Source organism: Bidens hawaiensis, unplaced genomic scaffold, assembly GCF_021521415.1.
Source record: "Bidens hawaiensis isolate Kalapana, Puna unplaced genomic scaffold, B.hawaiensis_p1.1 tig00033942_1, whole genome shotgun sequence".
Classification (NCBI taxonomy): Eukaryota; Viridiplantae; Streptophyta; class Magnoliopsida; order Asterales; family Asteraceae; genus Bidens; species Bidens hawaiensis.
The window spans coordinates 103,937-176,025 of record NW_027495860.1 but is presented as its reverse complement, the minus strand read 5'-3'; the positions used below and the strand labels follow the sequence as shown (position 1 = coordinate 176,025).

The following is a 72,089-nucleotide window of genomic DNA, read 5'->3' as shown; positions in this document are numbered from 1 at the left end:
GCAACAAGATTGTAGTGTTCAGAATCTTTTAAGATCTATTTTTGTGACAAATACGTTAAATGGTTAGCAAATCAGCACTCAAAATAGCCTACAAACACAATGAGGCACCCAATGTATGAATTGACCTAATCTTTAAGGCAACATTTCTATGTTATAAAAAAATATTATAATAGGATTAGTAATTAGTTCATATAACAATTATATTAAGCACTTATAAAAGAAGTCAACTACATTAATAAGACCTACCAAAAATATGATTTTCCAGGCTGCCACGTGGCATGTACTCATAAACCGGCATGTACTCATAAACCAATAGTCTTTGCTCTCCATGTGCACAATAATATGTCAATGTAACAAGGTTTGAATGTTGCAATAGGCTCAACATGAGAACCTCCACTATGAACTCCCGGTCCCCTTGAAAACCGTTAAGGTTGAGCTGCTTTACAGCAACCATCTTTAAATCACATTCAATAGTTAACTCCACAATCATATAAACAAAATGCTTATAATCATAGTGAAATCGTACAAAGACGATAACATGAAAGAAAATGAAATGAAAATGAGAGAAAATTTTATTGCTCTAGAATCAATTATTACATTCAAATGAAAAAAAAAACACCCTATATTTAAAACTTACGTAGCGCATATGTTGAGGACGCATAACATATGCGCTCACCCCCCCCCCCCCCCCCTTCAAGTTGGAGATTGATAAAACCCCAACTTACATAAAAGCTCATGAAAATGAGGTCATAGTAAGCTCTTGGTAAATAGATCAGCAAGCTGGTCCGTTGTCTTCGTATGTATCAGATTGACGAGACCCTCTTGTAATTTCTCACGAACAAAATGGCAATCAATCTCGACATGCTTCGTGCGCTCATAGAATACAGGGTTGTTGGCAATATAAATTGCAGCTTGGCTGTTGAGGTTAACCGAAGTGATACCAGGGACATGAAACTCGGTAAGAAGTCTAGTTAACTATGCAAGCTCAGCAGTAACACAGGAAGCGATCGATACTCAGCTTCAGCATAACTTAAAGAAATAGTGGGTTGTTTCTTGGATTTCCAAGAGATTGGAGAACCTCCAAGAGAGATATAAAACCCACTGACCGATCGTCTAGTATTGGGACAAGCCGCCCAATCTGAATCACAGAAAGCTGCTAAGTCAAAAGAAGGATTATTGTTAGAAAATAACCTTGAGATATAGTTCCTTTGACATAAGAAAGAGTGTGAAGAGCAGTCGTCTAATGAGGGAGTCGTGGATGTTGCATGAACCGACTTAAAAATTGAATAGCAAACGCAATATCAGGTCTTGTGTGAGTAAGGTAATTGAGTTTACCAACAAGTTTCCGGTATTGTAAAGGTTCAGCAATAGCAGGACCTTCATGAGCTTTTACCTCTAAATGATGAGGTAATGGAGAACTGGTGATAGGAAGATTGGAAGTGTCAAATTATGCAAGCATGTCTTTGGCAAATTTACGTTGACACATGATAACGCCTTTAGTGGTATAAAGAACCTCCATCCCTAAAAAATAATTGAGTGTCCCGGATCTTTAATCTTGAAGGAAGAATCCAGAAAAGATTTAAAATCATTGATCTCTTCCAAATTGTTTCCAGTAACCAAAATGTCATCAACATATACGGCGACATAAACGACAGAGGAGCCCATGGATTTGGAAAACAAAGAGTGATCATTCTGAGAACTTATATACCCTCTTGTCTTCAAAGCAGATGACAATTTCCCATACCATTGTCGAGAAGCTTGTTTTAAACCGTTAAGGATTTCGGAAGTTTAAGCACTTGATGATTTGAAAGCTCATACCAGGCAGTAGTAGCATATAACTGTATTCATCTAAATCCCCATGAAGAAAAGCATTATTAGAATCAAGTTGAAAAAGGGGTCAACGTCGTTTGGTAGCAACAGCAACAAGACTTCGAATGGTGGTCATTTTAACAACAAGAGAAAAAGTTTCATTATAATCAATCCCTTCTTTTTGAGTATCTCCTCTTACCACCAATCATTCTTTACAACGTTCAACAGTGCCATATGCTCGGTGTTTTACTTTAAACATCCATTTGCTTTTTATGGTTTTCTTCCCAAGAGGAAGATTAACAACAGCCCAAGTATTAGTATTTTCAAGAGCCTGAAACTCTGCTTTCATGGCATCTTGCAATGCAGGAATAGTTGCAGCTTCTTTATAGGAAGTGTGCTCATGTAAATCCGATATTGTTTTGGTGAGATATTGACTGAAAGAAAGAAGTTGAGAAGAAGAACAAGACACAGAAGAGGAGCACGAATTAGTGACAGTGTGAAAGAAATGGTGAGATTGCAGACATAGTCATTTAAATAAGAAGGGAGGACAGAAGTTCTGGATGACCTTCTAACATGAGGATCATTAAAAGGAGGATTAGGAATGGAATCGGGAATCGAAGTAGAAGCGGAAGCAAGGGAAGGATCATCAAAGAATTGATTGATAATATCAATGGATGGAAAAACAAAACTGTCTTTAGATTTTGTAATTGAAGGGAATAAAGCTTCAAAGAAAACAACATGTCTTGATATGATAACCTTATTTGTGTCAAGATCATATAATCTGTAAGCCTTTTTACCAAGAGGATATCTCAAAAAAACACAAGGAACAGCCCTTGGTTTGAATTTGTCTCGTCCATGACTCAAAGTGGAAGCGTAAGCAAGACAAGCAAAAGACTTCATGTGAGCCTAAGAGGGAAGTCTTACTGTTAAAACCTCATATGAGGTTTTATTGTTAAGAATTTCAGTGGGAAACCGATTGATCAAATGTGTTGCAGTTAAAATACAGTCACCCCAAAACTGAACAAGAATTTTAGATTGAAACATTACAGCTCTCGAGGTCTCAAGCAAATGTTTATGTTTTCGTTCAACAATACCATTTTGTTGAGGAACAGCCACACAAGTAGTCTGATGAATAATGCCTTTACTTAATAAGTAAGCACATTGAACTAATCTGGTCCCTAGTTCAAAAGCATTATCAGACCGAATGCATTTCAAAGTGGTTCCAAATTGATTACTAACCATTTCAATGAAAGATTGAAGAATAGGAAATGATTGCTTTTAGTGGAAAGCAAATGTGTCCATGTGTTTCTGCTATAATCATCCACAATGGTTAAAAGATATCTAAAACCATTATAAGTAGTTGTATGATAAGGCACCAAAACATCAATATGAATTAGCTCAAAGATTTTGCTAGTAGATGTAGAGCTAGTTGGAAATGGCAATTTATGTTGTCTTGCCTTGGGACATATATCACAATGCTCGATAGATTTGAAAGAAGTATTAGAAATGAATGGTAATTGTTTCAATTTGTAAATTGGCAAATGTCCTAAACAATTATGCCAATTTTTACGGGTTACAACAAAATTACAGGTTTTATTGAAAAGGAAAGAACTATTAGCAAAATTCTTGGTTGCCTCAAGAAGGTAAAGTCCATTGAGCATTTCACCAAGAACCAGAGGGTTCTTCAGAAAAAGGGGCCTGTAAAACACAATTATTTTTAAAGAAAAGAACAGTACCATCAGTATTAGAACGTAATCTTGAAACAGAAAGAAGATTATTTCTAAAATGTGTGATGCAGGCGCATTATAGGAAATTGAAATCTTTTAAATTATTAGTTTATCTTTTATTATTTTTATGTTTATCTCGTTTCCATGTTTATCTGATTTCCTTTGTTTATTATATAAATAGGGTTTGATGGTTGTTAGTTGAAGAGTTTTTGGTTGAATATTAAATTGAAGAACATTGTTCTTGGAACCTATGGTTCAGTTATTGGTCTTTGATTAACTAAAGTGTCATGAGCCATTTGAATGCTTCCGTTAATGATGGAGCATTTTGTTCCCACCTATAAGGAAACAAAAATTATCAAAGTTAATGTGTTGAACATTGCCATATTTGAAGATTTACATGCAACTTTTATGGTTAAAATTCCATGGAGGGGGGCCAATCAAATATATTTAGAGCCGGGTGAGACAACCCATAAAATTGAACGGATTTAGTCATGGTGATAATAAATAAAGAGCAGGTTGATGTTCCTTTCGATCCAGGTGGCTTTGGTCTTAAGGCAAAACTCGAGAACGAGTTTTTTCGAAGACGGGGAGTATGATGCAGGAGCATTATAGGAAATTGAAATCTTTTAAATTATTAGTTTATCTTTTATTATTTTTACGCTTATCTCGTTTCCATGTTTATATGATTTCCTTTGTTTAGTATTTAAATAGGGTTTGATGGTTGTTAGTTGAATAGTTTTTTATTAAGTTTTATATTAAAAGAACATTGTTCTTGAACCTTTGGTTCGGTTTTATCGTCTTTGATTAATCATAAGTCTCTCGAGCCATTGATCGCTTCCAAAACTGCATCAATGTGGTACTAAAAGAACTTTGGACAAAGAAAGTTTATCAGTTAAAGGAACAATCCCATACTGATTAACAGTAACACTGGTGCCATTAGGAAGAGTGATAAAAGTTGGATTTTGTAGAAAGGAAATGCTTGAAAACAAATTTTCATCATGACAAATATGATCATTTGCACCAGTTCCAATGATCCATTTGGAAGAAAATTTGGAAGTATTGCAAGACATTATACCTCTGAAAAAATCATGATTGATGGTTGTAGCGTTGTTAGCAGCAGCATAAGTATTAGAAGGCCCAGGTTGAAGTTTATTCTGCTACAACAAAACCATCAAATCATGATACTGTTGCTGAGTGACTCCTTGCTGATAAGACTGATTGTGATCACCTTTTCCTTGTTCCTCAGCAAGGTTAGCAAACTTCTTTCCTTTATTGAATTTGAAATCTTTTGGAAATCCAATCAACTTATAACATTGCTCACCGAATGCCCATTCCGTTTACAGTGAGTACACACTAAATTTCTTTTGTTTTCTCCAATTCCACCAGTAACAGGTCCTCCAGTATTAACATGCATAGAAGCAGAGGATGTGGTGAAATCAGTGGTGGTGGTGTAGATTTCTCTCTGTTTTTCGTCTTGTATCAAGATCCCATAAGCACGATCAATAGAAGGAAGGGGCTGCATCATCAGAATATTGTTTCTAATCATGTCATAACTTGGATTCAGTCTAACAAGAAACTGAATTAGCCTTTGATCCTCCTCTCATTTAGCAAAGGCATGAGCAACCCCACACATGCAAGAAGGAATGGAGTTGACATCATCAATTCGTCCCAATTGGATTTCATTTTAGCAAAATAAGTAGCAATGCCACTACTTCTTTGGAAGATTTGACAAAGATTCTTTTGAAGTTGATAAACTCTAGCACCACTTGCTGGGCCATATCTAGAGTTAAACTCATTCCAAAGATTTGAGTAGTTTCGGCATACAAAACACTATCACGAATATCCTGATTAAGAGTGTTGAGAATCCAAGATGTACCATATCATTGCATCTTTGCCAGAGGGCAAAATGTGTTTGATTAGCTGGCATGGGGACGGTGTTATTAATGAACCCAAGTTTGTTCTTAGCAAAAAGAGCAATAGACAATGCTCGTTTCTAAGCTCCATAACCAATTCCGTCAAAGAATTTTGAAACCAGAATCATGCCAGGATGATCAGACGGATGAAGATAAAGAGGATTTGAAGAATCAATGGTATATTGTGAGGGATTTCATTAGGAGAACACGAAAAAACGAACTCAAACAATTGAAAAGAGACTTATGCGCCGTCAAAACAACTTATGTGCTTGAAAGGGGCTTATGCGCCGCATAACATATGCGGCGAATAAGTGAGAGATGGACTTATGCGCCATATAGGTCTAAGACTTATGTGGCGTGTAAGGTCAAGAGAAAAGAAAATATCAAAAATTGATGAAACTGGAAGAGGAAAGGTCTGAAACCTTGAGAAAAGGTTTAGGAATAGGAAAAGAGCAATCCGAGAGATTTAGAGAAAATTTTGATGGTGAAAACTACGAAAATTATGAAAAAGAGATGAAAAGAACACATTTAATGGAAGAAACAAGGTGAAAATCAACAGAAACAGAAGAACAAGATGAAGAATTTGATCAGAAGATCAAGAAACAAGAGAAAGCAGCGGAATAAAGGAGAGGAGAAAAGATTGAAAAATCCGTTTTAAAACGAAGAGCACGTCTTAATAGCCATGCTCTAATACCATAAAATCGTACAAAGACGATAACACGAAAGAAAATGAAATGAAGAAGAGATAGAATTTTATTGATCCAGAATCAATTATTACATTCAAATGAAAACAAACAACCTATACATATATATATGTACACACACACAACATATGGGGCGCATATATTGTGAACGTATAACATATGCGCCGCATAACATATGCGCCGCATTTGTTGAGAATTACAACATATGCGCTCACACATAGCAACAATACAACTTACTTTTTCTAAAACTAATTGGCCCTTGTAAACTCCTCCAAATCCATCTTCTCCAATCAGATTAGCATCCATTTTCACATTCACTATTGGTAATCTACCAAGAGCTACTTGTTTTATAAATGGCAAGAATGTATTACGAATTTTATTTGTCTTCATCACTTCACCACCTATGTTATTATATGCCACAAACACATAATCCTACAACCTACATTGATATCACAATTGTTTTGCTCAAGAGTCAAGAACAATACAAGAATAGAGGAATACACAATGAGAACTAGTGAACAACAAGATTGATATTATTATCGCACGGATATGACCACAAAACAAAATGATCTTGATGAAAAATACTAAATTCAACGAAGATGATAGCTGGTATATAATAAAGACGTTGTGAAAGGTCAGTGATAATTGTGATATCCTTTTCACACCCTTAATCTCTATTGTTTATACAACAAGCCATCCCATTAAACAAAGCAGCAAGCACGAGCACAACATCCAAAACCCAAGTTACCCAGCATCAAGCCTAAGTTTATGTTTTCCGTCTTTAAGCCCATGAACTTTCCAATTACCATCCAAACACATGTATGCAAACAAAATAAAACACCATTAAACATCAAACATATTCGGATATAAGATTGATAATTGCATGCTACATTTTCAACATGATGGCTTGGTTAACTGGTATATAACGACTCTTGATTACATGTATTGGCAAATTACATCATACGCCCCTCTACGTTGCCAACTATGACATATTAGGCTAAACTATTATTCTAGTTGTAACAGAAAGGTCCAGGCTTTGTCTTATCCAGTTATCTTTTAACATTGGTAAACAAAGGTTTGTCTTAATTATTATTATGAAGTATATCATTGATAAACAAAGGTTTGCGACCTATTTATTATTATGAAATCTATGGTGCATAGTTAATAGTTAATTGTGGTCAAAACATTTACCCGGTTATGTTATCCTGTTTGCTTTTATGCGGTTAACGGTTGGGTTTTATAAAACCCTGTGAATTTGTGATAGCAAGCTTTTTAGATTATCATAACTTGTGATGATAATAATATACTTATATAAATACAGTGGGGGATTCCGATAAATGTTATTAGTTTGTCTTATGAACTCAACAATACAATTTAATTCTTGTTAACTTATTTAATACAAAAATATAACTTATTTAATAATAAAATAAGAATGCTCATATTATATAAAATAAATATATATCCGAAAATATACCTTCTTTTTGACGGTTTCGAACTTTCGATAGTTAGCAAACTGGATGAAACACAAATGAAGCGGTCGGATTTTTGTGAATCAGCCCCCGAAAACACGGTCTCTTCTCTTTGTTAATAGCGAACAAACTGGAGGAACATGTAAGCCGTGTTGCTGGGGATAGTAAGACTAACAATGCACTTAACATATTTTTCTCTAATCAGTAATACATCCAATCAAAAACTAGTTTTCCAAGGCATGTACCATTCAGCCATGTTTTTATCTTTATTGGTGTCAACTAAATGAGATCAAACTCATCGAATAAAATGTTGAACAACCAAGAAAAGAAATATTAACTAACATCATATAAATGATATATGAACTTTCCCGCATAGTAGGAACGTAGTACAATTCCTGCAGCAGGATGCGAATGAATCAATATAATATAAACAATAAATAATCATTAAATATCCTTGTCTTATGTTTGTAGCAACTAGCAAATCATTTTGGCAAAAATAACTTATGGTGCAACCTCATTAGCAAAAAAAAAATAATAATAATCATGTAGGCGGGTCACGAGCATCGAACTCATCATGTTTTGACGGTGATGGTTGCGAGTCAACGATTAAACTTTTTTTGGTATCCGAACATTTCACTTGAGAAGCTAAAAACTTGAATGCGTCAACAATATCACTAATCAAGGGCCGGGAGTTTGCTTCCTCCTGAAGACACATTGCAACTATTGTAACCACATGGTGCACTGAACGCAAGGAGAATTGACCATGCAGTAGCGGGTCCACCAATTGAACAAACTTCTTAGGGTCTTTCAAAAAAGGTCGCGACTGCAAAAGTTCAAATGCTTTAATGAAAGAAACAACTTTAACCCATTGCTTGTGAGCGGATCAAACATCACCAAAAGTCAAGTTTCGTTATTATTAATAAGGGTCAATGGGACAGTTTTTGGGCTAAAAACGAATTAAAATCCGAACTTTTGGTTTTTAAAAACCGTTCGGTTTTGGTTTTGGCTTCCAACTAGAAATTTTTGGGCCAAATTTAAATTGGCTAAAAGTAATAAACTTGAACCGAAACTATTTTTTAATAAATAACCAATTAATTATTATACATCTGGGCTACACTATTTACAAAACTCTTAAAAATTACTTACACCTAAAATAAAAATCTGTCAGTTTCTCTTCAGTTCAATTTTTTTGGTTTTTTATTACATTGAAAACCAAAACCGAAAGAAAAGTTCAGTCTTTAGTCTTTACAAACACCTATAAAAAACATCTTTTTTTTTTTTTGGTTTGCTTTTTTTGTTTCATACACACAATAATGCATTTTTTTACCAGAGCCATGATAAAAATGGCCCGCTTCAAGGTGAAGTTTGGCCAGACCCGCAATTAAAAAAAAGTCAACTCACCCAAGGAACTAAATTTTTCTCTCCGGGATGTTTCTTGGTCGAAATAGCCTTCCTACCGCTAACAAGCTCCAATAAAACGACACCAAAGCTATATATATCGGACTTTACAGTTAATTTCCCACTCATTGCATATTCAGGAGCACAATAACCATATGTACCCATAACACGTGTTGACACGTGTGTGTCATCGCCAACAGGCCCCATTTTAGCAAGCCCAAAGTCTGAAAGCTTTGGATTGAAGTCATTATCCAATAATATGTTTGAAGACTTTAAATCACGATATATTACTGGTGGATTAGCTTTGCAATGGAGATGCTCGAGGCCACGAGCCGCACCAATAGCAATTTTTAGTCTCGTGTTCCAATCTAGGGGCTCCTGATTAGGCTTTAGATCTGAAAATTCAACATATCATGTTAATTTAAGAAAATTGGTTAATTTCGGTTTTGTGTGTAACTAAAATAAAAAATACCAAACAGAGCTTGTAGATTTTCATTTTCTAATTTTGAATTTTGAGTAATTTAAAAGAATATAATAAAGAGTGGATCCGAGATATTTTAGCCCTAATGAATAAAAATTAATTATTATTTAAAAAAAAGATGTTTGTTAAAATTTAATATTTAGGACAAAAAAAATTCAAGCCCAAACGGAAAACCAAACTGAAACTAAACAATCATCAAAATCTCAAACACTGAAATTCAGTTTAACTTCAAAATTGATCCATGCAATAAGATTGCACTGTTGATCAGAATCTTTTAAGATTTTTGTGGCCAATACATCAAAGGGTTAACAAATTAGCATTCAAAAATAGCCTAAAAAACACAAACACAATGAGGCACCCAATGTATGAATTGACCTAATCTTTAAGGCAACATTTCTATGTTATAAAAACATATTCTAATAGGATTAGTAATTAGTTCATATAACAATCATATTATGCATTTAAAAGAAATCAACTGTATCAATAAGACCTACCAAAAAGATGATTTTCCAGGCTGCCACGTGACATGTACTCATAAACCAATAGTCTTTGATCTCCATGTGCACAATAACCTGTCAAAGTAACAAGGTTTGAATGTTGTAATAGACTCAACATAAGAACCTCCACTATGAACTCCCGGTCCCCTTGAAAGCCATTAAGATTGAGCTGCTTTACAGCAACCATCTGTGAATCAAATTCAATAGTTAACTCAATAATTATATAAACAGAATGCTTATGATCATAGTAACAATACAACTTACTTTCCCTGAAACTAATTGGCCCTTGTAAACTCTTCCAAATCCACCTTCTCCAATCAAATTAGCATCCTTGAAATTTTGTGTTGTGATAGCGAGCTCGTTAAGCGTAAAAGAATGCGCCTCATTAGCCCTTTGACTACTAAACTGTTTCTCATCTATACACCAACATAATATTGTCAGTTCAAAAATCTGAAACAATAACCTAAACGTTGAGTTATGTGCATATGAGTAGGGTTGTGAATAAAATCTGAATCCCAAACAGACCTCAAATTATCCTAAATTCAGAACCTCAAATATCCGAAAATTCTGATATCCGAATTTTCGTGGTATTTTATAAAATTAGAAAATAGTAAACATTAATTTGAAAGTTCGGACATTTCTGATAAGGTTCGGATATTTGTGATAATTTTCGTTTATTTCAGATATCCAAAATATATTTTTAAAAAATTATGTAATATTTGTTTAAAAGTTTAATAAATAATAATAATTTTTATTTTCAATAATTTGGACATTCGAGGCGAATCCAGATCCGAAATTTCGAATACAGATTCAGATATTGATAGCAACTATATGAATAATTCGGATATCTATTTTGAACCGCCCTGCTTACTGGTAACATCCTTTTGTATAATATTTCCCCAAGTACCATCTCCTATAGGGACAACAAACATGAACAAACCAAATTAAAGCGTAAAGTATAGCGTGTCAAGTGTAATGTATGATTTAATTTTCAAACCTGCAACAGTAACGTATGCTATATCATCATCATCGTAACTTTTGACATCTTCGGAGCAAAATTTTATGCAAGAAAAACAACTCATCTTCAATAACGCATATAAGTGCTAAAAACCGACCTGATTTATACGAATCGGACCCGTAATAAAATGTTTATGCGGTAAGATAGCCAGCAAATTAACACGGCATTGCTATGGTAAAGCTAAAAAAAAAAAAAAAACACTCAATATTAAAAGGTGAGATATAGCAGCGAGAATGGAAAACGAGGGATTATATTTGGTGAATCAGTGCTCTCCACATTCAGCGCTAAAGAATTTAATTATTCAAATCATTGATGCCTTTATGAATATTCATTCTGTATTTAACGTCGAACAAAACTTACAATACAAATCTATTGCATAAATTACATTACTTTTACCTTGTCTGAAAAAAAAAAAAGATTATGGCATATTCCGATATTTGTATTTTTATTTTCCAAAATGTTCAATATATAAGCTACTTTTTCATAATAATATTAAAATAAAAGTGATATCGACCTGGTAAGTTAAACGGATCGACTTGTTTAAAGTTGTGTCATGACGGGTTAAACACATTTTTTAACGGCCAATCAAAGAAATTACTACTATATATAAACTATAATTTTGGTGCCGCAAGTGTCCTATATATTGGATCACTTGGCGGCACCGTCAGCGAATTTGGTGGGTTGTTTTTTTAGTTAAGTTACCATAACGAGCGTAAAGGAAACCGATCAAATGTCAATATTTTTTTTGTTTTAGTTCCGGTACCATAACGAAAATGACGGAAACCGACTAAATTCGAGTATACTCGCCGCCTCAACGTCTGTGACTGACAACGCTCCAGTTTTACCATCACACAAGTTTATCGTCTGAGGTCCTCCAACCCCCCCCCCCCCCAAAAAAAAAACACCCCATTGGCCATATCCACTTCATATTAATATTTTTTAGCTCCAGTACCGTAACAAAGCGTAATCAAAATTGACCGAATTCGTGTCGAATTACTGCCACAATGGCCGAGACCAACAACGCTTGTGTTTTACACCGCCCAGGTTAGCCGACCAAATAAACATCGTTTTAAATATTTTGTTTTTTAATATATGAATCTTTTTATATGTTAATTTGACGAATTAATTTTTTGAGCTTTAACGCTCAAAACTTACCTAACGAACGTAACCGATAATGACCAAATTCGTATCGACTCGGGATTTACCAACGCATGGGTTTCAACCCTGGAGTTTTGTTAGCTGCGTTGCGCCGAGTAGAAGAACTAGTTTATTAACAACGTAGAAGACAGCCTAGCAAGATTCTAGCCCGCACATATATGTCCACATAGCCCACCCACAACTGACAACCCGTTACAAAATATCAATGTCAAACACCCTCCATCTCTCCTATGTTAATCCCAAGTACTTCGCTCAATTACTAACCCACAAAAAACTTAACGCCTTTATTTGCCTAAAGCATTTTGAACATTTGCCGGTGACTCATCAAATATCACCCTGTTCCTCGTTTTCCAAAGACCCGAATTGTCGTTAGACAAATCGGGTAAAACACTTTCGGTTTCTTTTTTGGTAATCGGTAATGCTTATAAGATTCAAAACATCTCGGGTAGAAAAGGCAAAAATTTCGGGAACTGACTATTTGGGATGAGCATTTTGTCCCAAATACCCGTACTGTACCAATGCGCGTACCCATATCCGTACCGGTACCAATTTAGCCTATTCGGTACGAGTATCGGTACTCACTTTTCTTGAATTTCGGTACAGGTGCAATCAGGTACGAGTACAGGTACAATACGGGTACGTTTGGTATTGCGTACCTGATTCGAATATGTAGGGGTTTAATTAGGATTCTTCATAGTTAATATATAAAATAAATGCTCCAACAATATTATTGTTGAACAAGTATCACAGGTTTTTTCAATATTAAATAATGTAACATTCAAGAGTCAAACAAACAAACATATCACTTAAAACCAGCGATCGGATTAAGGTTCTTCAATACTATCTGATTGTTAAATTGGTAACCTATATGGTACTTGTACTAATTTGGTACTCGTCATGTACCTTTTCTCATACCAGTACCCGAACTAATTCAGGTTGTTTGTTACCAGACCGGTACCATTTTCAAAATTGTTGGAGATTTGGAAATAAAAAAGCAAAGTGGTACACAAACGAGTACCGTACCAAAATACTCGTACCATGTCGAAAATTTAGGTATGGGTATTGGTACACATTTTTATTGACTTTCGGTATGGGTACAATTGGGTATAGGTATGGATACGTGTATTGTGCCAAGCTCATCCCTACTAACTATGTTACCATGTTAGTGATCTAACTATGTTTTAATTCTAAAAATAGTTAACTGCGGTTTTCGCCCCTGTGGTTTGTTCATATTTTCCATTTAAGTCCAAAAGTTTAAAACTTTGCTATTTTCGTCCCTAAGAGCATTTTCATCCCTTCCCCTATCTCCAAAAACAAAATTAAACTAAAAATAACAGTTTTTCTCTCTTATATGTCCAATCAAATAATATTTTTCTCTACATTTATCATTATATTTTCTCTCTCACGTACTCATAACCACTTTTAAAAAATATTAAAAAAGTTATATGGTGTTATAGAAACTTTTTAAATGTACAGAAAAATCATTACATTTTCTCTATACTCTACTCACAACACCTTAAACCACTCCCTAAATTATAAAAAACACAATAACATAATTTGATGGGTAGAATGTGAATGCTCTAAGGTTTCATTTTCAAGGCAATTTTCGTCCTCTTCGTTAAAATATTTTTGATTGAAATAGCCGATTTTAACAAACAACGGAGACAAAAATCGCAATGACAACGAAACCTTATGGCCGATAATTGCAACGTAAATGACACCTTAGGGACAAAAACAGCGAATTTTATATTTTTGGACTGAAATAGCAAAATTGAACAAACTATATTGACGAAAACCATAGTTCTCTCTTTAATATGTGTTGTAATGTTCCATAATATAAAAAGGTATATGTGGTACTACCTAGTGTACCCGTTCCCTAATTTAAAATTTTAAAATTCGACACCACATCCCATAACCTCTTGGACATCATAATTGTTTTTAATGGATGTTATGATTTGAATTTTATTAAAGTATGTTTTAAAATACTAGTAGGTGAGCCCGTGCGTTGCAACGGGTATTCGGTCAGTATAGGTTCGGTTTGCGTGATGCAATGAGGATTCGGCTTTTAGATTCATAAGAAGCAGTGGTTACTACAACAACTAACTAATTGTCAACATTTTGTAACGATTAAATAAAAAACTTAACCATTTCATCTGATACCACCTGTTGTTATATTCAATTTTGTTGTGTTTTACCAATCAACCCATTCATGGTTTTAAACATTTTCGATCATCCAAACAAAAATAAACTAACTTTACAAATACCAATTATTAAAGTAAGAGTATCTCATTCCTCTTTATCCATATGAGGCATCAAAAGGTTGTGTTTGGGGCGTATAAGGGTATTAGCCCTAACGCAATTGTTACCTGCTATATTCATAGGACCAGGTGGATCAGTCAAACCATTTTCAAGTATTAGATAAATTATAAATTATAAATATTTATTTATCATTTGGTATACAAGTAAATACTTCTAACTTAGATAATACCATAAACTTTATCGATAGTAACATTAATTTTTGAATACAAGTATGTAAAATACATTACATGATCGGATAATTTTTTAATACAAACCTAAAAACATCAGCATTACATTCCATATCTTCTTCATATACATAACCAATTACCATACAGCTAGTTTCTAAAATCATGGCACCCAAAAACTTTGCGTCTTTAAAACTGCATCATTAGTAGCGGGAAATTGGTGCCATTCAACTTTTCTTTCTCAAGGATAGCCTTGAGGGTGAATGAGGAATTATTATCAGTAGACATCTGTTTAAATAAGCAAAAGTAAATTTTATTAGTATTTTCGATGTTTTAATCCTATTATTAATGACCCAATAACATTAGTAAATAGGAACTTGAGAATCTGGCTTCCAGTTACTAATGGCAGCTATAGCACACAACATTAGTAAGTGGTTAGGCAGACAGACAATGATTGCCAATTGTGAATAGAGCACAACTCTCATTTATGAGGCCTATTAAGACAACATTTGCCTAAGTAGATACGTTTAGCCTCATCTATGCCCACCATATTCTCCAGATAGCTGTAGCACGTAACAAGAGAGTAAAGTAATAGTCGCCGTAGTATAGTCACTTGTGAAAGAGCCGGATGTGTCAACGAAACCCTTTCACCTTGAAGGGATAGGCTAGAAATCAAGTGTGGTGCTGTAGCTCCAAACACTTGAAGTTTCGCAGTATGCCACAAGTTTGACTTATACTAGGATGGCATATACTATTGATTTAAATTGGGATTAATTTTAAATATTACCGAATAGAGTAAAAGTCCAGTTTTACTTTATTGATCGAGACAACTTGATGAACCATTTCATCTCTCAGAACACTTAGTTTTATATAACCTATTAAAACTAAGTTTGTCGCGATAATACCATCAAATTTTAAGTTAATAGATTTACCTATCAAGTTATTAGTTATGGAAAATTAAATTTAGTTTAATTTTGCAAAACTTGATTGGTTAATTTATTTTAATATATTTGGTATTAGGTTGGTGGTATTATAACCTATTATAATCAAGCAAGCAACCTAAATAGCAAACAGAATATGTAAATCTTAAATGGTCAAGATTAGTGATTGATCTTGCTAGAGCCTATTAACAAGATCAATTGGGTCAAGGGATCACAACACAAAACAACCACAAGGATGACCTCTTAGTGCATCCCGTAATCTTTGGTAACTCCCACTGACTTCAAGAACTCCATGCTCTTATCCTCCGTTTTCCTTCGGGTCTTCTTCATTACAAAATTACACTAATACAAGTAATGAAAAACTAAACCCTATCTATTACAATTTTGAACCATCAAGGTGGCCAAAAACCATAAAATAAAACCGTAAAATAAATACAACTTTTGAACCATCCATATGGCCAAAATAAAAAATCATTCAACCACACAAACAAGGTCGGGCCAGATTTACATATTCAACGAAAAATAAGTCAGGCATTATTTTGGTCAAATAAAATAAATAAAATTTTGACCAGACTAAAATTCCCCTAATATTTTATTTAGATCAAAAACGTCAACTACCTTGAAGTTTATGATGTAGAACCGGTAAAATTACCGGATTCAACTCGTATGTTGTAACCAAGGCTCTGATACCACTGTTGGGTTTCAGTGGTGATCAGTTAAAATTTTGTTTATTTAAACCGGTTCAATAAACATGATAATAATAATTAATCTTATTAATTAACAATTATACGCAACGGAAAGCATACAATTAATCAGCACCGAAACTAAACCCGACAGGATCCGGTTACAGACAATACAAGTGTGCGTCAAACAATAAATATATAATTAAACAAACGATATAGTTAAGTTTACCTCGGTTAATAAATAACCGGTTGAGACACCGAAGGCTAACGAACCGAGCTAGGTGACATAACGAGATCAACAAAAAATGGTGGCGGTGCACGACAGCAACGGCAGCGGTGGTGGTGTACGGCAGCGGCTGTAGGCGCAGTCAGCAGTGGCAGACAGCGGCTGGTCAGTGACGGCAGTCGGCAGACAGGTGGCGGTGGCACCGGCAGGCGGCGGCGGTGGATGGACAGGCGCTAGTGGTTGGGCAGCGGCGGTGGTGCAGGTCGGCCGGCGTGTGACATTTGAGCCAAAACAAGGTACACCTCAGTACGTATTTACCGATTAAGCAAATAAACGCTTTTTGTGTAACAAACAAACGATTAACCAAACGGGTCGGGTTATGACCCAGAAATCCCGGTGGGCCATCTATAAGTGATATACGATCTATACAAGCTAAAATATTAGTAATATGGCCTTAGTTTGATAGCAAACAAGTTAAACAAAAACATGCTTGTTTAACTATCCGCTATAGATTTAAACGCGAAAGATAGTTACAAACCAAGCATTGTATCATCCGTTAAGCCGAAAAAGACTTACCAAAAAATTAATTGGAATGTTTTAAGCGATCCGTGAAAATATTTTCGATTTTTACAAACATATAGATTGTTTTTATAATTTTACACAAAACTAGTCGAAAAACACTCGTTTTCGCGCTGTTTAACGCACCCAATAAGTTTTTCGCGCCAAAAACCTAACCCGAACTAAATTTGGACTGGGCTTTTCATTTTTGGGCCTTTAGATTCAGAAACTTGGGCCAAAATGGGCCCATGAACTTCCGATCGGCCAGCCAAACCCCCCCCCCCCCCTTTATGTCTTTCACATATAAACTAGTTTTTAGATATTTTTACACATATTTTCACATACAAACTTCTGGAATTCTTCTTCTCCAGCCAAAACCAGCAAGAAAACTAGGTAAAAACCTTATGATTAATCGATTTTTGATTCGTTTAAACTCGTTTAACAACATATAGACGTGTCTTGATTGTTAAAAATCATAGTTAACCATGTAAAACTCTCAAAAATCATTCAAAAACATGCGTTGATGTTAAACCTAGTTTCAAATCAGAATCATGATCTTTTTTGTCTATAAACACGGATTAAAGGGTTGAAACGGCGTTTTTACGGTTCAAAAGTTCATTTTTGTTCACTAGCCGAAACCCTAAGTTAAGGGCTGTTATGTTGATGGAAAATTGCTTGTTTTGTGATATAGGACTTGTATCTAACCTACATAGGAGCACAAGAGCTTGAAAAGTTGATTAGAAAGGAGGAAACGAACCAAAACCGCTAAGGTAATGCCGAAACACTCGCTTACGGGCTGTTTAGGTTAAGGTTGTGATGTGCATATTATTAGGTCTTTAGACTTTTCAGGGACATCAGCGACCATGTCAATGAGTCCCTGTTCAAATTTGGTAATTTTTCAACCATCTGAGAATATTTGGCGAATTAATTACCGAATTGGGATGTTTATTTGGGAAAAATAGCTAAAATACTTCAAAAATTATGAAATTTTTCTGGGAACTCAGATTTGATGTATTTTGATCACATATGAGTTTTGAGATTATTTGAAGAAGTCTAAAGGTGTTTTGTGTATATGCGTTCGTGTGAATTTTTATAGCCGAATTTGGGCCAAAAAGAATATCGCACGAGCTTTTTACATTCTAGAATTGATACAGGTTTATTTGGGACATGATTTGAGCATTCAGGAATTTTTGTGGAATTTTTGGAAATTGTTTGGGGTAAACGGACGATTTTCAGGCGAAATATAGCTGATAAAATGAATTTTTATAAATTAATAAATAAGTAAATAATTCCAGAAATATTTTTATAAAAATATACATATTTTAATTGATAAGTGGCAAAATTTTCAAAGTTTAATGATTAACGGTTAATTAATTATGCTAATTTGAAGATTAAACAAATTCAGTTTTTATAAAAACCGGCAAGTTCGCAATTAACGAACCTGCGGGAATATCAAAACACCAAGAGTGATCAAAAATCATATTTTTGGACAAATTAAGTAAAAATGAACTTTTCTATGAGAAACCTGGACAATCCGGGTGGATTGTGCGAGTTTCTTCTTAAATCAAATTGAATAAACGGAAACGGGCCCCGTGGCTAATCCGGGACCCAAGTATGTGAACTTTCTTTATAACTTAATCATTTTGTTAACCAATACATTTACCCAAGCTTATTTCCCCATAACTGTTTGTTGAACGCGTAAACGAACAACTTGGCCCAGCTGGGAAAACGGGAATCTGAGCCAAGTTCGGTTTTAAGTATTAGACATTGAATAACATCACAACCTAAGCCTATTGCCACTTTCTGGGCGTTTCAGCTCTACCTAGATTAGTTATACAGCCCAGTTTAGTATTGAGATTATAATAATATTAAAATATTAATATTATTATAATATTGATTATAGGAAACCGTGATTGCAAGTTATACAAACCCTGAACCGACGTGCTACTGATTATCTACTAAACAGTGAGTTTCATGACCCCACGCTTTAAACAGTTTTTACGAACTTTTGGGGTGAAAAGCATGTTTGATTACATATACATACCTGAAACATGTATTGATGTGAATTATCTAAGTGCTAACATACGAAAGTCCCCACGATCACAGTGATTAACTTCGAGCCGGTGGCTTGTGAATAGTACTATTGGTTTACGGAATCGGCCTCGTTGCCGTGTCACATAGCGCCGTTTTCACATGACCATATTTATATATACAGACTATGTAGTGTTAGACATAGCTATCGGGGCATGTTGTGGGCGGAAGGGGAGCCACAGTGGTTGATTGAGCGTGGGAAATGGATGCACGCAGCACATACAGTCAAGGCTTCACTGTAGCTTAGCATCATTACATCATATACATACATACTTATTTCATAATACAAGTGTTAACTTGTGAATGCTCGTTACTGTTTTCTTAAAACTCGTGAAACTCACCAACTCTAGTAGTTGACCCGTTTTAAACTGTTTTTCAGGTGTACCTAAATCGGAATGATTTGGTGATTTGTTACTTGCCAAAGGTGTGTGGTTGATGCTATGTGAATAGAAGCAAGGATACTAGTAGTAAGATCGTATAGTTAACGAACTAGTTTGGTTTGTATCACCTAGACTGTAAAACAGTGATAGAACAATGAAATGTAATATATTGTAAATTAGTTTGTAACGTTTCTATAAACAACGTGTTGATACCAGAGGTATCTATTACATTCCCGTTTTACGCTTCCGCATTGTGCTAGTCGGGGTGTGACAGAAGTTGGTATCAGAGCCATTGGTTATAATAGATTAGGTTATCCCTTAGGGTACCTAAAATATAACCGTATGTTCGATTAACTCTGGGAAATATTTAAATAATAAATTAATATTATATACTGATGGATGCCGGGATGAACTTGTAGGGCAAGTGAGTTATTGTGGTCCGGAACATAATAACAGACTTGCTTGTATGAGGGAATTTGGGGAGAAGTCGCGGAACGTGTGGTTAGGTAAAAGTGGCAACATATGTGTATAAAAAGTAACGTGTAAGTATATATATATGTGTGTAACACTCATACGTGCTTATCTGAATAAAGGTGTATAAATACGTATACGTACGATACCATTGATGACGGTAAATCTTATTATGAATATTATATTCACTTATATGCAGTAGTGAATTTAATAGTAATAAAAATTAAAATTTTAATAAAACTAATATTATATTCTACTATAATTAATATTAAATTTGGTTTAATTAATTAATCTCCTCGACAATAGTTAGCGATAGCAATAGATATTATTCTTATAACTAACCTTTGTGCAGAGTCATGTCAAGGAATAACGACTACGTACCGGAAGAAGAACCGTTAATCTCTGTTGAGGAGGATCCCGAGGAAGAATCAGAGGACGATTCAGAGGAGGAGGATCTAGAGAGGAATCCGAGGAGGATCCAGAAGAGGAGGATCCAGAAGACGAACCGGAATAGGTGGAAGAAGAAGTTATTTGTAGAGAGCTACCCAGAAATGTGCCTGATTTGTCCGACTACAGTTGCTATAGTTATCCACCCAGGTCACCACGCAGGGATCAAAACGAAGTTAACAGTCAGTATCGTTCACCTGCTAGAGTAGCCAGATCACCCACTCCACCTATTCACCTGTCGCCGACGACTTCAGCTACTGCGTGAGTCCGACAGACTGCCCGTATTCGGGTAACCCCGATTGACCCTACCTCGATTCCATTTAGATCTACCCACTACCAGGAGGACCTTCACGTCCTAGAGAGGATACTTCATCTTTCCGTTCGTTGAGTATATCTACTCTTCGCCCTGACCTCCCAAACGCAGGAAACAACTCTTGGATGGCTGTCCTAACTGACCGTGTGGTAGACCACTCGATAGCCATAACTAACATTAACCAGGAAAGGAGGGATGTGACCCAGTGCTTACCGACGTTACAGCAGATAGTGCTGAACCTGCAGCAGTCAGATGCCTACCACCGCTGGTGTTTGGATAGGGTGACAGTTCGACTGTGGAACTGTTACTGGATGATTACAGTGTTGTTGTTTATATGTTTGTGGTTAGTCTATCGTTTTACGGATAAATGCAGAATGTTACAGATATGTGTACGTGATCTTTTGATACTCCATGCATGTATATAGTAGTATGTTATGTTAACATGGGGCACAATTTTGTTCATTATCACAAGCACTAACCCTTATAGGGTTAAGTCTAACAGTCACTTAGTGACAGATTTTGATATATACATGCAAGCACTGGTCTTTATCAGGCTAAGCCTATGTACCTTTTATTATCAATGTACAGAACAATTTGTGAAATGTCAATATGTTATCTGGTTTACCTGTACAACATTTATTGTGGTTATTATTACACAGTGCTGTAGACTGGAATTAGTATTAATTGGCTTATATTTGTTTATCATTATAGAATGGCCCAAAAGAAAGAAACTCCCATGACTGAGGCAGAAATAGCCGAGATGATTGCTCGGCAAATGCAGGCAGCAATACCACTTATTGTAACACAAGTAACTGCTGGTGTTAATGCCAATATACAAACAAACCAACAACCAATCAATAATGCTCCTCTAACCAACACTGAAACAGTTACAAATAACAATCCCCCACCTAATACAAACACCCCTCCCAATGCAAATAATCCCCCACCTGATGCAAATAATGTCAACAACAATAATCCCCCACCGAACCCAAACAATAACAATAACAACCCTAATCCCCCTCGAAGAGAATATTCGATTAAAAACTTTATGGCCTGTAAACCGATCGAATTCAAAGGTATCGAAGTGCCAAACGGGCTGATTAAATGGATCGAAAGGACTGAATCTGTCCTCAATATCAGCAATTGTCCACCCGAAAACATTGTCAAGTACGTTGCCTCTACGTTTACAGATCATGCTTTGATGTGGTGGAACACTACTGTCCAGATAAGAGGGCAAGATACGGTTAATCATATGACTTGGGCCGAACTTAAAACACTGATGCTGGAACATTTCTGCCCAAGAAACAAAATTCAAAGATTAGAACATGAACTCTGGAGCCTGGAAATGAAAGGAACGGATCATTTGGGATACACGAACCGCTTCAATGAACTGGCTCGCTTAGTACCATGGTTAGTAACTCCTGAAAACAAACGAATTGAACGTTATATTTGGGGTTTAGCCCCGGAAGTGAGGAGTTTGGTGAATGCTATTGGTCATACATAGTTTGAGAATGCCGTGACTCAAACCGGCATTGTAACTTTTGACTTGGTAAGGAGTGGAGTATTGAAAATGGCCGGGGAATCAACGGGAATGAAACGAACTGACTACGGGACGAGAGCACAAGGAGGACAATCAAGCAAACGTGCACGTCCGACAATAAGAAATTATGCTATAACTGGTTCCAATACGAAGCAAGACATGTACAAGGGACCCTTGCCAAAGTGTGACAGATGTAATTACCATCATGTGGGAGAGTGCAGATTGCCGGTATGCCATAAATGTGGTCGAACTGGGCATTATGCCCCTAATTGCAGAGCAAGTGCAGAAATTGTGAACCGGTCAACCCAAACAACTCAACCTCGTCGTCCACAGCCACCTAGACCTTAGCCAATCCGCCAACAATCTATCCAACAAACTTCAACCGCAGCAACCTACCATGCCTGTTATGAATGCGGCAGTACAGATCATATTAGAAGAAATTGCCCTAAGCTGAATCAAAGAATGGTTGCTAGACCAAACCAAGCATCGACTTCAAGTGCGCCTCGGGGACGCGCGTTCATTATCGGGTCTGGGGAAGCACGACAAGACCCGAACGTAGTAACAGGTACATTTGTTGTTTCTGATCAATATGCTTCTGTATTATTTGACACGGGTGCCGATAGAAGCTTTGTTTCTACTAGTTTTGTATCCCTGGGTAATATGCCAGTTAGTGAACTAACAAATCCCTATACTATAGAACTCGCTAACGGTAACTCTATAACTGTCAACCAAATAGTCCAAAACTGTTCCATTATTCTAAATGACCACCTATTCCTTATTGACCTACTCCTGGTAGAGTTAGGAAGTTTGATGTTATTGTCGACATGGACTGGTTAACCAAGAATAAGGCAGAGATTGTGTGTAACGATAAGACAGTTAAAATCCACTTTTCGAATGGTGAGATGATTGTGGTACAAAGAGAGAAGTCCGGTTCGATATTGTCTCTCGTGTCTCATCTCAAAGTGTTGAAATGTTTACACCAAGGTTGTATAGCATTCTTGGCAAACGTGACTATAAAGAACCCTGATGAAAAATGCATAGAAGAGATTCTCGTTGTACGTGAATACCCCGATGTCTTTCCCGATGATCTACCTGGATTACTGTAACACCCCGCAACCACAGCGGAAACGTAAACGGGGTGCGACAGACTCGTCTGATATCAACCACATTGTTTATAAAGAAAACTGAATACATTAATATACTTCAAATTACATTATCTTGTATTTCATTACCGTCTAGGTGATACACACATCATACAATACGATACACAATTCTATTTGTTATAATGTATCCTAACATCCTGCACGCAAATCTTAACACATCAAGCACTTAGCACGTAAGCAATCACTTCATCTTAATTGTACCTGAAAAGCATGTGAGAAAACGGGTCAACTACGAATAGTTGGTGAGTTTCACAATTTGAGTAAACCATGATAAATCCATATCATAATATAATATTATCTGGGGACACTGTTAACCCAGTACTGTACTCATTCTGGGGGCAACGTTAACCCAGAAACACTTCCAAAGGCATCTGGGGACACAGTTAACCCAGTAGCACTTCCAAAGACATCTGGGGACACAGTTAACCCAGTAACACTTCCAAAGGCATCTGGGGACACTGTTAACCCAGTACTGTACCCATTCCGTACAATTCCCGTACAATCAAATATTTATAAATACACGCAAATCCATGCGTTCAGTATGTATTTAAACATTTCAATAGTAACATGCTTTCCGCCCAGAGAAAATATTTGAAAACAATTCAGAAAAAGGGGCTCGTGAAACTCACCTTAGCACATGCAAGCAGGTAACAACAATCATTATCAATTAACACGTCCAATCTGTAATATGATCCCTACGATCGTTACTATACACTCATTATTAATATAACTTTAACCAAGTTAACCGGTACATCTGGGGGCACTGTTAACCCAGCACTGTACCCGTTCTGGGGGCAAGGTTAACCCAGAAACACTTCTCCGGACTCAGATTGTGATGTCGTTTAGAGTTCCATGGTCACAACTACTATTAGTCGTTTTTCTCGTTTTGCGTGCCTAGCACGGTTATCCGTTTTTATGTTCCAAAAATGAGTTTGGTCACACACGACCCGAAAATAGTGGTTGACTGATAATTTAATTAAAGATGTGAAATCATAGCTCGGTTTAGACGTCCCGATTGGCCGCGTGACCCGTTTCCGTCTTTGGCGTACCGGAAACTGTTAGAATAGGTTAAAATTACTCAAATCATCCGAATTATTTTCGGATGATTTATTTTTACCTGTTTAACTCATTATATGAAAATAGTCCATTTTTAGGGTTTTTATACACCAGTCAGCTCGCTTAAGCGAACTTCATCGGTTTACGCGTTTTAACTTTAAAAGTTTGATAATTAGCACAAATAATTATCCGTTTAACCTCGGATCTTGAAATTTTGCACAAACCACTTTTTGATAGTGGGAAATTTTATAAAAATATTTCCAGAATTAATTTTTATATTTAAAATTTATTTATCTATTTTTAAACACCATTTAAACACTAAATATGTCGTAAATACCAAACGATCTTAGAAAAATCCCAAATTTCTCCTGGATGTCCCCTACCATCCACATAGTCCCCTGTAATTTTTCCAGAATCAAAATCTTCTTTTACATGCCATTTTCATTAAAACCGAGCTAGAAAACCCTAGAACTCGTTTAACCGAAAAGCCTACTTAGACTTTTCCAACGGACCTCAAATTTTGTGTGTGACTTATACATGATATAAAAAGCTTATCTGCAATTTTCCAGAATTTTTCATGATATTTAACTATTTTTCACTATTTTTGGCCAAAACCAAGCATTAAATTCACCAAATATTCATCCTTTATCCAAAAATTACCAAAAATTCACAGAACTCATATTCTCATGTGTTTAAAACCTCTGTAAAATTTCATGACCTAACTCTAAAAAATCAACAATCTCTCCAAATTTCCCAAAACCGAACATAACCGAATATACCTTTCGTTTTGCGCCACTACAAGCTACAAACTCGTCTTTCCGCCTTATTTACCACTAAACACAGAACCTACAACCAACATACCACAATACCAAACAAGTTACACTCACGATCAAGCCTCTTACACTATAGTTTCGGTTATTGCTTTAAAAACAAAGATTTAACAGTAAAAATTCGTTTTTGGTTCGTTTAACTCCTTTCTTGGACCAAGATCCCTTGTATAACCCGTATACATCACTTGATCATGCAAGAATCGGTTTTCATCTTTGAAACCTCATTTTCTTGCAAACAAACTCAAGAAACGAAGATGGAAACGTAAATAACTCGACTTTTTACCTCGCTTTTCTTAATAAAATCTCGATTTTTATGATCTTGATGTGGAGAGGATTGAAGTTCATAGAGATTTTTGTTGTAAAAAAGAAATGAAAGGGCTAGGGGAGATCCCCCATTTCCGATCGGAGTTAGTAGAGGGGTGGGGCGGGACCCACCTCTCCAATATTAGCCACATATTTGGATTCTCGTAATCCGGATAATGTTTTGGATAATCTGGTTCAGTTCGTTTTTTGGTTAAATGTCTAATTCGGCTTAAAACGAGGTTAAAACGGTCGTTTTCGGCTTAAAAATGAAATTTATATAAAACCGATTTAAAAACTTTAAAAACTTAAACCATGACATTTATTAACTTAAAACATCATATCATTAGTTATCGCGCATCTTTTTCGGCTTGATCGATCATCTCTTGCTCGGTTTGGTATTAAAGGTTTCGTTTAACGTACCGACGTACATTAAATCGAAATTCTTTTTCTGTGCCGTACTTTACTTATCCCGAAGCTTTAATACTTCGTAAACATCACTAAATATCATATATCTCGTCTATAATTGAACCCTCGATTCGTTCGGGTTTCAATAACTATCGATCGATTAATCGGATATTCAATACGATGAATTATATATTCATGTACAATCAATACAGTGAACCATGTATTCTCGTATAATTACTATGGTAACTCATGTATCCGACATTAATTATGACGTAACTATTGTCTTCCGGTTAGGGTATGCCGGGTTTCGTAGGAATCGTTACATTCTCCCCCCGTTAAGAAATTTCGTCCTCGAAATTTTACACGCCCAGTATCCCTTTCTGAGAGAATGGTGGGGGGGGGGGTTTCCTTCAGAATTCACCCTCGCGTTACCAGGTATAATCTGGTCTATCTTAGTCAATAAAGCTTGGTATGTTCAAACTGTTTAGTTTTCCCGTCTACTATCTCTACGGAATTAGTTATGATATCAAGCATGTCTCCTATGAGTACCTCTATTACTAGTACTTTCGTTGCCTCATCGCTTAGGCACTTTTCAATCCGTATGCATGGCAAAACATCATATATAGTACTTAGTCCCTGGAGTACTTTAATCGATAAACTAAATGACCAATCATGGAGATAGTCTCATGAGGTCCAATATATTAAGGAGCTATTTTCGGTTTTGCCAAACCTCATATCACCTCTCTAAGGTGATGCCTTAAAAATACCTTGTCACCTCTTTCCAGCGACAATGGTTTCCTTTGAATGTTGGCATAAATCCTTTGCCAATCTCGCGCTGCTTTCAACTTATCTTAAATATTATAAATCCGATTGGTTGTTTCTCGAATCAATTCAAAAATTACGGCTCGATTGACGCCCATTTTCAATTTAACAAATTGGTGATAATTACTTCACCCATAGAAAGCTTCAAGCTCTCGATGCCTCCTTCCCCGCCTTCCAATAATGGAAGAAGGATGACTATTTCGATCTGAGATAATTGAAAATGGTACTCCACGACGAGATACCATTCACCATCATGAATTTGAGCGAGAATTCATTGTGGTAATCGTCATGGATTGGGATGAAATGCGAGGATTGGTTAATCGATCCGCGATTACCCAATTTACCTCATGCCTTTGATATATCATGAGAATTTGCGTCCCGAAATCCATTGCAATTTATTCCCACTATCATTGACGAATTTTCTGTCGTTGTGGCGTTCCCAAGGGTTTTCGGTATGCAGCCTTATCTCTCGCATAACTTAAATTTTCACCAACATATGTAACCATATCTTTCTCCACACTCGGTCATTAACAAAATCCTTTCAGATATTCGTATCATCAATAGTCCAATCCGATCCCGGATGTATGGAATATTTCGATCTATGCGCTTCGTCCATGATTAATTCACGAAGGTCATGGAGGGTCGGGATCCAAACCCGATCTTTGAAATAGAGAATTTCGTCCACGCGCTGTTCGAAATTCTTCTCGTTGCCGTAAAGTCCCTCCTTTTCCAATTGTTCCTCTTCCAACGCCTCACGTTGAGCGACTCGAATCAGGTCCGAAGGATTCGACTGGACTATCATCCCCAGCACTCGCACTCGCAATGGCTTAACCCGATCTTTCCTACTCAAGGCATCGGCTATGACGTTAGCCATGCCGGGGTGATAACGGATGTCACAGTCATAATCGCTTAACAACTCAACCCATCTTCGATGAGTATGAGACTGCGGTCTCTTATCTTCTATAAAATTTGTACATTTGCGTCGTACAAAGGATTATGAGTTGGGTAATGCTAAAAATTCTTCAATAAACCGCTGATAGCCTCCGGCTAGTCCTAAAGATTGGCGCATTCCCTTTGGTGCCTTGGGTGACTGCCAATTTTAATGGTTTCTATCTTATTTGAATCTTTGTGAAATCCTTGTTGCTTTACAACTTGACCAAGGGACTATGCTTTCTGTATTCAAAGTCACATTTTGAAAACTTCGCGTATAACTCCTCTTGCTTTTACACTTCCACAATTTTCCTTAACCGTCGTTCGTGCTCTTCTTTACGTTGCGAATATATCAAAATATCATCAATGAATGCTATGACAAATTTGTCAAAGTAAGGTTTACAGACTCGATTCATGAGTTCCATGAATACTGCCTGCGCATTTGTTAACCCGAACGGCATGAATAAGAATTCATAATGGCCGTAGCGAGTCCGAAACGCTGTTGCTGCAACGTCCTCCTCTTGGATTTTTTTTTCATTTGGTGATAACTATATATAAGATCAATTTTCTAAAGACAAATCGCCCTTTGCAGTTGGTTAAACAGATCATTTACTTCGAAGAAGTGAGTACCTATTCTTGATCGTCACTTTATTCAATTCTCCCTAATCAACACATATCCTAACACTTCCGTCCTTCATTTCCCAATTAAAACTGGTGCACCCCATGGTGACTAACTAGGTCGTATAAAATCTTATCCAACAATTCTTGTAACTGATTGGATAATTCTTGCATCTCGGACGGTGCAAGTCGGTAGGGTGTTTTAGCAACAGGGCCAGCTTGAGACATTAAATCGATTCTGAATTCGACCTGTCGGGTTGGCGGTAATCCAGGAAGTTCTTCTGGGAAAACTTGTGGAAATTTGCGAACCACCGGGATATCTTCTATATGTTTTCTTTTAAATACTTTGGCAATCGCGTTTGTTAAATACACCACGTCTTCTTGTCGTAAATATTATAACATCTCAAGATGAGATTAGAGTGGTAACATAATACCGTACACTTTTCTCTGTATTTAATCTTTTCATCGTCCGAAAGAGAGCTTCTAATCATCTTCTTTTCATATTTGATTTCTGCTTCATGTTGAGTTAGCCAATCCATGTTAACTATTACGTCAAAACTTCTTAACTTTACTGGTCGTAGGTCAATAAGGAAAGGATTAATCGTTCCGAATAATAGGGCAATTCCGAACAATTTAGTTAACCATTAGGGATTCACCGTTAGCGATTCTACAGTATAGGGTTCTATAGTTTCACTAATCGGTATCTTTCCAAATGATAGGAGGTTAACAGGAACTAACTTCTATCGACGACCGTAAAAATATCGCTGAAGCCCATTGATTTAAAACTACAACGTACTTAATACCACCTTTGGTTCATGACGTGCTTTATTCGAATTACTCACAAAGGCACGGCTCCTTGCTTGATCAGAGGTTGATGCTTGTCATGAGGTTCGTCTTCTAACGACACCTTGGTTCAACTTTGGGCAATTTCTCTTGAAACGTTCTGTACTGCCACATTCATAGCAAGTACAACTGTTTGGCATAATTTGATTTCTTTGGATGGATTATTATTGAAGTTGTTAGGTTCAGAGTGGTTGTACACGAATGGGTTGGGGTTGCCGGTTCACATGGCTTCAATTGGTTCTACAATTGGGGCATTACTTCCATCTTTACCACACCTGTGGCCTACTATCACTCGACATTCTTCTTCCTGCCGATAACCATATTTTCCACATTTAGGGAAAGACCCTTCATGCGGTTCATGTTTTCACACCAGAACTAGTCTTGGTATAATTCTGGATTGTAGGGCATACCTACTTATTCACAAGTCTATTTTGCACTATACCTTTATCATTTCTCTTCTTTAGCACTCGACGTCTCACCTAACGTCCTTCCATTCTGCTTCCCATAAAGTCGAATATATCAATGCTGGCTTGTGACACAACCCTTCCAAATGTTGTATATTTTACAGGGTTGACTATACTCCTTATCGATGGAGTTAGTCCCAATATAGCGCTCACTTCGCTTAGTTTCAGGAGTAATTAGCCATGTTACCAGACATGACAATTCCTTCAAACGATTAGCGTGTTCTATGTGATCAGCACACAACATTTCTATCTTCCATAACTCAGTTTCCAATCTCTGAACTTAATTATTCGAATAAAAGTGCTCTAGCACAAGAATTTTAAATTCCGACCATATCATCTGAGTAATAATTTTCTAACTGTAATTTTGTACCATCGTGTTCCATCACGATACAACATAATCTACCAACATATCTGTAGCATATTTCACTACACAATGTTCTAGACTTTTACCAATATCCTTAACCATTTCGATCTTTTCTATCCACTCGCTAATCTATTCCTCCCTTTACCATCAGTGGACTATTAATAATTTCCTTAACACAACCGATAAACATATCCTTCATACCGAATCTAATTCATTACGACTACCATTCATGTTTAGTTTATAACTAATACTTGTAGTCGCAACAGTATTCGGTGGTACAATATCACTCTTAGTAATAACACTAAGAATTGAAATATTCATAATCATGTGATTGCTCGATCTATAATTCTGCGATCACATTTGCATCAACACTAGCAGTGATCTGTGATACGACATTCGGTATCATCATCTGCTATCTTTGAGCAATCAACTGAATCATATCAATCTCCATCATTGGAGTTACTCTTTTTATGTCATTCTGCCGTACCCATACCGTACGCAGTAATCAATACTAATCTCACCATATAACTCGTTACCAGCTCAATCATAACAGCAGGTACACATACACACCAAATATTATCATATATATTACACATACCGGTATCTAGTATATATGTCCCACAAATGTAATAACATATGGACTTAACCTGTCGTCGGTTAACGTTTAAATATATTTCATAACCCTTGTCACCAACTGACATATAGATCTTTCTCAACAAAGATTAATGTTTAATATACTTGATCTCAATATCCTTTTGCATGTCAGCATAACCGATACATGCTCACTGTGAGCATCAAACGATTACGTACCACGGTGTTATAATATCCGTGTTTATTCGTATATCCGGCATACACAGTATACCACCTACGAACGAATACCCAACTATGCTATAATGATTCCAACACCTCTTTGTGTATGGGTAATCATTCTATTCGAGTATACATGGGTATAGGCATCTAACGGATGAAAGGTTAACATAGGGAGTTGCAAGGTTCAAGGTAATCGCGCTACATGGGTTGCCTTCAAATATTATTAATTACTATTATGGGAAACTCTATCACTTGCTCAGCCAATGTCCTCAGGCGTTCTAGGTTTGCTAAAATCAGTAATTCTCGATCTGGAGGTGGTATGTCTCATATGTTTGAGAGTGAGCAATACATATATATATTTCTATATATTATTTTTATCTGCTCATTTATTATCCATTTTATTATTATTATTTTATTTTTATTTTAATGGAACAAGAATAGGTTCAGGTACAGGTCCGTCCGTACGTGAGGGTCGGCGGTTCGGGTGAACATATGGGGTTATTAGGATATACGGTACCGGTGTTGGTAGGGTAAGGGATTTATCAATTTTGGTTGGGAGTGACGGTTACTAGATATTTCTGGTTAATGTCAAACGGGAGATCTAACTTGGTACTATCATAACTATGGCCCGATAAGTCAAACTCATTATCAACCGATGCTCTAGAAATTTCAGCATCCTCGGTACTTTTATTATTTCATCCACCGGTTCCTTATCCGGGTCCCATTTCTCAATACATGTACCCACAAGATATGCACGTATATATATACACATTAGCACACATAAATAATATTATATACTTTACACATATGTTGCCATTTTTACCTATTAATGTACCCCGTGACTTCCCCTGAATTCCCTCGTGCGGACAAGTCTGTTATTATGTTCCGGACCATAACAACTCACTTGTCCATCCAAGTTCATCCAGACCTCGTCACTATAAATTATTAGTTGATATTCAGATCCTATAATACTTGAGCTACTGGTTATATTTTAGGTATCTTTTAAAAACATCCTAATTCTTTTATAACCAATGGCTCTGATACCAAGTTCTGTAACACCCCGCAACCGTAGCGGAAACGTAAACGGGGTGCGACAGACTCGTCTGATATCAACCACATTGTTTATAAAGAAAACTGAATACATTAATATACTTCAAATTACATTATCTTGTATTTCATTACCGTCTAGGTGATACACACATCATACAATACGATAGACAATTCTATTTGTTATAATGTATCCTAACATCCTGCACGCAAATCTTACACACATCAAGCACTTAGCACGTAAGCAATCACTTCATCTTAATTGTAACTGAAAAGCATGTGAGAAAACGGGTCAACTACGAATAGTTGGTGAGTTTCACAATTTGAGTAAACCATGATAAATCCATATCATAATATAATATTATCTGGGGACACTGTTAACCCAGTACTGTACTCATTCTGGGGGCAACGTTAACCCAGAAATACTTCCAAAGGCATCTGGGGACACAGTTAACCCAGTAGCACTTCCAAAGACATCTGGGGACACAGTTAACCCAGTAACACTTCCAAAGGCATCTGGGGACACTGTTAACCCAGTACTGTACCCATTCCGTACAATTCCCGTACAATCAAATATTTATAAATACACGCAAATCCATGCGTTCAGTATGTATTTAAACATTTCAATAGTAACATGCTTTCCGCCCCGGGAAAATATTTGAAAACAATTCAGAAAAAGGGGCTCGTGAAACTCACCTTAGCACATGCAAGCAGGTAACAACAATCATTATCAATTAACACGTCCAATCTGTAATATGATCCCTACGATCGTTACTATACACTCATTATTAATATAACTTTAACCAAGTTAACCGGTACATCTGGGGGCACTGTTAACCCAGCACTGTACCCGTTCTGGGGGCAAGGTTAACCCAGAAACACTTCTCCGGACTCAGATTGTGATGTCGTTTAGAGTTCCATGGTCACAACTACTATTAGTCGTTTTTCTCGTTTTGCGTGCCTAGCACGGTTATCCGTTTTTATGTTCCAAAAATGAGTTTGGTCACACACGACCCGAAAATAGTGGTTGACTGATAATTTAATTAAAGATGTGAAATCATAGCTCGGTTTAGACGTCCCGATTGGCCGCGGGACCCGTTTCCGTCTTTGGCGTACCGGAAACTGTTAGAATAGGTTAAAATTACTCAAATCATCCGAATTATTTTCGGATGATTTATTTTTACTTGTTTAACTCATTATATGAAAATAGTCCATTTTTAGGGTTTTTATACACCAGTCAGCTCGCTTAAGCGAACTTCATCGTTTTACGCGTTTTAACTTTAAAAGTTTGATAATTAGCACAAATAATTATCCGTTTAACCTCAGATCTTGAAATTTTGCACAAACCACTTTTTGATAGTGGGGAATTTTATAAAAATATTTCCAGAATTAATTTTTATATTTAAAATTTATTTATCTATTTTTAAACACCATTTAAACACTAAATATGTCGTAAATACCAAACGATCTTAGAAAAATCTCAAATTTCTCCTGGATGTCCCCTACCATCCACATAGTCCTCTGTAATTTTTCTAGAACCAAAATCTTCTTTTACATGACATTTTCACTAAAACCGAGATAGAAAACCCTAGAACTCGTTTAACCGAAAAGCCTACTTAGACTTCTCCAACGGACCTCAAATTTTGTGTGTGACTTATACATGATATAAAAAGCTTATCTGAAATTTTCCAGAATTTTTCATGATATTTAACTATTTTTCACTATTTTTGGCCAAAACCAAGCATTAAATTCACCAAATATTCATCCTTTATCCAAAAATTACCAAATATTCACAGAACTCATATTTTCATGTGTTTAACACCTCTGTAAAATTTCATGACCTAACTCTAAAGCATCAACAATCTGTCCAAATTTCCCAAAACCGAACATAACCGAATATACCTTTCGTTTTGCGCCACTACAAGCTACAAACTCGTCTTTCCGCCTTATTTACCACTAGACACATAAGCTACAACCAACATACCACAATACCAAGCAAGTTACACTCACGATCAAGCCTCTTACACTATAGTTTCGGTTATTGCTTTAAAAACAAAGATTTAACCGTAAAAATTCGTTTTTGGTTCGTTTAACTCCTTTCTTGGACCAAGATCCCTTGTATAACCCGTATACATCACTTGATCATGCAAGAATCGGTTTTCATCTTTGAAACCTCATTTTCTTGCAAACAAACTCAAGAAACGAAGATGGAAACGTAAATAACTCGACTTTTTACCTCGGTTTTCTTGATAAAATCTCGGTTTTTATGATCTTGATGTGGAGAGGATTGAAGTTCATAGAGATTTTTGTTGTAAAAAAGAAATGAAAGGGCTAGGGGAGATCCCCCATTTCCGATCGGAGTTAGTAGAGGGGAGGGGCGGGACCCACCTCTCCAATATTAGCCACATATTTGGATTCTCGTAATCCGGATAATGTTTTGGATAATCTGGTTCAGTTCGTTTTTCGGTTAAATGTCTAATTCGGCTTAAAACGAGGTTAAAACGGTCGTTTTCGGCTTAAAAATGAAATTTATATAAAACCGATTTAAAAACTTTAAAAACTTAAACCATGACATTTATTAACTTAAAACATCATATCATTAGTTATCGCGCATCTTTTTCGGCTTGATCGATCATCTCTTGCTCTGTTTGGTATTAAAGGTTTCGTTTAACGTACCGACGTACATTAAATCGAAATTCTTTTTCTGTGCCGTACTTTACTTATCCCGAAGCTTTAATACTTCGTAAACATCACTAAATATTATATATCTCGTCTATAGTTGAACCCTCGATTCGTTCGGGTTTCAATAACTATCGATCGATTAATCGCATATTCAATACGATGAATTATATATTCATGTACAATCAATACAGTGAACCATGTATTCTCGTATAATTACTATGGTAACTCATGTATCCGACATTAATTATGACGTAACTATTGTCTTCCGGTTAGGGTATACCGGTTTCGTCGGAATCGTTACAATTACCACCGAACCGACAGGTTGAATTCCGAATTGATTTAATCCCAGGATCAGCCCCTATTGCTAAGGCACCATACCGACTGGCACCTTCTGAAATGCAAGAATTATCTAACCAGTTACAGGAGTTGTTAGATAAGGGTTTCATTCGTCCTAGTTATTCTCCATGGGGAGCACCGGTATTGTTTGTAAAGAAGAAAGATGGAAGTTTTAGAACGTGCATTGATTACCGGGAATTAAACAAAGTTACCATAAAAAACCGATACCCTCTTCCACGAATAGACGACTTATTTGATCAACTTCAAGGGGTAAACTATTTCTCAAAAAATAGTTTTCTCTATAGTCTTATATGGTGTTATAGACACTTTTTAAATATACAGAAAAATCATTGCATTTTCTCTATAGTCTACTCACAACACCTTAAACCACTCCCTAAATTATAAAAACCCCACTCACATAATTTGATGGGTAGAATGTGAATGCTCTAAGGTTTTATTTTCAAGGCAATTTTCTTCCTTTTCGTTAACATATTTTGGATTGAAATAGCAGATTTTAACAAACAACGGGGACGAAAATCGCAATGACAACGAAACCTTATGGCCAATAATTGCAACGTAAATGACACCTTAGGGAAGAAAACAGCGAATTTTATAATTTTGGACTGAAATAGCAAAATTGAACAAACTATATTGACGAAAACCATAGTTCTCTCTTTAATATGTGTTGTAATGTTCCTTAATATGTAAAGGTATATGCGGTACTACCTAGTGTACCCGTTCCCTAATTTAAAATTTCAAAAGTCGACACCACATCCCATAACCTCTTGGACATCATAATTGTTTTTAATGGATGTTATGATTTGAATTTTATTAAAGTATGTTTTAATGTACTAGTAGGTGAGCCCGCTTGTTGCGACGGGAACGCAATGGGTATTCGTTTAGTATAGGTTCGGTTTGCGTGATGCAATGAGGATTCGGCTTTTAGATTCATAAGAAGCGGTGATTACGACAACTAACTAATTGTCAACATTTTGTAACGATTAAATAAAAAACTTAACCATTTCATCTGAATACCACCTGTTGTTATATTCAATTTTGTTGTGTTCTACCAATCAACCCATTCATGGTTTTAAACATTTTCGATCATCCAAACAAAAATAAACTAACTTTACAAATACCAATCATTAAAGTAGAGTATCTCATTCCTCTTTATCCATATGAGGCATCAGAAGGTTGTGTATGGGGCGTATGAGGGTATTAGCCCTAACGCAATTGTTACCTAGTATATTCATAGGACCAGGTGGATCAGTCAAACCATTTTCAAGTATTAGATAAATTATAAATTATAAATATTTATTTATCATTTAGTATACAAGTAAATACTTCTAACTTAGATAATACCATAAACTTTATCTATAGTAACATTAATTCTTGAATACAAAGTACGTAAAATACATTACATGATCGGATAATTTTTTAATACAAACCTAAAAACATCAGCAATACTTTCCATATCTTCTTCACATACATAACCAATTACCATACAGCTAGTTGCTAATATCATGGCACCCAAAAACTTTGCGTCTTTAAAACTGCATCATTAGCAGCGGAAAATTGGTGTCATTGGTTTGGGTCGTTATGGTACTATGACTACTGCCTTTGTCTTTCGTTGATTAATGCAAAAGATTTTTGTGGAGGTTCGGGTGAAAACAAATGTAATAAAACAAAGTGGTAGAGGGCTATGTAAGGTCAACAAGATAGTTATAACCATTGAAATTTATAAATTAAAACCTCCATACACATAAGAATTCACACTTGGGAGATCTTTTACATAAATATACACAATTAACAAACACTATAAGTATACATGTTTGTTGGTTAACATAGACACCACAGAAAGACCTGCATATATATAATTACAAATATATATATATATATATATATATATATTTACACACACCAGTTGGTGAATTAATCTAATTACCATAAGGCAATTTCAGGAGATTCAACAAAACGAATATGACCTTGCATAGCAATTGAATATGGCCTTGCATCTAGTTGGAGTATTGGAAATTTAGTTTTCGTCTTTGCCATTACAAACATATTGTGTTGCTATTGCACATAACAACGCCAAGGGAATAGCAACCATAAGTTGCATCCAATAAGCATGGATATAAAAACAAATTAAAAATAAGCCTACAATTTCGGGGTAACCGTGAGTAACATAAACCTGTGTTTTAATTGATCAAAAGTATGCTTACTATGAACATGAAGGAAAACATAAAGGAAGTTTTAATAAAGTACTTACATACATTGCCAAGATGGTAAAGTTGGATGTATGCCATTTTACAGGAGCTTCCTTAGCATGCTGCATCATTCTCTGTTACCTAGGGCTGGCAATTTATACACAAGACACGAATACACGACACGTACCTACACGACCTTAACAGGTAACGAGTAAGGCCTTAACATGTTTCGTGTACTAAATAGGTAGACACGAATTTACCTGTTAATTTTCGTGTCTAAACAGTAAAATACATGTTTATCTGTAAGTACCTGGTTAGATTTTTATAATTAAATATATATATATATATATATATAATATTATAATTATAAACTATTATTATCCCCAAACCCTAACTCACATTTCCACTTTCAGTCTTTCACGTTTCCAAACCCTAACTCACGTCTCCATCGCCGCCACCACTTCTACGGCCAAACCTCTCTTCGCTCGCCGCCCTTCTCCGGTGATTCCTCCGCCCGCTGGTGATTCCTCCGCCACCACTTCTCAGCCGGCACCACTTCCTCACCGGACTTTCTCAGTTTCTCCTCTCCGCTGTCAGAGCCGCCGCCGCCCGCCAGTGCTTCCTTCTACTTGGTAAGCTATTAATCTCTACCTACCTATTATTCATTTAGTTTTTAGATTCATATTAGGATTCATATTATTATTTTGTTGCAATTTAGGAATGAGATTAGTTTTTAGATTCTAATCTAACTATTAAGTATTGATGTGAATTATAGGGCTGTTTTAATTGATTATTTAGTTTTGAACTTTTGATTACTCACATTTGTTAGTTTTTACTATTTAGGTAATTATGAGTGACCCACAAAAGAAGGCGGAGAAGACGAAGGATAAGAAAGCCAAAACAACAGTATGTTTTTTTTATTCAACTATACTTATTTTGGTTTAAGTTTTTTTTTTTTTTTTGTGTAACTTTATGTATTTTTTTTCTTTATTGATTCTAGATGGAGAGTGATTCTATAAAAATTGATTTAGAAGATGAATCCTCACTGTTGAGGCTCTAGTATGCACAAAAGATTGGTTACATGGAGATTTTTGTAATGTCCATCTTTGCTTGATTTTTATAAGTTTTATACATGGTATTATATTATAATTTTATAATGTATGTGTTTGTTTGTACTTTGTAGGTTCTAACAAAGTTAGTGTAGAAGAGCTCACTGAAGATATAATGGCGCTTGACATTAGTTGTGAATCAAATGCTTCAAACTCGGTGAACAATCCTAAGGTACCAACTCCAAACACTTCAAGTAGTGTTGCCCGCTAAAAAGAATGAACAATCCTAAGGTACCCCACTCAAAAACTTTCTAGTAATGTTGCTTGATAAAACTATATGAATATTCCCAATTGTCCATGATTAATATGACTAATTGACTATACTTATTTTGTGTGTAGGTTTGATTGTTTGCTTGTTGGAATTGAAGATTTGAGAAGAAAGACCAATTGGAGCTTGGAAGTTTGGAACTTGATGTTGCTTGATTAGAATTTGGATGCTTTATTTTAAGACTTTTATGAACTTTCAACGAATTTTGTTTACTTGTTATTGTTTGCTTCTATGGTTTTTTGTCTTAAAATTGTTAAGAATCATGGATTTATGTTTTATTTTAAGACTTTTATGAACTTTCGACAACTTTTATTTCCCTAAACAAGTTGTCAATAATGTGTTTCTAAACAGCTCTTATCGTGTATTATCGTGTATTACAGGTATTAACAGGTTTGTGTTCGTGTTTAGGATACAGGTACACGAAAAGTTTTCGTGTCATGTTCAGGTATACCCATTTCGTGTTCGTGTCTTATCGTGTACGGGATACACGATATGTCAGCCCTACTGTTACCTGTGTAAACATATAGCAATAACATATTGGAGATTAACTCGGACTATTAAATAGATAAATCAATAAAGGTGTAAATTCACAGTTATAGGTTCTACAAATCAAGCATTCCTATACTGTTTAGCAACAAATCACCATATTCTTCAATAAGTCCCCCACTGAAACATCCACAGTTTGTACATGATGGAAGCCCATTCCAGTTAATTTATGTTAAGGGATGGCAAAACTTTACCAACAACCTAAATAAACAAATTAAAACATTAGATCAAAGTAGATGTCCAAAATTGAGTCCAAAAATATACAACTTAGGTGTCCATAACCAGCAAAATTGAGTCCGAAATTGGTTTTAATTACCTTAGGAGCTTTGGTACTGTTGGGAATGATGTTGAAAGAAGCGACCATTCCACATCTCCAGTCCTTCATTGATTGATGAACCATCAACAATCTTTTAAGTCACTGCAATGTATATGAAGAGGTTAAATTAAATAATGTATTATCATGCTTTAATTAATAAAATAAGTAGTTTACAATATATGTTTCCTTAGCTTAAAATTATAAAATTTTGGTTGAAAGCAAACCACCAACTCGGTATGCATATGAGTTGAATGTATGATGACCAGGTCTTAAATGTTTATATAATAAAGTTACAAACGAAGGTATGCATACGATTTGAATGTACGATGATTATCATTAATGGTAAAAAAGAGTTGAAGCAGATATATCAAAAGACACACCGTTTGTATACTATTTTTTAGTGTTGTCTCCACAGATAATTCGCATGCCCGTTGAATGTCTTAATATTCTTCATTTGTTCCATCTGCAACTATAACATCCTCATAAGTCAGAAATGGTGAAAAAAATGATACCTCAGGTCACAGGTTAAACGGGTTTAGGTAAACAAGTTCTTTGGCAAAATCAAAGGATTGAAACAAAATACATTTTGCACTAAATTTTTAATCCGTTTAGATCTTTTATGTCAAATATGATGAAACAAATACAAGTATGCGCTAAATTTGTTCCATCTGCAACCACAACATCCTCATAAATCAAAATATGCACTAAATTTATTTCTTCATATATTTGGAACAAAAATGTGATGAAACAAATATAAATTTTTAATAAATATTCTAACTTTTTAAATAAACTGATATGGGATTATAAGTTTAGAAAATGCTCTCAACCCGTTTCCTTTTTAACTATATTGAGCTATATGTTCTCTCCTGTAACTTCCTCACAATTTCATATATGTGCTCTGCTTTTGTTGGCCCCTTTTATAATTTCAGTTATGAATCTATAAAATATTAATAAAATTAAATTTATGTAATTACCAGAAAAGAAACCGCCAGCAAAGCCATTAGCCTTTTCGATTAGCAATCGTCACATTCACACCAAGTTAGGGCCCGTCTAATTGTTTCAACACTATCATGCCTTGGCGGGTCAAACAGTGGTAGGAGACCAACAAACATCCAAGGCCCTCGATTTTTAGGTACCTTGTGCATATCACTACAACAAAGAAGATACAAATATTAAAAGAAAAAGTGGTATTCACACACCTTCACCCTATTAAAGTGCAAATGTATATGCACATGTGCACTGTAAATTAAAACTTGTAATGTAAAAATGGGGATTTAATTATTTCGGATGCTAATACTTAGTTATTGAAAATGTACCATAGATTTAAACGGGTCTTGGTCTCCCCACATGATTAAGACAGTAAGTTTAATATTAGGCATCAACTGAACCAGGTTTGGGCCTGGTGGCCCGGTAACAAAGGAGACGAAGGCATCCGGTGCTCCTTCATCAAGTGTCTGACTATGTGTTTCAAAATTAAACAGTTTTATCATAAACAATTAACAAAAAGATGATAAACGATTACCTGTATGAGATCCGCATCCACTGAGTCCTTGTTTCCATTAATTGATAACAGAATGTTTCTAAGACTTTCTCTACATAAAAGGTAATACATTGAACATTTTGGTTAAGAACTAATTATAAACATTTTGTTAAATAAATAAACAAATATTTTAATTACCTTGAATAACCTCTCTCTCTCTCTCTCTCTCTCTCTCTCTCTCTTACATTGAAGACCAAAACTCTTCCAGAATCTGTTTCCACCCATTCCCAAAAATGGCTTTATAAAATTCCCAAAACTCAATAATAAAAACAAAGACAATGGCACTGTGGATAAAATCACAAAACTTTAATGGCTTTATAAAATTACCAAAACTCAATTATAAAAACAAACACAGTAGCACTGTGGATAGAATCACAAAACTTTAGCAAAAAAAAACTAATTAAACCCCCAAATACATGAATATTTTAGCAAAAACAAAAATTAACATCCACATCTTATCAAGTTAATAATAAGAATGCAACATCTAAATTCCATATCAGCCTACAATAGCACCTCAATTCGCTCATGATTACGGTATCATAACGGAGGTGTATCAAAGAGAAATTGATTATTAGGCAGAATTCACACAAGACTTTAAACAAACATATGGTGTGCAAACCTAGTGATGTTGATACGCAATGTAAAAATATAATACGAAATGAATAGTTGGATTCCATCTGTCAAATCAACAAATGCAAAGAACCTAAAAAAAAACAGAATCTTACTTTGGCGGACGGTTCGGTTTTTACACTGTGTTTTGCAATTGTGGAGGGGGTTGAAGCAGCTGCAACTAACCATGTACATGAATTATACAAGTGATTATGACTATAACAACTGAGCATTGATTACAAGAGTATCCATGAAGGTTTGATTGGAGAATTGAATTGGGGGTTAAAACGATGTGTAATTGCAATTGAACGTGGCTTTAATTGGAGGATTAGGGGTTGCAACTGAAACGTTAATTAGGGATTACAACTGAAAGGTTAGCGTATGATAGTTTAGCGACGTCTCGCATTTAACATCTGAAAATTGTTGGAAATTTTAGTTTCAATGCGTATGTATTGTATATCATGTCCCTAAACATATTTTTTCGGCTTATAAACAGGTTCATAAAATGTCACGATTAGTTATCGTGTTATGTTTGTGTCTAGTATCATAGGTAATCGTGTCGTGTCTTAGGAGATTGTCTCATATCCTCGCAATGCAAAAAAGCACAATTTGGTGTCAGCTTCGACATTCAAGGTAGAATACATAGTCACTTCAAGCTGTTGTTCTCAAATTATATGGATACAACAACTACTCGATTACGGCTTGAAATTTTTATCTCATTATTTCAAATGATTCACAATTATGTCGCCGCGTGTTATAATTGAACTTAAGTGTTTCTGATACCTGTTTAAGTGCTAAAATTGCATGCAATGTGTTTGCTCATACTCAATGTGTTCATTATCAATAGTGAACACACACTCGTTTGTTCTCAATAACGAGCTCTCACACGCGTTCTTTCTCAATAATGAACTCTTCTTCATTCTCAATAACGAACCTACACGTCCATTTTCGATATGGGCCCTATTATTTGTTACTTATATATATACGTTGAATTATTCAACGATTGGCTTGTGAATTACATTTTTGCATATTAAATATGTTATACAAACTTGTATTTACTCATTAACATTTTCGTTGACAAGTTATTTCATGTATACAAGTGTTAATGTGTGATGCTTGATTAGAGGCATGAAGGACACTTGCATATCTTAGTAGATTGCTAGGATATTTTAAATTAAGACTTGCATATCTTAGTTGTTATTTTATTTGCTAGGATATTTTAAATTAAAGACTTGCATATCTTAGTTATTTTATTTCAAAAGACTATTGTGTTCCTGTTGCAAATTAATAATAATAATTATTATTGACGTCATTTAATAGTGTTACTTGTGCAATGAGCAATCGCACTATGCCCGACATTAATCCACCACCGGTCGATGTGTGGCAGTGAAGAAAACCAACTAGAAACTGTAATGGTTTTGGTATACCACTTACCTTGTCAAAAAAAATTCCCTACGTCCTCAGTGACGTAAAATCATTTTTTCACTCACATAAGCTATCTGTTGCAATAAGGGTGAAATGCCAAAAAAAATTAGGCACTACATAGGCAGAGTGAGGGGGTGGGGGTACTGTAAGTAAGGTGTCGGATACATATGACAACTAGACACATATGGCAATTCAGATTCACCAGCATACATTCCTAATCATAAGTGTCAACAATCGTCTATCGCCTGTAACTGGTGCAAGAAAAACCTTCACAACACGAATCAAAGTCAATTATACACTTTGTAAACCAGAAAACAGTTAGCAAATCTAGCATGAATCAGTCTTAATAGCAATCCTCATTTCACAATGTTATTAATGCAAGAAAATCTTGAAACATATGATCCAAGATAATACTAACAACTTAATCCACACTATTCACTCAGTTACAAAAGATCAAATCAAATTGCAGCATACTAGACCTAGGTTACATAATCTTACACCCCAGGGGGTATGACTCGAAGGATTTAGTCACGCATGGCAATCATCGAATCTTTAATTCTTGATTGAAATGGCATGGAGAATGATAGGAAGATGATTGAGAGTCTTTAAGGTTGCCAAAATTATCCAAGAACCGCTGTGGTTATGTGATAAATCCCAAGGGTCGTGAAATAGATGTTATATTGAAAACCCTAACTTTTTGCCGATTTTACATGTTTAGCCTATAGCAAAAGCTTTTGCAAATGTCCTTCGCACATCATGGCTCTCCTCCGAAGGACTTAACTTCACCTTTTCGCGTAGCGCGAAAACCAAAAGAGACAGAAAGCTATGCTGCTTCTTTGCCTCGTTTACGTGCCGATCATCCTGGCACTTCATCTCGTGCTTGTACAAGTCCAAGTTAAGTATCTTTAACGTCCAATGACCTGCAACATATACGCACGTATGAAGTATCGCGGTTCATGCAATAACTGATTAAAACTATATAATTAACACAATAATACACACGGTTTTTAGCCCAACCATTAGTGGTGCATTGAGGTATGGTTAGTTATTATATTTTTTAATAACTAAAACTAATAAATAAAATACATCGGTTGTCGCGCTTGTGAAGCTGTTTATGCCACCACCCTAGTGGTGGCCTTTCGCACTCCAGGCTTCACGCTTACTCACACTTCCCACAACGCATACACTTTGTGGACCATTATAGATAACCTAAGTGACAACATTTTAAACGCGCTTGCCTTTTTAAAATTTAAATCTTTTACTTAAGTTTAACTAGATACATTTGCTAATTTTTTTTAAGTACATATAACTAAAATTCTTTTCTTATTTAACTTCATTTTCTTTATTTTGGAATTTCATATTTTAAGGGTTTTCGATCTTATATATTAATTTTTCTACTCTTGTATTATTTAAGCATATATTAATAATTAGCCTTACTAGGGTTTCATTTGTACATAAAAGCGTGACAAACTAAACAGTAGTGAAAAAAATATCGTGGCAAGTGCTGGAATCCCAGTTAATTAAATTAACAAAAATAAGAGTTTCCAAATTCCACTAACCCTCCCTTCTTGTTCATCATTATCTACGGACCAAAAAGAACCCTAACTCCCTGCTACTACACTCGTATATCCAATGACGAATATAAGAGCTTCTACAATGCATCTGAAACCCAAGGTTCAGATCTATGTGGCATGGTGATGGACTTTAGGCAAACAAACTTCACCATTGTGAGAGTGAAGTCCAAGGATAAAGTTTGCTGAGGAAGCCAGGAATCACTCCGTGACAGAGTGGTGGGGAACTATGCCATTATATATATACAAGTTTAATACATTTTAAACGGGATATGTGGAGGTTAATTTTGTGTTGCGAAAGAAAATGTGTTTTTTAGAAAATTTTGAAATATGACGTGACACTAATATGACAGTTTATAGAGGTCCAGTGTTATTGGTGCTCTGTATTGATAAATATATATTTTTTTCTTTTTTTATAAAATAGCTTAAAGTGGAGGTTTTCTTGGTTCAAAATCTTCTAAAGAAAAAATAACAACAGAATTTACAACAGAGTCAGTTTATTCTATAAAAGGGAACAAAAATGAGAATAATGAGAAGGATTTGTGAACAAAAAATTAATAAAAAAAATCATAACTTAAAAGTAAAAAAATAATAATAATAATAATAATAAAGTAAAAAAACAATAATGTTTCTCCCATCTTTCTTGTTATCTAAAAATAAAAAAAATAAATAAATAAAAGACATGATGTTGAGGATAAAAGATCATTGTGTCTTTTTATTTTTATCAATGTGCTTTTTTGTTGATTTCGACATTGATTGTGTATTTTTTCCTTAATTTTATGTTTTTTTATATTGTGTTATATTACTCAACATTGTATTATATTTTGTTCGGTGTTGTGTTATATTTTGCGATCTGTTATGCATTTTTTATTTATAATTGTGTTTTTCTGTTAATTTTCATCATTTGTATCTTTGTTCTCGGCATTATGTCTCTTGATTGTGTCTTTTTGTTTTTGAACGGTAACGACAGAGAAAACATTTTGGTTTTAAATTTTTTTCGTTTTTTATTTATGTTTTGAGTTTTTTTTTTTTTAAATATTTTTACGTGATTTTTGGTGTACCTTATTTTAACTTCTTAACTTTACCCTCTTAAAAGTAATTATTATTGAGTTAACTGACTAGTAAGTAATGATTGTGGTATCATTTAAAATAACTTATTTTAGGAAACGATCATTTAAAACAACGTCAAACGGTTTAATTTGAATATCCATCTCCACTCCCAGATTATAGCAGCAACTTGTAAGTTGTAAGCAACCCTTAAGTTTCCATAGTTATATATATGTATCTCCACACACCGTGACAACGTAAAACAAACAAGTTAAAATAACTACTAGTTTTCATTCTCTCTCTCTCTCTTTCTAAAATCCATCTGTCGTTCTTTCGAAATTCTTAAAATCATACCGGAAAATCATTCATGGGTTCGGAGTTTATTAGGGTTAAAGCCATTGTTGATCGCATTCAAGAAACCCAAGAAGAAACAAGAACGATCGCCGAGGTTTCAAGAATCAAAGCCGACATTCTTGATAACAACGTCTGTGGGTATCATGTATCTGAAGGCGTCCTGTGTGGCTTGCTGTTGAAGCTAAAGCAAATGGCGGTGTCTATGAAGGTTCTTGAAGTATCGAAGATCGGAGTGACTGTTAGCGGACTTCGTCATCACGCATCCAAAGATGTTAGGGACACCGCAAGAAACCTCGTCCGTGCATGGAGACTTATTGTTGACGAGTGGATGGCTGCTAATGATAATAATAGTAATAATATCATGCCTGTTTGTCCACAAGAACAGGTGGTGCCAAGAAAGATTGACCCACCGATCATCGAGATACCGACCGTGCCAACGAGCAAACAAGGAGGAGGAAAGCCACCGGTGGTGGTGCCAAGAAAGACTAATAATATTACTACTGATCAAAATCCTAAGCGTGCTGTACACAAGGTTGATTTAATAAAGAGGCAGGTTAACGAGAAACGATTAGGGATGGTTGTGTTGGAGAAAGAAGCCAAGATTAACAAACCCTTAATTACAGTTATGGAACATGGTCATAAGATTAATACTATTGAAGCCAGGAAGATGCAAAACCCCACAAAATCTGTTGGTCCGTTGAAGACTAACTTGGACAAGGAATTAAGTGTTGAAGATCGGAAGCTTGAAGCTGCAAAAAGAAAGATGCGCGAAGGTTATGAGGAATTCGAAAACCGCAAGAGGCAACGGAGAGTGCAGGTGATTGAGGTGCATGACATGATGAGGCTGGGCTTGGCTCCCAAGTATGAAGGCAAGAACAGGAGGTTTGGCAGGAACATGAGTCGGTGTGTTGGCTTAGTAAGATGATCATGATCATGTATATGATGTAATTGTCTACCGTACTTTAGACCATTATTAATTGATAGCAACTTTTGTTGGTGATTCTTTCAAATGTAATATTTCTATTGAACCCAAATGGGTGTTAACAAGGTGGTGTGAACTAACTAAGTTAATTAGTTTTGAAAGCATTAATCACTCATTACTATAGAATTTTTTGTTAATATTAGATTATTAACTTTGGGATGGGTTTAAAACTCGATCAATTAGTTAAGTAATACAAATAAGTAATGAGAATACAAGAGAGAGGCATAAACAAAAAAAAATGGATTTAAATACCGTTGGGCTTGCATCACAAAAGCAAATTGTTTGATCCACTTTATTTGAGTCATGATGGGCTTTATTTGAGATTGTAGCCCAGCAGCCCACAATGAAGAAAAGGAAAGGAAAACATAGTTGTATTAAAGAATATGGAAGAATTTGAGTTTGAAGAGGAGGATGGCTTCTCCGGCCACATCTGGTACGTAGCGTAATAATAATAATATGTAATTGAGGTTGTTTAATTAAAAGAATTTTGATTATATAAAGCTCGATTGGTGAATTTGGGTAAGAAATTGGATTGAATTAGCGATTGGAGAGTTTTTCTTAGTGGTTTTGTTCACAAATTCCTCAAATTAGTTCGTATGTAGGGCTGTGTAAACGGACTGAAGGTCTTGTTCATTTTCGTTAAGCTTTTTATCTAGGGGTATTTGCAGTTTAGTTCAGTTACTAGCCTCAATTAAATTAACCAATTGATTTTCGGTTAATTGCTTCGGTTCGGTACGGTTAATAACAAAAATCAAAATTTTGATAAAACTTTTACTTTAAATACATGAAATGGATGAATAAATACATGAAATAAAAGTATAAATACCTAAAGTGGAGATGTATATACATGAAATGGATAAATATTTACATGAAATGGATATGTATTTACATGAAATGGTTTGGTTCGGTTAAATGAGGGTGCGAAAATAACCGATAATCGATTTTCAGTTAATTTGGTTATCAGTTAATTTCGGTTCGGTTATTGCTCACCCTGTCACAAATAGCTAACCGAACAGAATTTCTTGTTTGTGAACTATTCACAAGCACAAGCAAACCAACACAAATAATGTTTTATTTGATTTGACTAATTGAGAAAGTCAATGCCAATGGTTCGGTCCGGCTTCCATGTTCGTGCTGGTTTTTTCTTTAACATTTATATTCATATGTTAATTTTATATATAAGTTAATTATACAATACTCATATATAAATTTGTTTTATTGTTAATAATTTTGTTCAAATGTATATGATAAGATTACAAAAGTAATTAAAAAGTATTAAAGGCCTTTAAGGAACAGACAGTAAGTAATTAACATAATGGTCTTACACGAGCGTAAAGGGAAACATTATGGAACACGTTCTTTATTAAACGAACGAACTTCCTGTCAAACCGTTCACAAGCATTTTGCTATTTTGCTGAACATTCGATTCGTTTAAAGCCCATTCCTATATAGATTTGATTGTTACACTATTTTATAACATTATTGTTTGAGTTCATAGTCCACTGAAAAAAGGTGAAGAGAGATGACAATGAGACATTGATTGATTGATAGAGATGACAATGATGTAGGGACAATGTGGCATGTATTCATACCTCGGTCTCATGTTACATGATTATAAAATCATGTCTAATATTTAGTTCAATATGAGATATGATTGAACTCAAGTGGGTAACTGACGGCAACGAAAACTCGGCTTACTTCTACTTATAAAAGACAAATAAAAAGAAAATGATTTAAATTTCGTTTTGCATCACAAGAAACCAAATTGAAATATTATTTGAGTTATTAGCCTTTGGGTCATTGTCACACCCCGGCCTAAGGTATAGGCGTATGACCAATAGTTGATACATGTTTTGCAAATATATCAGAGTTACGTTCTTTTAGCGGAAGTTATAAAATATTAATATAATGAAATCTCGGGAATTTAATACCCGTTTTGATATTTCAAATACCTGCCATTTAAAAATATGATTTTTCACAATATTTTAATTAAAAGATATGAGCCATCAGATTACCTCTAATGACTATGTCGCCAATCTTCTAATCTGGCTTGCTTGTCTGTTCTAACTTTACTGTTTCCCTGAAATGTGGGGAAAAATACGTCAGCTATGTGCTGGTGAATTACGCTGACTCAATAAAATATTTTCATATTTCATCATAATATAATCATATACAAAATCACCATCGTTATGATACAACACCAATAGTGTTCAACGACTCAGTGGGCCCCATCCCATCTCATCGGAACTAAAAATACCAATAGACCACATAATCGGACTTCCCTCGCCCTAGAGACAGTCACTTGCCTCATGGTTAGTATGATTGTAGTGGCCTACTACAAATCATATATGAATGGATCCAGACACATGTGTATTTTAGCCTGAGTGTTTAGTACTACCTTGTATCAAAACGTTTTAGAGGATTTGAACCAACCCTCATGCAAATATTTTCATAACTCTTTACATATGGATAACAGTCCATAGTTTATAAGAGTAAACATTTCATAAACATAGAGGATTTGTACCAATCCTCATATAAAATCTTTTCCGACTCTTTATCTATGGATAACTCTCCATAGTAAATAAATATCTTTAAGACAGTACATAGACGTATTCACGTCATAAAACATTCATAAAAGGTTGGATGTATTCACGTTAACATATTTCACACTATAAAAAAGTTTGGATGTATTCACCTTCGTTCTTGATCAGTGTATCTTTCTGATTTATGCATTCTTTCTATCTCGGACCTATAGTACGAGAACAACCTTTGTATAAATATCTAGATCAATGATCTAGCTTCAGACCTATAGTCTGTTTCGTATAGCTTAACCTTGACAATCATTTCTTTAAAACATTTGGACCTTTAGTCCATTTGTCTATTCATTAATCATATACTATGTTTCTTCTTCAGAAAGAAACATCTATATTAGGTTTCTTCTTCAAGAAGAAACTTTATTTTAACTATAACCTTTGCATATATTTCTTAATCATAGAGAAATATTATTTTATTTCTCACATTTCTTAATCACAAAGAAAACAATACTTTGACTATAACCTTTACTTATGAAAAGGTATTTATGCTTATTAGTAATCAAGGTTCGGGCTATACTCCCGACTATAGTCTAAATCATTACAATAATAATAAAATAATTACTTACGCAGAACCCCTAACTCATGCGGGTATTTTAATTGCCTAAGCTTTACACCAGCAACACTTCTACTCCCTTATCAATTATTGAAACTTAAATCGTCAGTACCCTTACTTCTAAATTGCTTGACAAATCTACGGGGTGTCGGAACTTCAATCCTTGCGCGAATTACGAGAAATCAAGACCTCGGAACCTCACAATAGTTGGGCACGCATCCCAATGTTAAGTGTGTGTAATAAAAGGTGTTTTTGGGATGAGTTGCCTTCAAACCCGTAGCCCCCTTTTATAGGAAAAATTTTGGGAACCGTCGCGTAGCGCGACGCCGTTTTCCTTAGGCCGTTGCATAGCGCGACGCCGCAATTTATAAGATGATGCCACGTGTGGACAAATCTACGGGGTGTCGGAACTTCAATCCTTGTGCGAATTACTAGAAATCAAGACCTCGGAACCTCACAATAGTTAGGCAAGCATCCCAATGTTAAGTGTGTGTAATAAAAGGTGTTTTTGGGATGAGTTGCCTTCAAGCCCGTAGCCCCCTTTTATAGGAAAAATTTTGAGGACCGTCGCGTAGCGCGACGCCCTTTTCCTTAGGCCGTCGCGTAGCACGACCCCGCAATTTATAAGATGATGCCACGTGTGGACACGTGGTTGATCCGGTTACTTAACCGGGTCATCGCGTAGCGCGATACCCTCTTCCTTCTGGACCATCGCGTAGCGCGACGCCCCTTTTTTCTAAACTCATGGGAAACTGCATCGCGTAGCGCGATGATCTAGTTTGTATACCCGTCGCGTAGCGTGATGGGCCTGGAAATCAGAATTTTTATTTTTAGTCCTTGAACTTTAGTATCTTGTCACTTCTTGGTTGATCTTTCACATTTCAAAAATACTAAAGCGGCCCTTATGCGGCTCGCGGCGATGCGAGCGTTCGAAATGCGCCATCAAAACGCCACATTACGCCCATCGCCCGAGTCCGAGTCCGTGCGCATTGGGTGCTTCGCACCCTCCGCTAGGACTAGTGAGAGTGGTTGGCTATACAAGAACATTACCATGGAGAACGCATTCCTTATAAAGTGTTTCCATTTCTTTCCCACTTTCCATGTGGGATAAAGTTTCCTTACTTATTTCATTAACATAAAAATTCTTTCTTTTCTTTATCTTACTTTTTCCATCACTTATCCCATAAATATGTTTGGTCCTTTATCTTTATAAACTTGTCAAATTTGAAACAAAAATTTTGTGGGTGTTACAGTCATGAACTAATGTGGTTAAGTAATGCATGGGCTTAACTATTTGCTTAATCCACTATTTTATAGCTCTATTCGGGCGCAGTAGCCCACTATGAGAAATAGGAGAACATAGTAGATATTGAAGTGACATGTGTATTAGATTATTAAAATCTTAGTTTAATATCCAACTAGAAAGTGTACCCGTGCTTTGCGGCTCAGGCATGGATCTGCGAGTTTTCGTTAGAAAGTCTTCATTTGAGAGTAGTTGAAACATTACACATGGTTAATCATACATATACTTACATAGAGTAGTTGAAAAAGATTCATAGGCTCTTATTACAATTTACAAATCGTTACAAGCATACATAGATTTTTAATATGCATACATGGCTTCATTTCAAAATTTATCACCGATGCATATGTTTTTGGCATAGCATTGACTGTTTTGCTAACACACGTACACTGCGATTGTTCTTTAGCGAAGTATGCGTAACTCCATTACCAAAAACTCGTTGAAGCCTTTTGTGCAGTTTGATGACGGACCTGTCAGTGTTCAAAAAGAAAGTGTCTAGGCCCGTTATCTTGCAGTTGTTACCCCTTTGTTTTCTTGTTGATGTCTTAGGTGCCTGTTGAAAATCAATTTGCAGTTAGCACGTGATGTGTTTTAAGTATTTTGATGGGTGTTTCATTGTATACATGGAGAGTCAGGTGGTGGCCTTTTAAGTTTTAAGTGTTGTTTTGGTTGACGACTAATGTTGTGTCTTTTCTTAAGGTCATTTGCGGCTGGCACTATTGCCCTTTGGTTGCAATGATCTCTTCTCAGATGACTCTTGTGTATATGTAGCCTCGTTTCTTGACCATTTCTTCACTGGTTGTTTCGAGCATGTCGGTCATGGCTTCATGACAGAAGACTGCTTTGGTGGTTGTGTCTTTGACTGCGATGATGGTGTTTACACAATACCTACAGTTACAGATTGCGTACAATGTTATATAAACGATAAACAACTTCATATGTGTGTTAAATGATGAGTAATCATATGTTCTGTAATGTTACTGCGCTGACCATAGTGAAATTGTGGACCCCTTATGACTTAGAAAGTCAAAGTAAAAGTCTATAACACCACTGCCCTTACAATAGTACAATTGTATAGTAGTTTGACTTAAAAAGTCAAACTGCACATACATAAAATTTTAGTTCGGCAATGTTAAAATTTAGCATTTGTCTTTGTTGTATCATAAGAAGCTAATTCGATTTGGTGAGTGATGGTGTATGCGTGATTGCTAAAATCCCTTTCAGCGTCATGACTCTATATCTCGATGGACGCTTCAAAGAATTAAAAAGCAGTTAGTATTAACTAAAAATGCCAAAGCTGGTTGTTCATTACAATATATGACCTATATTGGTTACATGAATATATTCGTATGTAAATCTAACATATCGACTTACAATTAATTAAAGTATTATTCATTCTAAAGTTAAGATAATTTAGTAAGCACAACCATTCAAAAATTAACTCTTTAATAGAAGTCGAAATACAATCATTCATAAAAGAACTGTTAAAGTGAGAATTAAGTTTGCGGATCAACTCAAACAGACCCCGTTTGACTTTTATACAGCCAACGGGAATTCGGTGTATCATAAAAAAAAAGACCGTAAATGCATTCTCTCTCCAGAGTAAAGACCGTGGAGAAGGAAGCCAAAACTAGTGATGAACTGGTCGTCATCTCTCCAGAATATTAGTGTTTGAGATTGGGAGAAAACTTGAAAGCTATAAGAGTAAGGAAAGAAACATGTGTCCTCAACGTGTCAGAATTTGATGCTTTAGTTATTAACGATCATGCTCTATAAGCTTGTACACAAAGCTTCACCATTTGTAGAGTGAATAAACAATAGAAATATGTGAGTAACCATCACTTTCAAATTAAGATATATATAATTGTAAAATTATGCTCGTATTTGATCCAATAGCTATCGAGTACTTGTAGGTGATGATGGTGTCACCGATATTGACAGTTTACCCAAATAAATACGATGCATAAGAGAATAGAGAGTGGTCCTGATCCTCAATATTACACCAATATTTCCATCTGAAAAAACCCCGGATCCGAGGGGTGATGTTTCCATATGGGGTCGTCCGAGATTTGCACTTCCCCGGTAATGTCATGGATACCACTTCGTGTGCTCTAAAATCATAAATTAATATGTAAAGTTACACCAATAGCACATTAGTACCCACCCAAGCTTCCGGAGACATCTAGAGTGATCTTAAGACCTATAGCACAGTCACAAACCCTACTAATATATCTTCACATATAAATTGATTGCCGAGGTTTCAACGAATCGTATCGAATCAAAAATAATTCTCTTAAAGCAAACCTTTTTATCATCCATTTTCAAAGAAAAATTTCTTTCAAGTATTGATGTCAAATAAAAAATATTGTGAAGTTCAAGAAAACTTTTCAAATGCACATAATTTTTGTGTGTAGTGTAGCAATAAAATATTATATTAAAGGAACACATAATTGTACCATAAGAACGAGGGAAATCAACTCAAAGGCTGTCAATGATGGATTTGGGTTATCCGGTGAAAATTCAAGTTCGAATCCCACTTGTGTTATATTTGGATGGATATTGATAATGATGGATTTGAGCTAGGCCTTGTGCAAAGGTTGTCAGTTCGAATCCTGAGCCCACCCGGGTTTTCGTCCCACCGTGTGTTACGCCAGAGAGTTCTACTCTTGTGGTGGCATAACGGCTGTCAAGTGGCAGTCGGCGGTATGGTTTCCCGGGGGAACGTCCAAGCCAAACTCTGAAGCCAGCGTGGGCACGGTTAAGACAACATAGTCTGGCCAGAGTGGGGCATCGGGGCTCTCCAAATTTGAAGGGTGCAGTAGCATAAATATAAGAAAGTCGCCGTTCTAGGAAAAAAAAAGAAAAAACTCAAAAGTCAGAGAAGGAAAGTCTTGAAAACAACGTGCTTCCAACCAATGTTTTCAGACCCCGCCCGGACGCCTTACCGGGTCAAAGGTTAGATCGACCCGGGAGGGCGGACCGGAGTTTGACCCGGACGACGTCATAAATATTAATAATATATATATATATAGGATTAGTATCATTTGAGAACTCTTAAATTATTTAAGAACTTAAAGAAACTCTTAATAACTAACGTTTTTTATAAAAATTTTTGTATGTTAATGTTATTTAAGTGTAGTTTTATCACTTTTGACATCTATATTTACGATTACAATTATGAAAATTAGTTTTTTTACACATATGTAAATTTTTATCACATAAATTTTACACATGTATAACTTGTGATTTATATATGTAATCAATTTTTTTTTATAAATATGATAAAACAAGTCTCAAATAATGTTAATATATAAAAAAAGTTAAAAAAATATTTGGTTTTTAAGAGTTCCTAAAAGTTCTTAAATTTTTTTGAGTTCTCAAATAAAACTAACACTATATATATATATATATATATATATATATATATGTGTATATATTAGCTTTTTCTTTATCAGTCAAAGCTTTTTTTAAAATAACTTGAATAATGTAGATGCAAGATGTAAATTTGATTCATTGGGGGATTAAATATAACCATAATTATCATGTTTTTTTTAAGAAATGGATGAAAAAAATGAAGAACTGTTGGTATTCGACTATTCAAATGTTTTAACTTGATTTTTGTAATAAGAGATTATGATGGAACTAGAGGTGGTCAAAAAAACCGGTTACGGAACCGGTTTGGCCGGTTTAACCGAAAACCGGTTTTTTAAAAACCGGTTTTTTTAAAAACCGGTTTGACCGGTTTACGTAACCGGTTTACGTATCGGTTATAAGTTTTGGACCCAAAACCGGTTTTATAACCGGTTATAAAAAAAACCGGTTTTTTTTAATAACCGGTTATTAAAAAACCGGTTAACCGGTTTTTAAAATAACCGGTTATTACCGTTATAAAAAAAACCGGTTAACCGGTTTTTTAATAACCGGTTTTCGAACGTTACCAAACGGCCTTATAGCCGTTTTTTTGTGTTTTTGACCGTTTTTTAGCCGTTTTTTTTTTGGTTTTTTTACCATTTTACCCTCACAAACATCTATATATAGTTTAGGTTGGGTATTGGTTAGATCACACTTGATTATACAACTCCAAAAGCTCTAAACGTTTATTTCATACGCGATTATACAACTCCAAACGCTCTTCTTTCGTAGTCGTTTATTTCATACTCGAGTATACCACTCTTAATTCGTAGTCGATTATCATGGCCTCCCAAAGTGCTGCTTCATCGGTCAACATGGGTGCCTCGAACACGGGAGAAACCGTCGTTCGGGTCATCCCCACGAAACGAAACCAAGATATTTGGCAACATTTCGACCTATGCGAAATGTCTAACGGAACCCAAAAAGCTAGATGCAAACATTGTTTGAAGTTTTATAACAAAGAAGCAAACTCCAGTTTAAGAGCTCATGTAGAAAAGCCCTCTTGCAAGGTCTTGAAGGACGAATCCGGAAGTAGTTCGCAGCCGGAGATGACGAATCAAGGAACGGTGTTTACGTACGACCTTGAAGCGGTACGTCAACAGTTTGGCAACTTTGTGATTCAACAATCACTTCCTTTCAACCACTTCGACAACCCTCAATTCACGCAGATGATGCAAACGTATGTTCAACCACGCTACCAACACGTAAGTCGTTCGACCCTTAGAAGAGATATGCTTAAAGCATGGAAAAACGCTAAATCCGAACTAATTTCATACTTTTCAAACTTACAAACTGGTGTGAACTTAACCACGGATGTGTGGTCGGTACCTAATGGTTCGCCCGACTCATACATTTGTGTGACGGCTCATTGGGTTGACCCCCGGTCGTGGCAAATGATGAAACGAACCGTTGCGTTTCAATTGTTTGATTACCCGCACACGGGTAGAAATATTTTTAAACTCTTGGATAAAGTCATTCGACAATACAAGATTGAAGATAAAATCTTTTCAATATCGTTTGATAACGCGTCCAACAATACGGCCGCGGTTGGCCATTTAAAATTAAAGTATAAACCTATCTGTGATGGAGCGTTTTTTCATAGCCGATGCATTGCACATATTATCAACTTGGCCGTGCAAGATGGGTTAAACGTGATCGAAACGCAAAGAAACAATTTTAAAAGAATGTTACGAGATGTTTTTAGCAACAATTCAACATTTTCAAGATACAAAAAATTTTGTGAAGAAGCTAACTGTCAATGGTTGGGGCCTAACTGGGATTGTCCAACAAGATGGAACTCGACTTGTGAAATGTTTGAGAAAGCCATCCAACAAAAACAATCGTTAATTGCGTTTCATCAAATTTTGTCAAATAGGGGTAAATGTGCACCGTACGATCCTAGAAACTGGTTATTGATTGAGATCGTTACGGAGGTTCTTCAAATTTTTAAATCTTGCACAAGTAGTTTATCCGGGGTTTACTATCCAACAAGCCCCATTGCTTTACCAAAAATTGCTGTCATGTGCACAAAGTTGAGTGACCTTCATTGTAGGGGTGCACCTTATTTTGATATGGGTGTAAAAATGAAAGAAAAATTTAAAAAATATTTTCAAGAACTACCCGCTGTTTTGACCTGTGCTGCTGCGTTAAACCCTTGCATCAATGTTGGTGGTGTTGAAGCTTTAATAGAAAAAATTTGTGATGAGCTAGGGTTAAACGACGATCAAAACCCCTATTATAGCCAAACTTTAAAGAATGATTTCAACACCACCTTGGCAAACATGTATGATGTTTACCTTACAAGATACGGGTCGTCTTCCCAAATTCATGACTCGTTAAGAGCTGTTGCCCAATCCCAATCCCTAACCGACCTTGAAATGGGGATGTACTACATGATTTGGGAAGACGCCGGTAAACGTCAAAGGGTAAACACCCCAAGCAGTGAACTTGGAAGGTATGGTGGTACCAACTTTGTGAAACACATGACTCCGGATGAATTTAGAAGTCTTGATTTGCTGGCTTGGTGGAGAGGTAAGGAGGATGAGTTTCCGATCCTCGCCGCCATGGCCAAAGATTTACTAACGGTCCAAGCTTCCACGGTAGCTTCGGAGTCTGCTTTTTCTGTTTCTGGCAGGGTTATATCGATTAGGAGGACTCGACTCACTCCACCAGCTGTAGAGATGTCGATTTGCTACAAGGATTACTTGGACTCTTTAGACAGGGCACAACATCAACGCTCACTCGAGGGGGAAATGGACTATGAGGCGGCCTTGTATGAAGACGAGGTCAATCAAGGACACACTCAACCAATGACCGATGAAGAAGCCGCGTACGACGATTACCTAAGGAATAGCTCGGGATCGGGTAGCGAAGAAAATGAGTAACAAACATCAACTTGTTAATGTAATCGTGTCTAAACATTCTTTAATGTTTGTATTTTTGAGTTACGAATATGCGATAACGATTTAATGTTTGTATTTTTAATGTAAAAGCTATAAATGAAAGTTATGTGTTTTTAATCTTCCAAGCAAAGAATGCTAACAACGAAACCCTAAACCCTAAAGCAAAAAAAAAAAAAAAAAAAAAAAAAAAAAAAAAAAAAAAAAAAAACCGGTTAACCGGTTAGACCGGTTTTTAAAAACCGGTTATAAAAAAACCGGTTTAATAACCGGTTCTAACCGGTTTCTAAACCGGTCCAAACCGGTTTGGCCGGTTTGAGTTTTCAGCAATAATAACCGGTTAATAACCGGTCCGGTTATTAACCGAACCGGTTTTTTTCTGGATAAAAAAAACCGGTCCGGTTAAAAACCGAACCGGTTTTTTCAAAAAAACCGATTTGTGCACCTCTAGATGGAACCATGGACTGAATGTATACTTGTAAAAAATAAGAATAACTAGAATTCATTTTCATTTATGTATGCTGCAGTACTTATTAATATATAGGATTTTTGTTTCCTTATTAGAGACCTAACTAGTACTTGGTTGGTTGGTTAATGGCTTGTTCTTTAAGACATGCATCTCGTAATTTGCCAAAGTTCCATTCCCGACTAAGGATTTTGATTTTCGTGGTAGCTCGGGTACCACGAAAATACCGAGCTACCACGAAAATACCGTCGCCACTCTTAAAAAAATACCCTGTGGGTGGCACAAACAACTTACCCACATAAACAACTTCATGAATAGAATTTGTTTGTGTCGAACGGTTATTTTTTTGACCGTTGATAAAAACATTCCACTAAACGTTTCAGATTTAAATCATGCAAAATTGATTTTTTAATCTCGAAATTCTAAAAAAGATCTGGAAAAAAATTGTATCCAATAGGATTTGATCATTTGAACCTATACTAAAGGTTTAAAAGACCTTTATCCTATCCATTAAATATAAATAAAATTACATTATCCACTAATTTTTTACAGTCATTCCACACCAATTTTATCAACTTATTACTATTTTTCTCTAAACCATCGCGTTATGGAGCAACCAAATACCAAATCGATAATTAGGACAGGGTCATCAATATGGAGCTATGAAGAAGTAGCATTAGCAAAGGTTTGGGTCTATGTTTCCGAAAATATGAACTCTGTTACCAACGAATGTCGGGTTTTTGGCAACGAATTTGGAACTATTTTGTGTTAAGAGGGTGATCAAGCTGAAATTCAGAACTTAAAGTGTGTTTGAAAGGACAATGTATGGTGAGACAAATTAACGCTCGCAACAACGCCACATTTGAGGTGATAACAAAAGTTACAAGCCGATGGAATTAAGAATAGCTTTTTTTATGTATTTTTTTAATGAATAAAGTGTTATTTAATTAATTATATATATTTAGAATGAAATTTATGCATTTTTATTTATTTTGTGTTTTTAAATTTATAATTTATTCGTTAATTTTAAATAAAAATTTAAATTCTTTAGGGTACTTAAGGTTTTGCCCCTGTCTTTTAGATAGTTTAGGGTAGTTGAGGGTAAAATTAAGGTGGCAGTGCATGGTTGGTCGGGTCTTAGGGTTACATCATCACCACCATGGCTGGTTTTTTCCCACTATTCGAGACTCGCAATGAGACCAAAATCTACATCATCTACTATGTGTCTTATCAAAGGGCTTGTAACTCGATAGCATCGGGCTTATAGCTCAATAACATCGAAGAGTTTAATAATATGTATACCTCTCAAATGATAAGGATTCTGGTCCATATATATATAGTGAATAAAATGGTGTAATGATTTCCGTTCAACTTAAAGTCAACTACTACGGGTACGGGTCCCACAAATGATAAATGTTACTTACTATAATAGACGCTATAGTCCAGTCAAATTGATCCACAAGTCCCAAAGACATTTTCAAAATACCATGACGTTTTTAGTAAAAGTGTCAAGAGTGTCCTATATTTCATGCACTTAATACTCGTGTTTAAGAACAAACAATTGGTATATCTATGTAAGCCCACCCTTCAAGAGTTCACAAAAGACCAAACCAACTTAGACTATAAAGCGCTCAAGCTAGTCTCGAATAGTAAAACAAATCCGCTCATATGCATACCGATATCAGTCTGTCACTATGCTCTGGTCATTAACTCGTACAATTTACTAAACCCCAGGAACACATTTGAGCATTTCAAAGCATTTTCAACACCCTTGAAAATATCAAAACCGGGAAAATGAAAAACCAATACAAGTACCTGTACTGATGGTGTTCGGTCTTGTTATGTATTAAATTGGTAATCAAGTGTATGATCGATTAAGAGAAGAAGAAGAACACAGAAAGGAGTTAACTCTCAAATCATCGATATACCTTCTATTACGTTCCTTCTATGATTAAGTACACATACAAGTTTACAACCTAACATGAGAACCCCCACCCCCCCCCCCCCTTCCCAATTCTATGAATTATTACAATATAGCCCCTTTTCTATTTAATACCTAACAGGTCGGTATCGGTTTGGTACAGTGCTGATAGGAAAAAAAAGACATCCCTATTCTAAAGTGGATTTGTCTGATGAAATGATATGCTATTCTTTGTGTATGGCCACTTTTAATGTCAATTTAGCTGTCATCGGGCCATTACAATTTGCATAATTCCTCTCTATAACAGGGAAGCTCACCGTATTTGATATTTAAACGTCTATTGTTTGTTGGATAATCGAGTTTTGCTAATAATAATAATAACATTCAGTTAACTTGATTTTTTTTTAATAATAATAATAATAACATTCAGTTAACTTTATTATTAATTTTTTTTTGCTTGGATTAATATTGTGATCCAAAGCCAATCATCAACCATACAACTCTTAAGTTCATCTTCTCCAAACTCACAAAACCATAAACCTCCCTCAGGAGCCACCATCAATACCCCGCTCGGGATTCACTTTCTTCGGTAGCAAGCCCCACGGGCAGAGTTCCCGCAGGTACCATCGCTCCCATCTAGAGAGCGCACTGTGTGTGTCCACCCTTGTGACAAAAGGGTTTTATGGTCCTTGTAGTATAATATTATTAAACTAATAACTAACATGTTCTAGCTAGTTGTTGATTTTTGAATATAAAGCTATGCATTGTTTGTTTACATCAACATCAACTCACCCAACTGGTAGTAGAAAACTGGTAGTTGTTAAACCGTCTTCAATGTAGATATTCATCCATCTTCTTTCAAAGCTTCAATAACTGTACTCCCAATAGAAGAACAAATGGTTTACGCATATCTATAAAAGTAAAAATAATGTAAGTATATGCATGCCTCTTTAACAGGCATGCATTTAGATGATCATCTTGTACATGGTACAGGATATGTATTTCCCAAATTTTGCATGGAATACTGGTACCGTATCCGTACCGGTATAGAACCAAACATTTTGGGATCAGGATTTTCAGAATCGGTAGCGGTAGCTCACCCATAATATTAACTATTAAGCATATACCATGTAACAGTTGTCACTAAGGTCCTACAATTGTCATGTTTATTTGTTAAGGGAAAGTCATCGTCCACTAAGGTTTCAAAAAAAAGGAAAGAGACTATTAGTCAAAGCCTAGACATTGTTAAATTTGGTAGAGACAAGAGAATGATCGATCGAGGTGGCACCTAGACAAACTCAAAGGAAAGCGACTATTAGTCAAAGCCTTCTAAAGCGAACAATACCCCTTTACATACCAAAACGAAACCCTGAGATGGAAGAAGGGGCATAACTATAATATCGTTGTGTAGTCTCTGTGAAAAGGTAACGACATCCGTACACCCCTCAGAAGCACATAACCATTATTTGCCTAAAGGTCAATTCATCTAACAGTACCAAAGCGTTGAAAAAACATCGCTCCCAAGTCCAAAGTAGTGAACGTCCTGAGCACCATGATGGATAAAAATGTGTTGATTTAAAAGTAGAGTTTTAAATTAATGAAAATGTCTAATACTTCTGCCACGAGTCCCACACATACCGTTAAACGTTACTATTTAATAGACACCATGGTCGAATCAAATTGATTCAAAAGCCCCAAAGACATTTATAAAATACATTGAAGTTTTGAATAAAAGTCGTAAAAATCCTTATTTCGTTCACTTAATCCTTGCATTCAAACACAAACAATTCATATATCTCTATAAGTTTACACTTCAAGAGTTTACAAAACACTAAGGGGTTGCTTCATAGCCTCTTAATGGTCATCAAGAGGCTTGCTACCTCTTAATGGCTCATAACCTCTTAATGGTTAAAAGGTAGTCTTAATTCTAAATGGTTAAAGGGTGGTTACCTCTTAACCATTCAGACTTAAGGCTACCTCTTAACCATTAAGAGGTTATGAGTCATTAAGAGATAGCCTTTTTAATGACCATTAAGAGGCTACCAAACAGCCCCTAAATTCATTTGGACTCCCTAACTACCTTAACTTTGCAAAGTCTTTCAAGCCCTGACTATACAACCGCCAAACCAGTCTATGGTAGTCAAATAACCCGGCTCATGTGACTATGCTCGGGTCAGCAACTCGTACACGTTACTATTATTATCCCCCGGAACCCGCTTTAGCATCTCAAAGCTTTTCCGACTCCCTAAAAACTCGACACGTTTAACTTCCACATAACCACGTTCTGCAGCTTCTTTGCTTGCATAAACTGATCTCAGCCTATCAGCATGCCTTGAATCGGTATGAATGGCTAACTCGATCTCCATTTTTGACATGTTTTCCTGCACCATTAACAAAGTTTACATGTGAACATTTAAAACACGATAACCTTTGAAAAAATTCGATTATTATATTACCTGGTAAAATGCGTATATGTGATCTAACAATTGCATACATGTGAACCCTGTGTCACTAAACAAGGTTCTTGAAGTGGGGCCCATTTCTGAGAACCGGTCGACCGGAAATAGAATGGTGAGGAAATGGTTCTTGAAAATCAACTCATTCTTTTCACTGCACAATTAAAACACTAGTTAGCTTGGGAGCTACTCGAGATAGGCTCACTAAAAGCTTGAACCGTACCGAGCTTAAAAGAGCCCGAGCCGAAGAACAAGCTTGTTTACTAAATGAGGCCGAGCCCAAGCTTGTTTACCAAACTTAAGCTGGCTCGCGAACCTAAACAAAGCTATTGTAGATATATTATTTATTTAATATATATTATATAATATATACTATTATATATAAAAGTATGATAAAAATAACTAAAGAGTATATAATGATATGTATAAAGATATAAGTACAATATATATACAAAAAGTAATTAAAATGTACATAAATTAATATGATTTATAAAAATGTTTATTTCATAAAAAACTAAGGGGGTGTTTGGGTTCATTATTTTACCTCCTTATAGCTTATAACTTATAGGTTATAAGTTATAAGGTGTTTGGGAAAATTAGGTTTTGCGAGTGTATAAGTCATAAGTTACAACTTTATAATTTATAACTTATGACTTATCTAAGTCAAAAGGAGGTAAAATAAGGAATCCCAAACACCCCCTAACAATAGTAAAACTAACAATATGAAAGTGATTAGAAAATGTGAAAACTTACGCGTCCGCAAGTGGTCTTGAGTAGTTGACAAATGAAGCATTAGATTCTTTCTCGTCTTCATTCATGTTAGTCAAAGAGTCGGTGTATATAGTAGCATTTGATGGCGGGTCAGAGATTGACCAGCAGAATGAATCAAGAAGTGCGGTTGGAGTTAATGGTTTTATTGGTGCCTGTGATAATAATCAAATTTTTATTAAAAATTATTATTTGATTTATAAAGGCAAATCAAGAATAATTTGGATATTACCTGCATGCGACGACCCCGACGATTTCTAACCCCGTTTTTGGCAATGTTTACTGTATTTTGATTTTCTTCATAGTTAGAATTGATTCCAACACTTTGCGGTTCTTGAGAACAAATGGCCCGATAATTATCCTAAAATTTAAGAAAAAAATATTTGAGTGTCAAAATTTTAGGTTCTAACCATTTAACATTTTCTTGATTTGACATGAGCACGATGCTAAGACACATGAATCTGAACACGACACAAATTTTCATACGTGTTTACACGAGCACGACTCGTTCAACCCAAAATATTTGTTTTATTTGTTTTATATTAGTATTCTATATTTACAACCAAAGATGCATATCTGTATAGCTTGTAAACGAACCTAACGAACACAAAGAGAGATGCTCGTTTAACTTTAAAGAAACAAACGATCGAACACAAAATTTAAACTAACAAGGTTTTCTTATTTGTGTTCTTTTGTGAAGAAAATTAAGTTTCGTGTTCGTTTGCAAATTGTTAACCTTATAAACGAACAGTTCAAGAACGTAAAGAACGAACATAGCCAAACAAAAACCAATTAAAAGTAATGCGAAGAACCATGTGTTGAGCGAGCCTAAAAGGTTATTAAAACTAAACTAAGTTGTAATGGGCCAAAAATGTTTAAATGAATATATTAACAAATGTGCTCAAGTTCGTTCATTTAAGGAAAATGAACGAGACATGTGTTCATGTTCGTTCGATTAATTAAATGAATCATGTCCGTTAGTTTAATAAATAAGCATATTATGCGCCGAACAGTCCACTGAGCGTTCTGTTCGTTTACATGTAATATTGCATTCAAACTATAAAACCTCATGCTCATTTCTCTTTTATCTATTAAATTTTGGCATAAAATATCCAATCAGTTGATGCTTTGACATAAAACATATTTTGTTAAGAACATAGGCAAATAGACCAGCCCGTTAATTCGCTAGGTCGACCCAAACACAAACCATTTTAGCTAAACATGTTTGCAAGTTCAACCTGAAATTGACCTGACTCATTTTGACAAAACACAAACCCACGAATTTCATGTTAGGTAAGGTTCACGTCGTCTCAACAATAATAAATTACGTTATCAACAAAAAAAAACATCTTTTGTCGGCTCAATAATAATAAGATACTATTTCAGCAATCCGTATACCTTTTGATGAGCAACACCTTGAACATTATCAAGAATCATGCCAATCTGGCGTGCCAAGTCAGCAGACAAATGCACAAGCCTCTGTGGTCTAGTCTCCTTAACGGTCTTGAGAACCCATAGAGGCTGAGGTGTTTAGTGAGGGGTAGATTAGACATTTAACCAATTCTAGCTTTAAACAAATAAATCTTTAAAGTGTATAACTTACCGTGACAAGATAACTGGAGTGACCAAGATATTTTTGAACTGAAGACTCTTCGCACACCACATGACTAGAATGCTGACCTGGCAACCATTCGTCCACTAGTGAACCTCCTTGCCCAAAAGCCGCCTCAACAACCTACTGGAACCAAATTTCATACATATAAGTAACCCATTTTATATTCTGTTTTAACTATTGTCACTTTGTCTATAAGAGGCATGCAAACAAACTGAACGTTCGGTGAATTGTTCGGCGGAAAGTTAGTTTTTGTTCATTTAGTTAAATGAGCGGACATGAACACATGCCTCGTTCGTTCATTTATGTTCGTAAACATGCGTTCATTTAAATTCTTTTATGTTCGTTCATTTACGTCTGTGAGTTTACGTTTGTTTAAGTTTGCTTATTTATAAATTCGTTTAAAGTGTTTAGGCACATCAATTTAGCCTAATATTATAAAATAAAATAAATGTGAATAATGTGTGAAAAGTCAACGGTACCTTATTCTGCAGCTCAGCAGAAACTTCCGGGTCAACATAAATGGATTGGCCCGAAAAAATTGTACCTCGTCTTTTAAGCTCTTCTGATGATGAGACTAATATTGGTTTTGCAACCGCGTTCGATTGTTTAGCATTTTCAAGCATAGCAACAGGAAGACAAGAATTCCCATTATTGAAGTCATCTTTAGGCGTATGATTTTCTCCAAGATTTTTTACAACGTAAAGAGATTCATTTAATCTCACTGACCAAAATAAGAAAAAATTATATTAATTCAAATGACACTAACTAAAATCATTATGAGCGTGTTAAATAGAGGTGGTAATTTAACCAAATTATATAGAAAAGGGTCAATATGGGTTGTATATTGATGGAAAGCGTTCTTAAATAAAATGATTGGTCGGTAAGAGTTCTTAAAATTCTTAAATTATTTGGAAGTTCTGAAATGATCCCGATCCTATTTTATACTTCATAACATAGGTTTCTTATATTAATACTTAATTGTTAACAAACTCAAAAAATGTAAGTATCCCGACACAAACCTATTTTGACCCGCTACCCAATCCACCTGAACCGCCTATTTGCCACCTCAAAATTACTATTAAACTTTAAAAGCAACAAAGGTTTACCATTTTTTCTAACACTATCCACAAACCATCCAAGTGTAACAATAAAGAGACCGTTTGTGGCCCCGTGCTTCAATGCATGCTCAAACTTTCGTCCACCAGAGCTGTGGTTTAACATTAAGTACTCCACAATAATAATATTAATAACAATAATAATAATAATAATAATCATAATTTAGTTTCAAAAGAATGTAGATACATTTTGACTTTAGAAGTCAAATGTCAAAAAGGAGATAGATTTTGACACTTTCTTAAATGTGCAACACTATTTATGTTTCAAATGATAAAATTTGAATTTTGAAGAACTTAAAAAAAGGTATATTCTTCAAACTTTAGTCAAAATTGAGAAAGTAGGTGTAGAATACATTTATAAAGTGGATGATATAATTTTCTTTTATGTAACCACAAAAATTGATAATAGTCACATGATAAAAAGCAATATGAAACAATATTCATGTGAAGATGATAACTGAAACAAAAAAGGATATTTGGACCACCAAATGGGTACACCGAGGATGCAAATGCGGACTATACTGACCACCCAATCTCTCTGTTGCATCCCTCACTTGTTTTCTTGCTTCTGTAAATCGACATAATAATGAAAAACTATATCAAAAGTTAATCATATGATCAAGATTTGTTATAGTTTATAGTCAAAGATACTTCTTTATGTACCAAATCGTTGATGCATTTTGACTAATTTGACTTGTTTTAATATATAATCAAAGATACATCTTTATGTTACAAATAATTTATGCATTTTGAGTTTTTAATCAAATATACTTCTTTCTAGTCCAAGTCATTGATGCATATTGACTATAATGACTTACTCTAATTTGTAATAAAAAAATGCTTCTTTCTGCTCCAAACCATTGGGACATTTTGACTAATGTGGTCAACTTATGGTTTAACATAGTTTATAGAAAAAATAAGAATTATACCAAATTATATGAAAATGATAATCAATACCCATGTAGCAATAATCAAAACTTGAAATAAAAAGTCAAAAATTATTCAAAAAAAAAAAATTTTAAAAAGTGGGAAAAAATGGAAAACTTGACAAAAAAAAATTGAGAAAAAAGTTTTAAAAAAGAAGAAGATTGAGTTACCTTTTGATATATAAAAATGATATGAATACCCAAATAGCAATAATCAAAATTTGAAAAATTTGTCATAAATTGTTCAAAAACGACTGAACAAAATTGAAAATAATAATAATAAATAAATAAGAAGATTGAGTTACCTTTTGATAATCCAGTGACACAAATCACAAGCCCAGAAAATGGGGATTTTGATTTTGACAAAGAACGGAGATTAAACACTGAAGAAGACGAAGAAGTTGCAGGTGACATTGTTGGATCTGAAGAAGATTGAACACCTCTAAATGAAGAACTGCCCAATTTGCAAGTAATATCAACAAGTAATCTTGAATGGGGTTTCTTGGAAACACCCTTTAAACCTTCATCTCCAACCATCTGATTAATATGACCCAACAAGAAATTGGGTATATTTGATATGGGTTTTTGAATTTGAGTGAAATGGCACAAGGGTTTTAGGATCTGTTCACAAAAGGTTGAGATTTAATGGATTTTGTTGAAGAATTGAATTGGGTCAAATTTGTGAAAGTTTGTGAAAGAAAGTGGGAGCATGATGATGATTTTGTCTGCTTCTTTTTCTTTTGAATAAAGAAATAATATTTGGGGTGTTCAAGATTTTGAGAATGGAAAAGGGAAAATTTAAGGGGACAGCAATTTAGGTTCTATTTTTCAAATTATAAAAAAAGATTTTTTTTATAATTATTATTTCGTATGGTTAAGTTCAAATAAAAAGTTTGATTAATTTAGGGATGTTACGAAGTGACCATTTTGGATCACTCTTCTATGTAACATCCCGGCTAAAGCGGAAACGCCTGAGTGTGACGTATAGATTGCTCAAACACATATGACACTATTAGGTGACCATAATAACATTATTTCATTTAAATCATCATATAACACAAGTTTATCAAATAATACAAGTTGTAACAAATAAATAAATAAAATGATAAGTTTTCTTTGAATATCCTATAAGCATGCTATGTGTCTTCTAATTTTCATCCTTGTATCTTTACACCTGTAACATATGTATAAAATAAAGTCAGCTACGAGCATAGCTGGTGAGTTTCCACAGTTTTGAATACATACATAAAAATCGTACAACTCATGGACAAATGATAAACGAGCAAGTAAGTCATTTTCAGTTGGTAACAACCAACGTACTTGGGTAATCGCGCAAGTAAGGTCCTTTCCAATTTGTGACAACCAACGTACTTGGATAATGAGGCCCTTTTCCACTCGATACAAATGGACCGGAGTGCAAAAGGGGGCGTATGATCATACTTAACGAGGCTTCCCAACGTGCAAGTAATACAAGTAACACACAAGTCCATATACGAATTGTAGTTTTGTAATAGAAGAAATCAATACTTGAATTTTAATATGGATACATATACTACCCCAAAACAATAAAACATTAAAAAGGGGTGGTGAAAAACTCACATTGAAATTGAAGATCACTTGAAATAAAAACGAAAGAGCATTAACGAAACCGAAGCAAATGAACTTCACGAACTATAAGTAACATAAATACAAAAGTTTAAATACCAACTAACGGAATTATACGGGTTATAAATTTTATTATTTTAAAGCATGTATTATTTTAATATTATTCTAAGCTTAACGGAAGTTTAACGGTTTTTAATACTAAGATGAAAGTTACGGTTTTACATTGAACGGATTTAAATTAACCAACAAAAGTGACGAGTTAAGGCTAACGAATCGTAATCTAATTTTAATGATTTATGTGATTAAATTATGTTATTGAATTACATTTAACGGATTGAAAGATAACGAATTTAAAGTTAACGAATTAAGATTAACGAGCTATAAACTTGGTGGAGCACAGATTTTAATGGTCTAGGATTTATTTCGAAGACAATTACGTTAGTGGATTATAAAGTTATAAAAAAAAGTAAATAATATAGCATTATATTAACGATTAGCCGCAAGACGGAAACGATAAAATTAGTTTTAAATGTAAAATGATAAAAGTTAATTTATAAATTTTATTTAATCTAAAAAGAGTTTTATTTGATTTATAAAACTTTTATTTGATTTTAAATAATTTCTTTAGTGATTTTTAACAATTTATTTTGAATTAAAAAAGGTAAAAAAAAACTACCAAACATATGTCATGACCCGGGTCCTCATATCCATACAAACAGATACTAACCGTCTGTTCTATCTTGACATTTGAAAGAAAACCAGAAACATAAAATATATACACAATGTTCAATATCATCTTCTACATCAAGAACCTTAAATTTCTAATTCTCAGAAATGGTTCCACGTACATTTAAATTAGATTAGGGGTTTTTTTAGATGTTAATCACGAATTAAAACCATATATGTGTTACCTCTAATGATGCCGGAATGAAAGAGAACAAGGACGGCCGGAATTCGAACTGAAATTTCTTGATTACGGCTTCTTAGGAGTAATATAATGTTAATTCTGTTTGAGTGTGAGATTATGCTTACTGGAGTGTCTTATTTATACTATTAATTGGACTGAATACGCGTTATTTGCATTAATTTGATTAAGCCACAAATCCGGCGGTGATTACAGGATTAGATTGTACGTTTGGCATCGATATAACGCAATTAATAAGTTGATTACGGTTAGTTATTATCGTCTCAGGCCGTTACGCAAATAAAACGGGTCAAACGTGGAGGTTTGCGGGGTTATTTGGCATCACCAAAGCCGTCGCCAGCGGCCTTCTCGTCGGAAAACCGGGTATAGGGGGAGGGCTGGGATTGATTTGATTAAATAAAATAATATAATTTAAATTATAATTACACTTTTGGCCCCTAAAGATTCATATTATATTAAAAACAAAATTTAAAATACAATTTACATTTTAGACCTTGAACTTTTATAAAACTAGAAAATTAAAATGAAATTTACGAGTCGAATCCCGAACTTTTGAACACGAATACAACGAAACAACAAAGTGGGTCGGTTTAACGGTTATGAGTTCGAATTCAATTAACGTTTAACGAAAGTCACATAAATACACGAAAAGAATTAAAGGAATATATTTAAACATGTTTATTTATAAACAAAAACCGAAAATTCGAAATGGGTCTGGTTTTCGGGTTTGAAAAGTAACGAATGTTACATTCTACAATCACCACAACCGTCATCCACTGCAACCATCTCGCCGGAAAGTCACCTGAAAACGGTAGCCTGAAAGTCGCGGGAAAATACGACGGAAATTTAGTCAGAAAATCCGACTTTAACGTAACAAGAACGCTGCCAGAAAACAAAACAATCACCGGAAAAAGGTCATTGGAAAAAACACAATGGAAAACACTATGGAAAAAAACATAATGTAAAAATACACAATGGAAAAAACACTATGAAAAAAACACAACGGCAAAAACACAATTTGATAAAATGCAATTTTGTAAAACACAATTTGTAAAAACTCACTATCATTTTTAATTTTTATATAACAATATGGTACTCATATTAAAGATAAAAAAACTTCGTTATTATGGTGATTTTTTTATTTCAAATATCGTATAAAAAAGTTATGGACATTCTAAAATGATGGAAGAATTGACACGTGACTTGCATGTGGAGGGAGAAAGTCAACAAATATGTTATTCGTTTTAGAGTAAAGTGTCAAAACCGTACATAAGGTTTGGTCAGTTTTGCGACTTTCATCCAAAAAGTTTTATTTTTGTAGCTAGACCATTGAGGTTTCCCAATATTTTCCGATTGCGTCCAAATTAATAACTCTGTTAAAATTTTCTGTTAAGTGAGGACTAAGGGGCATATGTGTCATTCACTGAAACCGCAACTAATTAGTTAGTGGACATTTTTAAAACATTGCAAAAGCACATACTTAAATAGAAGAATGATCACCCATTTAACCACGTCGTCCTCCACACCACTTCACCTCATCCGTTAAACCATACACCCACCCTTCACTAATTATGCAGCACTTAATTTGGGGCTGGGAATATGTCAAAAACAAAAACTCAGATCACTTTATTCCAACCAAACAATAAAAAATACAACTATGTTCAAAATCAAATTGCACCATTGATTACTCCTAACTGTTATGATTGATTAAATCACTACAAACAATTAGGAAAAACTAACAAAAGTAATTATCTTTTGTGTGAACTGCAACATTAGTCCATTATCTTTTGTGTGGACTACAACATTAGTCCCTCCATGTTATCAGCAAAGCCCTTCCCTTTTGAGATAATTCCTCTTTGCTCCCTCCGAGTATGTAGTTATGCACAAAACAAACCAAACCAACTATAACACCAATTATAACAATAAAAAACTAATTGAAACCAACTAACCTTGAGTACTATTGCTAAGTTGAACTGGACATTTTATATAACTTTCAATACTCTCTCTCAGTTCAGCTAGCACATGGATCAATAAGTTTTAACTTTTCACACAAATAATGATGTTGGGCTACACTTAGACCTTTTGTAAATAAGTCAGCCGGCTATTCAGAAGATCCAACCTGAACTACTTTAATCAGCCCCTCCACAAATTTATCTCTTACAGTGTGTAAGTCAATCTCAAAATGCTTTGTTCTGTCATGAAAGACAGGATTGGCGGATATCAAAATAGCTGCTGTATTGTCACAGCCCAGTTCAACAGGTAACTTAACACTAATTTTAAATCTTTCAAAAGTTTTACCAGCCACACTACTTCACAACAAGTGGTTGCAAGAGCTCTATATTCTACTTCTGCAAAAGATCTCGAAACTGTTGGCTGTTTCTTGCTTTTCCAAGAGATTAAGGAGTCTCCTAGAAAGACACAAAAGCTAGTTATACACCTTCTAATAGCCAAACACTTTCCCCAATCAGCATCTGAGTAAGCTTTAAGTTCAAGGCTACTGTTGGCACTTATGAAGTTTCCTTTTGCAGGATTCCTTTTTAAATACCTAAGCAGTCTCATTACAACCTTTAAATGAGA

At 35.2% G+C, this 72,089-nt stretch overlaps 3 protein-coding genes and 1 pseudogene across 3 annotated transcripts; 1 reads left to right on the top strand and 3 right to left on the bottom strand.

Annotated features, from left to right (window-relative positions):
• Nucleotides 1–454, bottom strand: part of LOC143585653 (putative serine/threonine-protein kinase PBL21 pseudogene) — a 5,350-nt pseudogene extending 4,896 nt beyond the window's left edge.
• Nucleotides 455–8,163: 7,709 nt separating this feature from the next.
• LOC143585652 (putative serine/threonine-protein kinase PBL21) lies at nt 8,164–11,080 on the bottom strand. The gene is made up of 5 exons (XM_077067400.1): nt 10,996–11,080; nt 10,263–10,414; nt 9,996–10,185; nt 9,024–9,415; nt 8,164–8,445 (listed from the first exon to the last, which is right to left on the bottom strand). The coding sequence occupies exons 1-5, from the start codon at nt 11,078–11,080 to the stop codon at nt 8,164–8,166; spliced, it is 1,101 nt and encodes a 366-aa protein (XP_076923515.1).
• A 34,905-nt stretch (nt 11,081–45,985) lies between these two features.
• Nucleotides 45,986–46,897, top strand: LOC143585651 (putative mediator of RNA polymerase II transcription subunit 26a). Its single transcript, XM_077067399.1, has one exon. It carries the CDS (start codon nt 45,986–45,988, stop codon nt 46,895–46,897), a length of 912 nt encoding a protein of 303 aa, XP_076923514.1.
• Nucleotides 46,898–62,264: 15,367 nt separating this feature from the next.
• LOC143585656 (uncharacterized) lies at nt 62,265–67,684 on the bottom strand. Its single transcript, XM_077067402.1, has 10 exons — nt 67,288–67,684; nt 66,533–66,624; nt 66,048–66,150; nt 65,421–65,662; nt 64,930–65,061; nt 64,725–64,847; nt 63,559–63,687; nt 63,312–63,481; nt 62,559–62,712; nt 62,265–62,483 (listed from the first exon to the last, which is right to left on the bottom strand). Exons 1-10 carry the CDS (start codon nt 67,517–67,519, stop codon nt 62,265–62,267), a joined length of 1,596 nt encoding a protein of 531 aa, XP_076923517.1. The 5' UTR covers nt 67,520–67,684.
• Nucleotides 67,685–72,089: the final 4,405 nt, after the last annotated feature.

Coding starts and splice junctions, on each gene's coding strand:
- LOC143585652 (XM_077067400.1), bottom strand. CDS start 11,080: ATGAGTTGTTTTTCTTGCATAAAATTTTGCTCCGAAGATGTCAAAAGT. Junction 9,416..9,995: donor CCTGGAAAATCATCTTTTTG/GTAGGTCTTATT, acceptor TTGAATTTTCAG/ATCTAAAGCCTAATCAGGAG. Junction 8,446..9,023: donor AGAAAAATTTAGTTCCTTGG/GTGAGTTGACTT, acceptor GAACTTTTGCAG/TCGCGACCTTTTTTGAAAGA.
- LOC143585656 (XM_077067402.1), bottom strand. CDS start 67,519: ATGGTTGGAGATGAAGGTTTAAAGGGTGTTTCCAAGAAACCCCATTCA. Junction 66,151..66,532: donor GTACCCATTTGGTGGTCCAA/ATATCCTTTTTT, acceptor ATGTTAAACCAC/AGCTCTGGTGGACGAAAGTT. Junction 62,484..62,558: donor ACATATACGCATTTTACCAG/GTAATATAATAA, acceptor TTAATGGTGCAG/GAAAACATGTCAAAAATGGA.
- LOC143585651 (XM_077067399.1), top strand. CDS start 45,986: ATGGGTTCGGAGTTTATTAGGGTTAAAGCCATTGTTGATCGCATTCAA.